Source organism: Nicotiana sylvestris, chromosome 4 (assembly GCF_000393655.2).
Source record: "Nicotiana sylvestris chromosome 4, ASM39365v2, whole genome shotgun sequence".
In the NCBI taxonomy this organism is placed as follows: Eukaryota; Viridiplantae; Streptophyta; class Magnoliopsida; order Solanales; family Solanaceae; genus Nicotiana; species Nicotiana sylvestris.
In genome coordinates this window covers 35,080,275-35,152,363 of record NC_091060.1, presented here as the reverse complement: position 1 = coordinate 35,152,363, position 72,089 = coordinate 35,080,275, and the positions used below count along the sequence as shown (strand labels likewise).

Here is a 72,089-nt window from a genome sequence, read left to right as displayed (position 1 = left end):
CCCGCACCTGCGGTCCCAAATCTACAGGTGTGAAAATACCAGAAACAGCAATTCAGCAGCTGCAACAACAATCCAAACTTCCTGTTAACCATCCGAAATCACCCCGAGACCCCCAGGACCTCAACCAAAAGCGCAAACATATCCTAATACCTTATTCAAACTTGTTTCAATCATCAAATCACCTCAAACAACATCAAATCACCCAAAACACATCAGATTCAAGCCAAACTTTCTAAAATCTTCCTAATACCGCTTTTGATCAAAAACCCAACCCAACCCAACCACGTCCGAATGACCTGAAAATTTGCACACACATCCAAAATGACCCAACTAAACTTCTGCAACTCTCGGAATTCCATTCTGACCCCTATATCAAAATCTAGCCTACCAACCGGAAATCGCCAAAATATCAACTTCGCCAATTCAAGCCTAAATCTACTCCAAACCTCCAAAACTCATTCCGATCGCACTCCTAAGTCACAAATCACCTCCCGAAGCTAACCGAACCATCAGAACTCACATCCGAGCCCTCTAACACATAAGTCAACATCCGATTGACTTTTCCAACTTAAGCTTCCTTAAAAGAGACTAAGTGTCTCAAATCTTACCAAATTCATTTCGGATTCGATCCGACCAACCCGATATCACATAACACGGATAAACAAGGCATAAAGAAACAGAAATGGGGAAAATAGAGTGGTAACTCATGAGATGACTGGCTGGGTCGTCACACTAAACGAGGCTATATACAAAATTTGAGCAAGATTAGCAAAAACTTAGAGAGAAAAATATATTTTAACTTTATTTTCTTCTCTTTTCATTTTTTTGGTTGGATTGAATGAGTGTGTGTAATTGAAATTTGTTGAAAATACCTAAACGAGGCTATACACAAAATTTGGGCAAGATTAGAAGTGATTTAGACTGGTTTCAGGTAAAAAAATCAGACCTAAAAATTCAACTACGACATGTGTATATCACGTTGTATATCGTGTACATCAGTGTATATCACACACAAGTTTTTAAGGACGTCTATGTATATCACTTTGTATATCGTGTATACAACACAATTTATTTATGGACGCCCGTGTATATCACATTGTATATCGCATATATAACATAAATTTTCATGGATATAAACAAATACATATAATATATATATGAGATATCACTGATGTACATAGAGATATACACGGGTTACAATAGGGGATACACATGTGAAGTCGTCTTGAACTTGAGTTTTCAATCTAAAATGTGTTATACAAAGAAGGAAAATAAAATTTTAATAATTTTTTTGATATACACATTATTATTATGTTATACACTGTGATATACAAATAATATAATTATTAATTATTGATCAAAAAAGGAAAATAAATTTTTGATATAGCATGTTTAAGCAAGTTCTAAAATATAAAAACAATAAATATAATTGTGAGAGTAAATAATATTTTGATATACAAAGAAAATTAATTTTTGGTATACACAAAGAAGAAAAATAAACTTATGATATCTATTTTGGTTTACACATGTCCGATATGCTATATACACTGTGATATACAAATAATACAATATTTTTATTGTGATATACATTAATATAAGAGAGGAAATAACTAAATATATAATTTTATATTATTGATATACAAAGAATAATATTATTTTTATACAACGAATGAAAATAAAATTTTAATATACATGTTGATATAGACAAAGAAAAAAAAGGTTGTGATATACATATTATTATTGTAATATATATATTTATTGGCTATTTGATGCCAATATCTATAACTAGGACTATTTTCTACCAATTATATGGGTATGTTATTATACCATGCCAAAACCCTGAAATTAAATCTCTTTCCATTGAACAAAGTGGGCGTTAGGCCCTTTATTAAGCATTGCCATCATATCCATGAGGCTGCTCTTGATATAGTGATGGTTCTCTTAAAGCCCAACATACTAAGACCATATATCATAATTTTAGAGCTACTTTCATTAATAGCATACTATTAAAAATATAATACAAAAGATTAACATTAATTAATGATTAACAAATATAGCAATATTTATACATATAGCATATTTAATTCAATTCAAATCAGCAAGAATCAAGCTATTTAAAAAGGCAGTCCTAGTATTTAATATATTTCCCTATTTTTTCTCTCCATTCTATACCATGTTTTATATTTTTTTTAGAAACCAATTCATTCCATAACAGATTTTTCTTTTCCATACATGGACCTTTTTATATAATGTAATATAGCAAATTATACATCTTTATATTCTAACAAAATAAAATACATATATTTACGAAAAAATTATAATGTATGTTTGTGGTGTATATACATTATAAATCATATATTTTTTTAGGAAAATTCATATATATATATATATATATATATGCATATGTTGTTTATATATGTCTTTATATTTAATTATATATCATCGATCCATTCCATAGTAACTTTTTTCCTTTTTACACATGGACCTTTTTATTCAACTTAATCCTAGCAAAATTATATATTTGTATATTCCAATGGAATAAAATACATATATTTTGTGAAAAAAATATAATGTATGTTTATGGTATATTATAAATCATGTGTTTTTTTAGGAAAAATTATGTATATATGCATATGTTATTTATACATTTATTTATATTTACAAAGATATTATAAATATGCCATTTATATTTTGTACTAATATAACATACATATTTGTACAAATTATCCGTATATAAATAGTATATGTGACATATTTTTTTTCTTCTATATACATATTAGTGGCATAATAATATTTTAGATTAAATTTTATGTAAGGTATAAGCTAGCAATATACTTTGAATAATATCAATATAATAATGTAGTATGATGTGTGTGTACATATATATATATGTAGTATGATATATATATATAAGTTATATATGTGGTATATATATATATGACATATTGATGGAATATTTACATTATAAATTATCACAATATAATATACTTGAAATATATTAAATGTATATTTTTAGTTAAAATAAAATTGTACAGAAAAAAGTTTAAAATAAAATTGTACAGAAAAAGTTTAAAACTCAAAAAAGAAAGAAATACTAAAATTCTCATTGTGTAAAGAGAATTATTTTTGAGATATTCTTCTTTCCAAATTTTTGATATATTTGGGTAAGTGTTATTTATGAAAGAGAAAAAAGAAGTTATAGAAGAGTGAGAGAAAATGAAATGTAGTAAAAAGTGTATTAATGTAGAGGGATCCCTTAGTTAATGGAATTATCAAAATGAAAGTGCTAAAAAAGTTTTAAAAAAAAAGTGTTGTTTTTGGAATAAACAAAGTCTACTATCATTTATGATAATAATTTTAAAAAAGGACCAAGCATGTAAAAATCTCATAATTTTACTTGACCATAAATCTAAGTAAAACATTGTTGACCAAAGGCGGATCTAGATTGGAGTATGTGGTTTAAGCTGATGCACTGTTTTCAATTCGAATTATATATACAAATGCCAAAAAAAATCTACATATAATAGCATGATATTTCTAAACTTACCGGATATATATTTTGGATTCACTCTGCTATATCCAATATCATCTTTAATTGTAATATGTATGATAAACCACACACAACATGTTCCTAAAATTGAACGGATGATAAAGTTATGATTCTAAAAAAATAGACCTAGTTTGTATTACAGAACAATTCATTATCCTAAATGCTATAGCGTAACACTAATTTTGTGGACTATGTCTGATAAAAATATACTTAATTTCTCTAATCCCCTCCCCCAGGGGCGAAAGCACATGGTAAGAAGCGGTGTCGGATGTTCCGCAAAAAGTAAATCAATTAATGATGCTTCTTGGTACATTGGTCAAGCTTATGTTTTAGCTTGTAAAGGTCATAGGGTTCGAGGTTGGACTTGGACTTTCTATTTTTCGAACATCTTTGAGTGAGCATTTTTGATAAAAATTAAGGTAAAGGAGAATTGAACCTACATTTCTCTTTGTAATAATATTCAACTAAACCACTGAGCACACACATATAAAGGAAACTCCACTAGACACAGCTTCATAGACTCCCTAGGACTCTTGAACTTAGGGCTCTGATACCAAGCTTTGACACGCCCCGAACCTGAGCCTAGATGTAACATAGCACTTGGTGCCTGACTACATGTGACCGAGCGAACCAACTGGCTGGTTGAATTAACATATGATATCATAACATACTAAATGCGGAAGATAAACTAATACATGCTGATATACTGAAAGTCTAAATGATAAAAATCAAAGTGTGGAAACACTAATACAAGTCTGAAACATGTCTGTAGCCAACATTGCTTAACATGAAAAGCTTGTGACTCTGTCTAACTATTACTCTAGCCTATGAAACCTCTAATGAAGTATTGAAAATGCTGACTGTCTGAAAATACTGAAGACTATAAGGTAATCATAATGCATCAAAAGAACTAGGGATCACCAAATAGCTGGTACGAGAATCCTAGCGCTCTGGATCGTCAAAATCATTACCTGCATCGTAAGATGCAGACCCCAGATAAAAGGGATGTCAGTACATTTGAATTGCACTAGTATGTAAAGCAAATGAAAGAAAGAATTATAAATGTTGAAACTGAACTAAGCTGATAACTGAGAATATTTGATAATTGATAACTGAAATGATAACTATTGAAACTGAAACTGAAATGGTAACCGATAACTGATAACTGATAATTGAACTGAATAAAGGAAGTAATGATATGAATACTCCTTTTTCTAAATGATGAACAACCTATTTATCTATATATTAAACTGTGGCCTCATGCCCAATATATTTGTGCACAAATTGCGGCCTCGGGCCCAAGTATACATATACATAACTGCGGCCACATGCCCAAAAATGCATAAAGCATAAACTACGGCCTTAGGCCAAATATAGGTGTTTAATATTTAGAAATTTAAAATCAAGAACTGAGAATCATACTGCTATACATGATACTGAAGTACTAAATCACATTGAGTTACATAATACTGGAATACTAAATATGACTAGATTGAGACATGAATTCTTGAACTGATTATGAACACTAAAACTTCGATTGTTTATGACATACTAAGTAATCAATACTGAGACTCGGGGCATCAAACCAAGTCTATATTAAATACGCACTAAGCTCATAATGTTCAGAATGAAAGTCATGAACGAGTTATGAAGCTAGAGAATAGAAGTTTTGCAACAATTCATGGAACTAAGACATAATTACTTTATGAGGGAACTTGTAACAGCCATAATGGATGGGACGTAGGGAGAATCATAAACATTCCCATACGTAAAGAGGGTTAGCCTCACATACCTCAATTTCGCCCCTTAGTGATACTACAATAATCTACAACACTAAGAACCTTCAATCTTTTTGGAAGAAATCTTGCAAAACCCTTCTTTGAGTTCTTGAAGAAATATCTTGAAGATTGGAAGAGTTGGAGGTCTTGAAAGAGTGGAGGAAAACCCTAAAATTCGTCCAAAAGAAAATAAGGGAAGTGAACCCCCGAATTTGCTTTAAAAGGCCTTAGCTGGGGGGCGCCCGGTCTGGCGAAGAGAGTCTCGCTTCGCTGTCCGCCAAAATAACTAAGTGGTCTAATTTTGGTAATTTGATCATAATTTTGAATAGGAATGTCCAAATGACGAACTGCTTGATGCGTTAGAAACTAGACTCCAAGATCTTTCATTTTATAGGTTGTGCATAAAATAACATCTTATATAAATGTAGATATGCTCGTACAAAGTTTGGTCTTGTGCGTACTCATTTGGAATTTTGTCTATCATGTAATTTTCCAACTTGGCTTAGACTTAGGTCTCTCCTTGGACCCCAAATCAATTATGATATGCCTCGTACACTTATTATCATATTCAATTGATAACCATCACATTAATACTCATTTAATGCATCCACAACTGATTTAAATTTACGGGGTATTACACAAACACTCGAAAGTATAAAATTAATAGTGTATGCAATCACCTTCATGTATCTTATATATCTGGCATGACTTGAAAACTTGATGTAAATCTAAAGTCTATTTATATGGCTTATTTGACTATACTTATATGATAATCCATGAACGATTTAAAATGCTGATAGCATATACAATTCTTGGAGAATTATTTGGTCCTGAATTACCACATCACAAGTAAAATTTGTGCACATATGTACTTGTTATAACTATAGGCATGATAATGTGAGAGCGAGAATATCTCTATGGAGATATTGAAAAGGCCATTCCACGACATTATATGAAGACATTACAACATATCTATCAAGAATGATGATTTCAAGGTGCAATATATTCATTAAAGTTAATAGAATTGTATTTAAGGTGAATGTCTATATTTTAGAGAGATTTTTGGGTTTGTTACTTGGTAGCTAAGTCACTTTTCCTCTATAAATAGAGGGTTCAATTCCTTTGTAATTCATCCCAATTTAATAAGAATTCTCTCTCTTCATTTTTTTCTGCAATACTCTTCTTCTTCTTTATTGTGTTATAACAGAATTGTAGTTTTATACTTTTATTCCAATGATTTAATCATAATTCATAAGCATCAAATTTCATCACTCCAAAGTAAACTGTAATGAACAATGGAAGTGATAGCCTGGGCCACACCCAGTCATTTAAGACTTAAACAAAATCTCTTTGGGCATTTGTATCTATACCCGTTTTTTGGGTCACGTTTTAACTTGTGCCCGCTTTGCAAAAAAAATTGTAAGTGTACCCACTTTTTCACGTAACTTCAGCATACGGGGCTGAAATAGCAAAGACAATCACGCAAAACTTCAATATTTAGTAGAGGGGACTGAAGTAGCAAGTGTGCTGAACCAAGTGTGCTGAAGTTTTTGTTTTGTAACCGGCGAACTTCAGCTCTAGAGCTGAAATTTTTGTTTGTAACTGGCGAACTTCAGCCTTCTTCGAGTTGAAGTTTTTGTTTGTAACTGGCGAACTTCAGCCTTCTTAGAGTTGAAGTTTTAACTGATTTTCCGATAAGCTCTGATTATAGGTTGTTTCAGTCTCATAGCTTCACAAAGTACGTTCCACGAATACTTCATCTTCTGTATATCATCCCAGTTCAAAGACTCCCCTTCTTTTTTCGCTGAAGCTATCTTAATATGCTCTGCTTGTTAGAATCCCAAAAACCCCAAAGATCAGCAAATAAATTACTTAATAAATAAATAGATAAAACGGTTAAAAATATTCGTCCACTATAGGAATAATGAAATGTCTTAACCGTGTGCACAATAGACTAGTAAAAAAACCAAACCGATGAAATACATGATAAATCGAGCCATTATATTGTTACATCAATGTTAAGTTCCGGAGAAATATGGAGATCACTGGAAGAAGGAGGAAGAGAAACGGGGCGGAAGTTGTTTAAAAAGTAGGTACAAGTTAAAACTTTTAAAAAAAATAGGTATAAGTTAAATGGGGGCGCCCTATCAAAGTGGGCTTTTAGTCCATTTATTAAGCAGTGTCATCATATCCATGAGGCAGCTCTTGATATAGTGATGGTTCTCTTAAAGCCCAACATACTAAGACCATATATCATAATTTTACTTGGACCATAAATATAAGTAAAACATTATTGATCAAAGCCGGATATTGGATTATTTGTTTTAAGCCGATGCACTATTTTCAATTCGAATTATATATACAAATGCCCAAAAAAAAAATAATGCATATAATAGCATCATATTCATTTTTAACTTGCCAGATATAGATTTTTGATTCACTCTGCTATCTCCAATATAGCAGAGTGTGTTTCTCCTAGGACATAGAATTAGGAATATTTTTGTAATTTCCTATTTACGGTTCTTTATTACGCATGTTACGGTATTCACACTCGTTACTATGTTACATGATTGCTAATACACTTTGCTACTTGGTGCTTTATTTTTATTGTTTAATTGTTTCTTGAGCCGAGAGTATATCGAAAATAACCTCTCTATCTCTATGAGATAAAGGTAAAATCTGTGTACACACCATCCTCCCCTGGCTCCATTTATGGGATCAAACTGGGTTTTTTGTTGTTATTGTCTGCTATATTCAATATCATCTTTAATTGTAATATGATGATACACCACACACAACATGTTCCTAAAATTGGACGGCATGATATAGTTATGCTTTTCAAAAAATAGGCCTAGTTTGTATTACAGAACAATTCATTATCCTAAATGCTACAGCTTAACACTAATTTTGTGCAGTATGTCTGATAAAAATATACTTACTTTCTCTAATCCCCTCCCCCAGGGACGGAAGCACATGGTAAGAAGCGGTGTCGAATGTTCCGCAAAAAATAAATCAATATATAATTAATGATGCTTCTTGGTCCATTGGTCAAGCTTATGTTTTAGCTTGTAAAGGTCATAGGGTTCGAGGTTGGACTTGTACGTTCTATTTTTCGAACATCTTTGAGCGAGTATTTTTGTTAAGAATTAAGGTAAAGGAGAATTGAACCTACATTTCTCTTTGTAATAATATTCAACTAAATCACCTGGCCAAGACTCTTCAACTTGTGGAAAAATAATATTAAATATTACTTTTATTTATTATATAAATACGACACCGCTTACAAAAAGTTCTGCGTAGTCCCTTCCCGCCTCTCCTCCAACTTCTCTTTCTTTTTTGGGTGTAAATGTGCAAACATGTTAAAGGAATTACTTGTTAAAGAAACATGTTTAGACATTACCAGCATTGTAATAAATATTGAGTACAGTGAGTCATACAGAGATCAGAAAAATGAATTAATTAAATTTTTTTTTTTTAAAAAAAAAGCAGATGACAACATTTGACTGCATTGAATTATCAACGCGTGTTTAGCTGTCATTCTAATTTAAGTCTACCTTGTTTCCTGCTTTTTCATTTAGTGCTTTTGCAGTTACTTGTATGTCGTTTATGCAGCTATGGCATAAAATGCATTAATCTATCTATAATTAAAAGTAGAAGATAAAAGCACCTCATGAAACCAAATGACATAACAATAGAATGACACATGTCATAATTAGTTATTAAATTAGTTATTGATTATTCTTTTTAATTTAAATATATCTAAAAAATAAAAATAATTAAAAAAACTACTATATATATGTATATATTAAAAAAACTACCATATATATATATAATTGGTTATATATATATATTAATTGGTTACTTTAATTTAATTAATAAATATAGATTTCTTATCTATATCTATATTAATAATTAACTATAATAAAAAAAAATAAAAAACAAATATATAAAAAATAACTACCCATTCAAATTGGGTGAGAGTAGTTTCAAGTTGGAATTTTTAAATTATATTAAAATCAAAAAGCAAAAAAAAAAAATTAAAACTATAAAAAACGGAAAAAAAACAGAAGAAAAACTACCTATTCAAATCGGGGAATAGTTTCAAGTTGGAGTTAAATAATTAAAATAAAAAAAAATATCTTATAATTAACTATAATAAAAAAACGAAAATATAAATATATAAGAAAATAACTACCCATTAAAATTGGTAGTTATTTTTAATTAATAATTAGTTATTGGTTATTATTTTTGAATTTAAATATATATAAAAACGAAAATTAAAAAATACAAAACTACCATATATATATATATATATATATATATATATATATATATATATATATATATATATATATATATATTGGTTACTTTAATTGAATTAATAAATATAGATATCTTATAATTAACTATAATAAAAAAATCAAAATATAAATATATGTAAAAATAACTACTCATTCAAATTGGGTGGGATTAGTTTAAAGTTGGAGTTTTTAAATTATTTTAAAATAAAAAAACAAAAAATATATAAGAAAAACAACTCATTCAAATCATGGAGTAGTTTCAAGTTGGTGTTTTAAAATAATTTTAAAATAAAAAAAGATATCTTATAATTAACTATAATAAAAAAAATGAAAATATAAATATATAAGAAAGTAACTACCCATTCAAATTGGTAGTTATTTTTAATTAATAATTAGTTATTGGTTACTTTATTTAAATTAATAAATATAGATATCTTATAATTAACTATAATATAAAAACGAAAATATAAATATAAAAAAAAATAACTACCCATTCAAATTGGGTGGGAGTATTTTCAAGTTGGAGCTTTTAATTTTTTTTTTTAAAAAGCAAAAAAAAAGCTATAAAAAACGAAAAAAGAGAAGAAAAACTACCTATCCAAATCGGGAGTAGTTTCAAATGTGAGATTTAAAATAAAAAATGAAATTAAAAAATAATAAATTATCAATTCAAATTGGGGAGTAGTTTTAAGTTGGAGTTTTAAAATTATTTGAAAATAAAAAAACAAAAATAAAGAAATAAAAAAAACTTCAGAGAAAAATATTAAATAACGTAATATGCTAATGAAACTTTCTATTAACAATGTAGTAGCATTAAATATTTGAAAATATAATAAAGAAAAATACATAACAAAAAAGTTATTCGATGCGCTGCCTGTATAAGTCCCGTTAGTTTAACAAAGATTTTATTCACTAAAATTTAGATAATATTATTAAGAACAACAGAATCTATATATTACTAAAAGGAGATGAAAAAACTCTTTCGTTAATCCAAGTGGCAGCTTAAAAAAAAGCCACATGACATAATTAGTTACTAAATTTATTATTTAGTTAATAATTAATTATTGATTATTCTTTTTGAATTTAAATATATATAAAAACGAAAATAATAAAAAAATATAAAACTACCATATATATGAATATATATATATATATATATATATATATATATATATATATATATATATATATATATATATATATATATATATATTAATTGATTACTTTATTTGAATTAATAAATATAGATATCTTATAATTAACTATATAAAAAACGAAAATATAAATATAAAAAAAAACTACCCATTCAAATTGGGTGGGAGTAGTTTTAAGTTGGAGTTTTTAAATTATTTTAAAATAAAAAAGCAAAAAAAAATCTATAAAAAAACAAAAAAAAAAGAGAAGAAAAACTACCCATTCAAATCGGGGAGTAGTTTCAAGTTGGAGTTTTAAAATAATTTTAAAATAAAAATAGATATCTTATAATTAACTATAATATAAAAACGAAAATATAAATATATAAAAAAATAACTACCCATTCAAATTGGGTGGGAGTATTTTCAAGTTGGAGCTTTTAAATTATTTTTTTTTAAAAAGCAAAAAAAAAAAAAAGCTATAAAAAACGAAAAAAGAGAAGAAAAACTACTCATCCAAATCGGGAGTAGTTTCAAATGTGAGATTTAAAATAAAAAACGAAATTAAAAAATAATAAATTATCAATTCAAATTGGGGAGTAATTTTAAGTTGGAGTTTTAAAATTATTTGAAAATAAAAAAACAAAAATAAAGAAATAAAAAAACTTCAGAGAAAAATATTAAATAACGTAATATGCTAATGAAACTTTCTATTAACAATGTAGTAGCATTAAATATTTGAAAATAAGTGTCCATTTATATTATTAATGTAGTAGCATTAACAACGTAATTTGAGGTGAGCATATACTTTAATTATTTCTTCTGGTCCACAATAAGTGACCAATTTACTTTTTTATTTTGGTCCAAAATAAGTGTCCATTTATATTATTAAGAAAAAATTCAATTTGTTTTTACAAAATTACCCTTATGTACATATCACTAAAAAGTTTTCTTACTCCTTACATTAAATATTTAATTAAGGGTAATTTAGTCATACTAGGTATTTTTATATAAAATTTAATATTTTCTTAATGGGCGTGCCAAAAGTAAATTGATCACTTAATTGGTCACTGACAACTTAAATGTACGTCATGCATTTTAATGAAAACATCGGACGCACATAAATTTTTATTTGTGTTTGAATGGCGATGATCAACCTACCTTGGAATAGTTGAAAAGATTGTCTATGATACACCATTAGTGTAAAAAGTATTTACACTATCATGTCATTCAAAGTATTTATAGGTAAACTTTATTAAAATGTGAGATATGTAATCTTAAGAAAAATTACCTATAGGTAAAAGCAAATTGATGGTGTAAAAATTCCTTATATGCACAAAACGTAACCTCTAAAAGGTACTCCCTCCTGAGGTAGTTTAGAAGACTTTTGAAACTTGTGGTCTTAAAAGTTTAAGGGATAAAAAGTTTGTGGGGCCATGACATTTGTGTGACTATAAAAGCTTCTCATTAAGGGTAAATGGGTAAAATGAAAGAGTTTAAAGTTGAATTATTTCTAAATTTAGAAATGTGTCATTTGTTTTGGAACAGACTAAAAAGGAAAGTACATCATTTAATATGAAACGGATCGAGTATATAACTTGAAAGAATGCGGAAAATACAACTCTGAATCTGAAATGTCCAAAGCATCCTCCCAAACAATCCTTACCCCTCCCCATCCAAAGCCCTCCAAATTTTACCATTTCAAAAAATTGAAAAATATCCCGAAGACATCGGCTATTAATACTGGACAGTCCCCACTCCCTCCACCCTACTTCAATGCGCTATATTTTTATAAATTGTAATATTATATTAGTAAAAGAATCCACCTACTCAGATATGCATAAACTATAGTCTATATATAAAGCAGAAGCCAAATGCCAACATGCAAATCTTAAGCATAGATGTTTGTTTAGTTAGAAGCGAAAAGGTTCAGAGTTCGAAGTTAGAGAAATCAGAAAAATAAGAAGGTTCCCTGGATTCAAGGGTCAAGATATCCATGTGACTTAGACCATAAGATAAGGATCAAGAATGATACTCCACTCTCTCTCTCTCTCTCTCTCAGAATATTTCAAGTCTATTCTTTGGCAGAAGATAAAACAAAGCTAAGTCTAAGTCCAAGAATAAGAGATCTTATAGTCAAGCTTCTTTTCAGATGGTCAACTTCTCTGAATTCTACTCAACGCATTTCTATTTCTAGCTATACCATTTTTGTAATAGTAGTCCAAATGACGGTTCCAATTCAAGAAGAAAGTACAACAAGGAGCCATATAAGAAGCATAAACAGAGGACAGAGGATCGCAAATTTCTGGTTTCTCTTGATATTTTCCCTGTTGTGTATATCATCAACTGGGCATCCTACTAAAGCAATACCAAGAAAAGTTACAGCTTCTCATGCAGCAACAGCAGCAGCAAGTATAAGTAATTTGAATCAAAGTTCAAGTTCAGCTCATGATTATGTTGAAAGAGAGCGTAAACGGAATAATCAGACGAATGGTGCAAACAAATTGTACGAAGAAGACAAGAGACTAGTTCATACAGGTCCAAATCCTCTCCACAACTAATTCATGAACAACAAAGTAACCATCTATGTTGCTCGGACTCTTCAAATATATTGCTGCATACGTGTCAATTCCTCCAAAACTAGTACATGTTTAAAAAATCCGACATGAGTGCGATTGCATTCAGCTTGGAGAGTACGAACAACATAGCATAATACTAGTTTTGCTACTGGTATTGACTATTCTAAATGGTAATTAGTTTATGAATTGGAAGTGAAAAAGACTTTGCAACTTGTCAAGTTCTTTCTGTTATCAACTTTTTTCTATTTCTTTCCTCTTTTTTTTTTTTTTTTTGGAACTTTTTTCTGTATTAGAATTACTAGTTTTTATTAGAATTTTCAGTCATTGTTTAATGAGAGGTAATGGAGCATAGGGCAGGGAGCTAGGACCAGTAAAGTCAAGAGAAAAAAACAGAAATATTGAATAAGGGGTATTCTGCTTGGTGGTTTTAATGCTCTGCTTTTGCTCTTATTATTATTGCGTAAATTATTATTTTTTTTTTTTTCAGACTCTTGTTTCTTCTTCTCTGTACCTTCTGATAAAAGTCACTGTTGTTTGTATTAAATGTAGTAGTTACTAATACTGATCTTTTACTGCCAACTTTTTGATTCTTTTCTTTGGCCAGCCATTTGGTCACACCACTATACAGTAAATACAATTCGCTTTTCAGTGTTTAAGCACTGCCATCTTTTTGATAATAGAAGTAATACGTCTGATGTAACATGGAGTTGAACAAATTCCCTCATTCTCCTCCTTCTATTTGCTTCTTTGTTTTGTTTTATATCTTTTTGCTTTTTTTGGTTCTTTCTATCAGTGGCTAAGTAAGAATTTTATTAAGGAAATTTTAAAAATAAAAAAATAAACATACCGAAAAGTTAAAGGAATTCAATATCTAATATATATATATATATACATAAAAGAAATTGACCTATATATTTGATTAAACACCTTTCGCCCACCTAGTTCCGCCCCTGCTTTTTATATGTGAAGGATGAGCTTAATCAATGAGATAAGTGAAAAATCATAAATTACCGGGATTTCAATCTATAGAAAAAATTTACATATTATTTTTTGTCTTTCATTTGAAATGGAGAAGAAAGACAAAAAATATTATGTAAATTTTGTCTATCCGGCTAAACTTTGGTGGAATAGGGTTTTATATATTGATCATGTGTGGAACGTAACATGTACCTAAGCCGAGCTGTGCCAAATTGGCTTGAGCACCATAGTTAACAATATATTTTGGTTTCACACAAAGTTGACTTAATTAACTTTGATATGAAAATTACATGCTAGTAATTAAAACAGTCTTAATAGGAAACTTTATTGGAATTTTTTTAATAAAATAATCGTAAGATTGAGTGAAGAAACAAACGACGACTATCTTCAATATCTACGTTTCTTTTCAAGTGATTGGACTTCTATAAGTTTCAGAATAGAAGGTTGCCTTGGTTTCTTGTATGTAATAATTAATTTCCAAGATTTTGAGTTAGGTTTAACACCCAAAAAAGGCAAACAAAAGTATGGTAAGATATGGAAAACCTAAAAAGGCACTGATTTCATGGAGGCTAGGGTTTCTCCTCTCAATTTTTTTTTTCTGTTCTGGTGTGAACCATGTTATTATCTCTGATCCGAAATATTAATTAATCATTTTAGCAATTGAATTTATTTTTAAAATATTTGATAAATCAAAAAGTAAAGTTATTTATCCTTTTTTTTTCCAATTTTTTCCTTACGGTTTTAACTAGTGGAATGTTTATTAAGTGGGATGTTTAATTAATGAGAGATAAATTGTTGTGTAGACAAACACTCTTATGTCCAAAGCTATTAAGTGCTCCCTTCCATTTGTTACTCCATTGTTTATGTGACATTATTTGTTTATTAGTCTATTATAAAGAAGGACTCATATACTCCCTCCGATCCATTTTAATTGTCCATTTAGCTTTCCAAATTTAATCCAAAATAAGTGTCATATTAACAAACCGAGAAGACAATAATTGTTTTTTCCAAATTTGTTTACACTTGCTCTAGTAAATGATCATGAAATTTTCTAAAAAACAAAAATCATGTTTAACGAGAGATGAAGGATATATAGTCAAATGATTTATATGGTTAATGTAATTAACCAAATTTCTTTATGGGTGTGTCGTCACACCCGAGAAAGTCATATAAAAAGGACCAGAAGGAATATTTGGAAACATCTAATGGTAAGCTTCCTATTTTACTTTTAATGAGAATATTTTATTATCCATAAATATTAAGATCATAAATTTCAAGATTAAAGTCTTATATTTATATAAATATTATCATCACGCGTTTTAAAAGTTTCTATTTTTTATTTAAATTTCGTGCATGGTCAAACTATATCATATATGCAAAAACACCGACAGATAATACAGACCATTCAAAAATTAATCAAGCAATAGAAAATAATTTCTCTTTACTTCTATAAGAAAAGAAAATGTTTTTTTAAAAAAATAAATGAAAGTGGGGGTTGTTAGTAAGAATTGTGGAAACTTTAATTATTGCATGGGGAAATGAATACTTGATTGACTATTCCTAGAAGTAGCCATGTGTTGTTCGTAATTTGTAACTCAAATGTCTCCTCCATTTTTCTCCATTGAAGTATGCATGTCTAGCTAGGCCAACACGCATTGCCAAGGCTTAGGACACTGCAACTCCAACACCTATTAATTACTCAATTACTATTATATGTTCTACTAGTACTATTCCGATTGACAAGTCATTTGCTCCATAAGATTCCTTTCAACTGAATATTTTTTATGTAACAACCTCTATTAATTATATATTTCAATATAGATTTAATCAGCAGATTAGATGCGAGTTTATTTGAACCCATATTTTTTAGCCTAAATCCGAGTTTATTAGTGTAAAAGCTACTGAAATTGTTGAAAATATTAAACTCTGAACCTATAACTCAAAACAATATGGTGGGTTTAATAATCGAACTCAATCCTGAACCCATAGAATTAATATACTGGATCCGCCTCTGGTCGACTCAGTAGTGTTAAGAGCTCCATATTCTCGTAGAATTATGGCTCAGTTAAGGGTTAAAAGATAGTATATTTTATTATGGATTCAACTTTGATAACATGACGTAAAGTTTTTTTTATTTTATTTTTTAGAATAGTATCGGGAATTTATATTCTCGATTTTGTACCTTTTTCTAGGACTTGTTATATATAAACTACGCTTGATTAATCATAAAATACCAATTTAATTACAAATCTATTAACGTTAAGACTCTAGAATAAGAATTAACAGCAATGAGGCTAAATAGTAACTAATCCCTCGATACACAATAAGTGACCAATTTGCTTTGGGCACACCTATTAAAGAAATACTAAATTCTAGACTAAAATAGTTAGTGTGACTAAACTACCCTTAATTAAATGTTGCACCAAAGTTATAGTAGCACTTACTTCTCTTCTCAAATGTGAGTAGTAAATGACTTTTTAGGGATACGTACATAAGGGTATTTTTGGAAAACAAATTGATTTTTTTCTTGATTATATAACTGGACACTTAGTTTGGACCAAAATAAAAAAATAAATTGGTCACTTATTGTGGATCGGAGGGAGTAGTTATCTGACGTGAAACTGGAGTATAATCGGATTAATAGATCTGAAATACAACAACAACAACCCCTACTCCGAAGGCATAAGGAGGTTGTTTCCGAGAGACCCTCGGCTCAGAGACAAAAAATTTGTAACAATAACAGAAACCAGAAAAATAGTATCAGCATCCCCAAAGACAACAAATAAATGAAAAGGCTAAAAAAAACAATAAAAATTGTTAGCAGTCCTAGACAAAACACTATCAGACCTCAAATACAGCATAACTGAAAAAAAAAATAAAAAAAATACATGACCTTAGTAGAGAGTGTAGACATCAAATGAAAAAGAGACACACACAAATAATCAAATCAAAGAGGAGTGGAAGAGGAAACAAATGGTAATTTTTGAGTTTATATGTAACCAAGAAAAGCTATCCCAGGTAAAGTTACTCTTTAGTAAAAAATCAATCGGACAAGACTGGAAAGGTAAATAGGGGACCTAGTTTGGCTAGGAAATAGGAAGATCCAATTCTTGTTCTAATTTAATATACTATGCAACTTTTACAAGTTGTCCCAAGAAAGTGAAGCATATTTTTCAAATTAAACTTTTGTTGTTTCAATGTATGTTACCTTTCCGTTGGACAATGTCCATGTTCTCAAGGTGAGATCTAAAAAGAAGATACAGAAACTTCTTTGAATAATGAGTTTCAACAAAACCCCATATAATATTCCCAAAAATTAGTTGGAGAAAATCAAAGCCTCATTTCTCAAAAAACAAAAAACTTTTGCATAGTCCAAAAGGCTCTCGAATAAAGAGAGGAGAGAAATTAAAAGGCCAATCTCTTTTCTTGTAAAGGTATATTGTCCCTATGAAATGAATGTTTGCCTCAAGATATTAGTTAGCAACTATAAATGTGACTTCAAGACTCAAGATTGGGGGATTTAATTCCACTCTAATTACTACCTTCTCTCTCCCTCTGCCGAATTACCTGGAACTAATATCTCTTGCCTCAACTACCTAACGAAGTCTTGCCTGAATTTCTTTTCTTTTATTATTTTTCTATTAAATAGAATATTGGGGAAGGTAAAATGTAATTAACCTCAATTGATAAAATCACTTTTGAATCTCAAACCTTTTATTAATGATAAGTATAAAATTAAAAAATAATAATTAATCTCTTGATTTGCTAGAGTGAGACAAGATATGGAAAATATTATATTTAAAATACCGAACAAGTAAAAAGAAATAAAAAGAGTATCAAATATAATGAGACGGGTAGGGACATGGATGCTATATGTAGCGTGCAACAGTAGAGAATTGGCCTTCGCTAGCAGGTGAAAATCATAAGAGATGAAGGTTCAATTCTTAATAGAAACAAAGAAAATGCTAGATGATTCTTTTCATATACCTAAATAGTGGTAAACAGTTATAAGATACTTATGCTAGCAAGAATAGCAAATACCTGGTAGCTAGAACATTTGAGGTATATGTTAACTGGTCGAATATGATTTTTATGCATCACCTCTGTTTAGGTTCCGGCGCCGGTGGGTATTCCGGCGCAATGACGGACCCAGGATTTTTATCAAGCGGGTTCAAAAAACAAAAATAGAGGTCATATGTGACTAGCTGGTTTCGAAATCAGGACCATATGGAAAACTTGAACCCTCTTTATCAACAGGCTAAGCAACTTACTTGTTTGAAGTGAGTTCAAAATTATATTTATACCTTTACTTATTTGAAGACTGAAAAAATATACCTATATATACAGTGCTATTTTTCGATGAAGCGGATTCATATGAACCCTCTTGACGCCATGTGGGTCCGCCCCTGTTCCGGCGTCCGTGCTTTCTCTCATTTTCTCTCTTCTTCTTCTTCTTCCACCCCTCGATTTCTCTTCCCCCCATTCTTTCTCTCCTTTTTCCCCTTCTTCTGGTCGGATTCCTGCGAGGCTGCTTGCCTCTGTCACCGACACATCCACTCCTACTTTTCCCTCTTCTTTATGTGCTGCAATGAGGGTGTTTTCGGCAGTCGTGCCGACGTGGGTTTTGACGTACTTACCGGCAATCTCTCCGACATTTGTTCGACAAGACATTCATCATTCCAACCATTGTTCCAGTACCGGGCGTCCCTCTCACAGGTTCTCAATATATAGGGGCAGCACCTCGATATCTCCGGCGTGGTCTAGGTTCCACCTTTCCTGTCTTTGGTATTTGATACATTTAGTATTTGCCTGCCGTCCTTTAATTTTTAGTTTTTTAGTTCGATTTGCCTCTCCTTGTGTTATGTTTTTATTTATCACATTCACTTGCATCACTTAATTACTTCCGTGTATTTGTATTCAATTAGTGTGTTGAACTGTAGACTACTTGCTATTCCTATTGTATCTAGCTGCGCTTTGTAGTGGTACTAGCATAGTATTTCCTCAGTTTAGAGTGGCTGGTGTGAGTGATGATGGAGTGAGGTCATTAGCTCGGGCAGGGTCTAGGGTGGGGAGGGGGGCAAGGGGAGTAAGGTTTCCTCTAGGCTAAGAGTAGGGTCCTAGAATATAGGGACATTGACGGGAAAGTCTATAGAGCTAGGGAAGATTCTCCAAAAGAGGAAGATCAATATCGCGTGTGTCCAGGAGATTAAGTGGGTGGGTAATAATGCACGTGATGTTAACCGGTATAAGCTATGGTATTCGGGAAGGGCTAGGGGCAAGAGCGGGGTATGAACTTTAGTAGATAAGGATCTTAGGGAGCTCATGGTAAATATTAAGAGGGTGAACGATAGGTTGATATATATTAAGCCAGTGGTTGGTGGACACACTTTAAGTATGATTAGCTCTTACGCTCTGCAAGCAAGCTTGGACAAGGAGGTTAAAAATCACTTTTGGGAAGATTTGGATGAGGTGGTGAGAGGTATTTCGCACACTGGGAAGCTATTCATAGGAGGTGATTTTAATTGCTACATTGGAGAGTCAGCTGAGGGATATGGAAATGTGCACGACGGGTTCAATTTTGGAGTTAGGAACGAGGGTGGTCCCTCTTGTGTCTCAGATTGATTGCCTTCTTTGCAGGAAGAGTGATAGAGGCTTATGCATTGACTGCAAGATTATACTGAGTGAGTGGATTTTGACCCAGCATAGGCTTTTGGTACTGGAGTTGGAGATTATGAGAGAAAGGAAGAGGAGTGCAGTGTACTGGAAACCTAAGATCAAGTGTGGAACCTTGACTAAGGACAAAGCTCAGTATCAGGGGAGAAGTTGTTGGCTATGAGGGCTTGGAGTAGTAGTAGGGATGCCAGTTGTATGTGGACCACGACTGCGGGCTGCATTAGGAAAGCTGCTAGAGAGGTGCTAGGGGCCACGAAGAGCTACCCGGGGGGTCGCAAAGGGGACTGGTGATGAAATGGAGAGGTGCAAGAAAAAGTACAAGCCAAGAAAGCAGCATATGTGAAACTAATGGAGAGCGCCGATGAGGAGGAGATGATGACGAATATGGAGTTTTATAAAAAGTCTAATAAAGAGGCAAAGTTAGCTGTCACGACTGCCAAAAATACAACATTTAAACACTTGTATGAGGAGCTAGGAGGTGGAGGCGGTGACAAGAAACTGTTCCGATTAGCCAAGGCTAGAGAGAGAAAGGCACTTGCCTTGGACCAAGAGAGGTGCATTAAAAACGAAGAAGGTAAGGTCTTGGTAGAGGAGGTATGTATTAGGAGAAAATGGCAAATGTACTTCCATAGACTCTTGAACGAAGATGAGGATATGACCATTGAGCTTGGGAAGTTGGAAGACTCGGAAAGCTAGTGTGATTTCGGATTTTGTAGACGTATTAATGTTAGGGGTTGCGGAGGTTATGCGAAAGATGAGGAAGGGTAGGGCGACCGGACCAGGCGAGATTCCGGTTGAATTTTGACAAAATGTAAGCCGGGCAGGCTTGAAGTGGCTTACTATTTTTTTAATGTTATTTTTAGGACGAAGAGGATGCCCGAAGAGTGGAGGCGGAGTTTGATAGTCCCGTTGTACAAGAAGAAGGGACATATCCAGAATTGTAATAGCTATAGAGGTATCAAGTTGCTGAGTCATACCATGAAAGTTTGAGAGAGGATGGTAGAGAGGAGGGTGGGAAGGAGTGTATTTATTTTGGAGAACCAGTTTGGTTTCATGCCAGGGCAGTCGGCTACAGAAGCCATTCATCTAGCAAGGAGGTTGATGGAACAGTATATGTAGGGAAGAATGACTTGCATATGGTGTTTATTGACTTAGAAAAAGCCACGATAAAGTCCTTAGGGAGGTTTTATGGAGATGTTTGGAGATTAGCGGTATCCCGGTAGAGTATATTAGGGGTGATTAAGGACATGTATGATGGAGCTAAGACTCGGGTGAGGGCTGTGGGAGATGACTCGGACTATTTCCTAGTAGAGATAGGGTTGCATCAAGGATCAGCTCTTAGACCATTTTTATTTGTCCTGGCGATGGATGTGTTGACGCAACACATTCAAGGAGAGGTGCCATAGTGTATGTTATTTGCAGATGACATAGTGTTGATTGATGAGACACGTTATGGGGTTAATGCTAGGCTAGAGGTGTGGAAATAAACCCTGAGTCTAAAGGTTTCAAGTTGAGCAGGACAAAGACAGAGTACTTGGAGTGTAAGTTTAGTATTGGGGCTCATGAAGTAGAAGTGGACGTGAAGCTGGATGCACATGTCATCCCCAGGAGAGATAGTTTCAAATATCTTGGGTCTGTGATACAGGGTAACGGAAAAATCGATGAGGATGTTGCAACCGTATTGGAGCGGGATTGATGAAATGAAGGCTCACTTCTGGTGTGTTTTATGTGACAAGAATGTGCCACCTAGACTTAAGGGCAAGTTCTTTAAAGCGGTAGTTAGACCGATCATGTTGCATAGAGCCGAGTGTTGGTCAGTCAAGAAATCACATGTTCAACAATTGAAAACAGCTGAAATAAGGATGTTGAGATGGATGTGTGGGCATACCAGGAGATATAGATTATGTATGAGTATATCAGGGACAAGGTGGGCGTGACTCTTTTAGAAGATAAGTTGTGGGAATCTAGGCTGAGATGGTTCGGGCATGTGAAGAGGAGAATGCCTCGGTTAGAAGGTGTGGGAGGTTGACCATGGTGGGTCAGAGGAGGGGTAGAGGGATACCTTAGAAGTACTAGGTGAGGTGATTAGGCAGGACATGATGCTACTTCAGCTTACCAAGGACATGGCCCTCGATAGGAGGGTGTGGAGGTCGAAGATTAGGATTGCGGGTTGACATGCAGTCTAGAGTTTCATCTAGGCATCCCAGTAGTATTAATCCTAGTCTTGTATTTTTCTATGCCTAGCCCCTTGCTATTTTATATTATGTCATTATTTCCATCAAAACTGAATTTATTTTTATAGATCATATTCTTAGATATTTGTTGTTGCACGTATCTTCATTTGTTCCCATGTCTACTTACCTGGTTGTTGCTACTGTCTATTTATTGCTTCATTTTCACTTCTTTTGAGTTGAGGGTCTTTCGGAAACAACCTATCTACCTTCATTAGGTAGGGGTAAGGTCTGCGTACACTTCACTCTCCCCAAATCCCATTTGTGAGATTTCGCTGGGCTTGTTGTTGTTGGTGTTAACTGGTCGAATATATACCATTGTTATTGAGGAAAAAAAATGCACTTTGTGATTATGTAATTGCACCTTTGAATCGGTAGGATTGGCTTTGGCAAATAGATCTACGTACCAGGCAGGTCATTTGCTTTCTGGGGAATATTCAAAGTTGTCATAACATAGGTTTTAGGCTTTTACTTGCAGATGTTAACTAGACTGTATTACTCAAGAGGTAAACCAGATTATGATCGAAAACAAATTATTATACCATTATCCCTCCCATAGTTCCATTCCAGGCATATATGAGCACTTTGATGGGAAACTCATCACATGGCAACCTCATGCATCTTTGTACCACAACGTTAAATTAGGAGGCTGGAAAATAAAGGGGCCAAAATTCATCTCAATATCAGCCACCCAAATGAAGAAGCATTCCATTAATGTTGATAAAATGGAGATTCCATTCTGTAAAATTGGTTGTTTGTTTCTACTATACTTGATATTAAAAATCAGTATGCTTTATGTTTGGGTATATAAACAGATTTGGATAGAGAATGTCCTGTTCTCGCAGTGAATTGTTAGTAGGGAATGTCTTGGTTCTATGTATGAAATATGAATGAATCTTTCATTTTTTTGGGACCTCAGATTTTGAATTCTATAAGTGGAACATCAGCTTAATGCAAGGACCACATATCCAGATAGCATAAGCTCAGCATACACAACAATATAATCAAATGTTGCCAAGAATATTGTGGAAGAAAACACCCAAATTCAGGACTGATGTGACTCGTGTAATCATCCAATAGTGCAGCTGTTTTATAATGATTACATCGAATATCCTTCCATGCAGCTGTGTACCTAGTTAATTATGTTAAATTATCACACAGCCCAAATTATAAAAAATATATATATTGTCTGCGATGGTCCAAAAGATCTCACACATTAATTTCTTGGACAATGCCATATCGTTTAAAAGTGCTTGTACTATGTGGAATTATATTTTATTTTATATAACGTAACGCTTTATTATTCCCACCCTTTCTAACGTGGAATTTACCTAAGATGTTATACGTGCCCATTTTTCTAAAACTTGCTAGCTCATAAGCATGTCAGTTTTTTTTTTTTAACCTGCAGTCATCAGCACACCTTCCATCATGAGCGAGTCACATGATGTTTGGGTGAACTCTTCAACTATCTAAAAATTCTGGCTAGGATAGGTATCAATTGTTACACGCTGCATGAAGCAATATTGTTTTTCATGTGAGCACAAGTGCATAATTTTGTCCCTGATATTATATACCATGCTTTCTCTAGCATCCTGCTCGGTCGAAAAATTGTAATACTATTTACCAAGTATATACTTTATACAAAAAATATACATCGGCTATTATTTTTGAAGCGGCTATACTGTGTAGTTTTTCCTACTATTATTTTTAGAAGAATAACCCAAATAGCCGCCCACCTAAACTATTAAACTAAAAATGACCGAGGATGTAATATATATATATATATATATATATATATATATATATATATATATAAATTATGTATAATTTACATATACCGGCTAGAAAAATTAAACAATAAATCTCATCGGCTATTTGTATAACCCTTCTTTTTTAGTCTCCAAGACTAAAAAGCCCATCATGGGGAATTGGGCCCAACACTGAGTTTAGAGCGTTCAAATTCTTCAACAAATTTGGGGATATGTATTTCGTTTTACCTTGTATCTGTTATAAATATATATTATATTATGGATATTCATTTAGTACTCCATTGTAAATAAGTTTCCTGATGAAACTAATCCATATGAGACTTCGCCGTAAATATGTTTATCTATTTAGTACTCTATTGGAAATAAGCCTCCTGAAGAAGCTTATCATTTCGATACTCCGTTATGAATAAATATTATCCTCGGTAGAAGATTATCTATATCTAGTACAGTAGCAACTTACAGGCAGCTTACACAGCAGCTTGCGGTAGCAACTTAGACAGCAGCTTGCAGTAGCAGCTTACACGCAACTTACAAGCAGCTTACACAGCAGCTTGCAGTAGCACTTACACAACAACTTTCTTTCTTCTATAAATAGAGGAGATTTCAATTCATTATGTATATCAGTTTGAAAGTTGAATAATATATCAGTTTCTCCCTATACTTGTCTTTTGTTTATTTACACTACAGTCGTTATTTTATATCACGTTATCAGCACGAGAATCTGCCATCACGAGCAAATACTTAGAAAGTATAAGAGGTACGAACTTTTTTTTTCTAAATAATGTCAAATCTTTCTAAACTTGAATTTGTAGCCTTGGATATATCGGGCAAAAGCTACATATCTTGGGTGCTTGATGCTGAAATTCATCATGATGCGATGGTTTGACAAACACTATCAAGGACAAAAATCAAGCATCAAACCAAGACCGTGCCAAAGCAATGATATTCCTACGTCATCACTTTGATGAGGGCCTGAAAATGGAATATCTTACTGTTAAAGATCCAGTCATATTGTGGAATAATTTAAAAGATAGATATGACCACCTGAAGATGGTCATTCTTCCACATGCACGTTATGACTGGACTCATTTAAGGCTACAAGATTTTAAATCTATCTGTGAGTATAATTCTGCTATGATCAGAATTATTTCCCAATTAAAATTATGTGGTGATAATATTACTAATCATGATATGTTGGAGAAAACTTTCACCACTTTTCATGCCTCGAATATTCTCCTGCAACAGCAATATCGAGAGATGAGATTCAAAAAGTATTCTGAACTTATCTCACATCTTCCTGTAGCGGAGCAACATAATGGGCTATTAATAAAAAATCATGAAAGTCGACCAACTGGTTCTTGTCCATTCCCTGAAGTGAATGAGACAAACTTCTACCAAACTAAGCGTGGAAAAGGTTGTGGCCCTAGTCGTGGTCATGGCCATGGCTGGGGAAGAAAATCTAATCATGGTAATAATAATTCACCAAAGAACCCTCCTAACCACCAACAGTGGAAAAGGAAGGAATAAAAGCATGAAGCGGTGCAAGCAAAAAATGCAGAAAATGCATGCTATAGATATGAAAGAAAAGAGCACTGGTCACGTACCTATCGTATGCCAAAGCACCTGCTTGAGCTTTATCAAGCCTCCCTAAAGATGACAGAGAAAAATGCTAGAGCAAATTTTATTTCTGAAGAAAATGTTGACTTCATGTATTTGGATGTAGTTGATTACTTTGTACTCCCAGAAGGAGAAACAAGTCATGTGATCGCGGATGCATCTGTAGAAATTTAAATTTATGTTATTTGTATTAGTTAGTATGGTTATGTAAAAGTTATGCTTTGATAATGATATTTACTATAATATTTATTTTTATGCCATTTTGAAGAATATGGATAATCTTCAAATTATGTTTGGATCAATGACCAATTATGAAGATATTTGTGTAATTGATAGTGGAACAACTCATGCCATATTCAAGAATCAGAAATACTCTTCTTAGTTTCATAAGGAAAAAGTAAATGTTTAATAATTTCTGGTAATATAAGTTTGATTGAACGCTCCGGAAGAGCCATTATATTTCTCTATAAGGGAACAAAACTTATTATAGATAGTGCATTGTTCTCCTCCAAGTCCCGAAGAAATTTGTTGAGTTTTATAGATATCCGCCGAAATGGGTATCATGTTGAGCCAATAGATGAAATGAACGTGGAATATTTTTGGCTAGAAATGCATTGTAAAAAAGTTACCAACTTTATCTTCTGGCTTATACTATTCAAAGATCAGTACAGTTGAAGCATACTCTATCGTAAAGCAGAAGTTTACTGATTTAAATACTTTTGTACTTTGGCATGACCGTTTGGGTCATCCTGGATCAATAATGATGAGACGAATTATTGAAAATTCGAGTGGGCATCCACTAAAGAACCTGGAAATTCTTACAAATGATGAATTTTCTTGTGATGATTATTATCAAGGAAAAATGATCATTAGACCATTACCAATGAAGGTTGGCATGAAATTCCTTGCCTTTTTAGAGCGTATACATAAGGATTTATGTGGATCTATTCATCCACCAAGTGGATTGTTTAGATATTTTATGATCCTAATAGATGCATCTTCAAGATGGTCTCATGTGTGCCTACTATCATCTCGCAACCTGACGTTTGCAAAGCTATTAACCCAAATAATTCGATTAAGGACACAATTTCAAGATTATCCTATAAAGGCAATTCGCCTTGATAATGCTAGAGAATTCTCATCTCAAGCTTTTGATGATTATTGTCTATCATTTGGAATAAAAGTTGAACATCCTGTAGCTTATGTTCATACTCAAAATGGCCTTGTAGAGTCATTTATTAAACGCCTGCAATTGATAGCAAGACCACTACTTATGAAAATAATATTGCCATTACTGTTTGGGGCCATGATATCTTGCATGTAGCATCACTTATTCGTCTCAGACCAACACATTATAATAAATATTCTCCGTCACAATTAGTCTTTGGTCATGAACGATGGGAGATTTATTTACTGCTCGATTTGCAGATTGTCGATTTGAAGAAACAAAATTCCCACAATTAGGGGTGATAAAAAGGAAATAAAAAAAATTGTGTGGAAAGTTTTATCATTATCTCATTTTGATCCACGTACCTCTATATGTAATCAGGAGGTCCAGAAGATCACCCATTTAGAGAATATAACAAATCAAATGTCAGACGTATTTACTGATTTGAAAAGGATAACTAAATCACATATCCCTGCTATAACGACCCGGCCGGTCGTTTTGAGAGTTTATGCCCCGATCCCCTATTTTTTTTTGGCAATCCGCTAGGCAAGCGCCCAGGGCTAGTTTTTATTTATAACAAAAAGATAATACAACAATTAGGAAAAGTAAAATAAGGGGGACAATAGCACCGGTCTTGTTACCCATATAGCACAAACCGGGCTAACCTTACCTTACTATTGCCCCGATCCCCTATTAACTACTTCCCCCGTGTCTTTTTCTGCTATTGTGATTTGCGGGAGGGTTCATTTTGAGTTTCGGAGTGTTTTGGGATACTTAGTCCCTAAATGAGAGTTTAAGTCTTAGAATTTGGACCGTAGTTGGAGCAGTGTGAAGACGACTCCAGAATGGAATTCGTCAACTTTGCTAGGTCCGTTGGGTGATTTCGGTCTTAGGGGCATGTCCAGATTGTGTTTTGAAGGTCCGTAGCTTGTTTAGGCTTGAAATGACAAAAGTTAAATTTTTGGAGTTTTAGGCTGATAGTGGATTTTTTGATATCGGGGTTGAAATAATATTCCGGAAGTTGGACTAGGCCCGTAGTAGTGAATATGACTTGTGTGCAAAATATGGGGTCAATCGGACATGGTTTGGTTGGTTTCGGCAGCGGTTATAGAATTTTTGAATTTCAACTTTATTAAGTTTGAATTGGAGGGTGATTCGTAGTTTTAGCGTTGCTTGATGTGATTTAAGAGCTCGACTAAGTTTGTATGATGTTTTATGATTGGTTGGTATGTTTGGTTGAGGTCCTGGAGGCCTCGGGTGAGTTTCAGATGCTTAACAAATTTGAGTTGGACTTAGGCATTTTCTGAAGTTTGCTGAACCTGATATAATCGCACCTGCGGATGTGGGACTGCAGGTGTGGAGCCGCAGAAATGGCAAGGAAGCTGCAGATACGGAATTGGTCTTGGGCATCAGGAACCATAGGTGCGGTTGGGGGATTGCAGATGTGGCCCAGTGACCGCAGATGCAGCCCCGACCTAAATAAGTGACTTCCGCACCTGCGATGCTTTTTCTGCAGGTGCGGGACCGTAGATGTGGCCCCATAGGCGCAGATGCAGTAATCGCTGGGCAGAAAAGATGATTTTGAGCGTTTGAAATTTCATAACACCAAATTCGATTTTAGCTCGGGAGAAGGTGATTTTGTGACGATTTTGAAGAGGAAGTTAGTGGGTAACAATTCCTAACCCTATTTCGTTTATATTTCATCAATATATAGTAATTTCCTCCATCTAATCAAGGAAATTGAGTGGAAAAATGGGAATTTGGGGGAAAAGTTCCCCAATTGAATTTTTGGGGTTTGATCGGGTTTTAGGCGTCAGAATTGAATAATTTTTGGACGAGTGATATCGTGAGTGAATGAGTGTTCTAATTGGTAACTTTTACCCTATTCCGAGACATAGGCCCGGGGAGGAGTTTTGGGCGTTATTCTATTTTCTTGTCGTAGCTTCGATTTCATTAGTTAAATTTGTTGTTTGTAGTTATATTTACGTTATGTAATTGATTTGATTAGATTTGGGCCACTCAGAGTTGGATACTCGTGGCAAGAGTGTGATTTCAGATTGATTTGAGCTTGGTTCGAGGTAAGTGGCCTGCCTAACCTTGTGTGGGGGAACTCCCCTTAGGATTTTGGTATTGTTTGATATATGACGGCTGTGTACGTGAGGTGAAGAGTGCGTACACGAGCTATTTATTGTAAAACTCCGTGTTTCACTAAGTCTTAACTTGTCTTTCTTTATTGAACTACATTAGCATATGATATTACCTTAATTAGGATAGAAAAGCATGTTTACGTGTTAAATTGCCTAATTCAACTCTGTGCAGCATGTTTTAATGAAATGTTACTATTTTTCTTAAACGCAAACTTAGTTTAAACTGCAAATTCCTTGATATAACTGTTGTTTGTATTGACTATGCTGCATATTTATTTTGGGACTACAAAACGGTATTTCGGGAGATCCCCCTATACTGCATATTTACTTTGGAACTACGGATCAGTATTCCAGGAGATCCCCCAACACTGTATATTTACCTTGGGACTACGGAACGGTATTCCGGGAGATCCCCCCTGCATATTTATGTTTGGGACTACGGGACGGTATCCCGGGAGATCCCCTATTGCTATTGCTGTGTTTTGAGTTGTTGTTCTTCTGTGCTTATTTCCTGGTTAAAACTTCAGTATTTATTTCTTACTGCAATATTTCTTCTATTAAATTTTATCATAATAAAACCAGTAGGGCCTGACCTGATCTCGTCACTACTAGACCAAGGTTAGGCTTGGCACTTACTGGGTACCGCTGTGGTGTACTCATGCCCTTTCCTGCACATATTCTTCGTGTGCAGATCCAGGTACCTCTTCTCAGCCATACTTCCAATGAGGCGAGGCGATCTCAGAGACTTCGAGGTATATCTTCCGTGTTTGCAGACCTAGAAGTTCCTCTCTATTCCTCCTTCAGTTATAGACTTCCTGTATTTTCTTTGTTGATAGATTTCTTAAGTTAGAAACACTATGTACTTTTGTAGCTTGTGATTCATGAGATTCCGGGTCTTGAGAGTGCTTATGTTTAGTTCGTGTGTGTTTTATTGTATATGCCGAGCGGCATTTTTAAACTTCTTTATTATATTTACCTGTTAAATTGTTAGTTTTCGTATTTTTGTTTCATTTCCACAAATTGTTAGGCTTACCTAGTCGTAAAGAATAGGTGCCATCACAACCGTTCACGGAGTGAGAACTTGGGTCGTGACAAGTTGGTATTAGAGCTCTAGGTTCATAGGAGTCATGAGTCACAAGTCGATTTATTAGAGTCTCGTAGATCGGTATGGAGACGTCTATACTTATCTTCGAGAGGCTATGAAGCTGTTAGAAAAATTCCAATTCATTTGATTCCTTAACGTGCGAGATTATTGACTTCGAGGTTCTAAACTTTTGTCTTCTATTCTCTCACAGATGGTGAGGACAAGTGCTACCAGATGTAAGCACGTGATTTTTGCCCTATGAAAGAATTACTCCCCCAAAAAAATTCAAAATAAAACGATTTTCCTTTGTGTGCAATTTTGATAATTTTTGTGACATTTTGGATAATTATTTGTATTTGTCTGTGCATGTTTATTTGTTAAATTAATAAAAAATACAAAAATATATCGCATTTGCATTTAGGATTTAATTCTACAATTAGGAATAATTAAGTTTGTTTTACAAGAATGAAAATTATAAAAAATATGCATCGTTTGCATTTTTAACATTTAATGTCCAATTGTACAATTTTATGCTTAATTATTACTTAATTATGTGTTAGTTGTTATTGGGAGTTAATTTGCGCTTTTATAATTTAATTTAGTTCTATTTGATAATTTAAGGATTTTAGAATTTAGTTTCAGTTTAAGGAAAATAAAAGAAGAAAAGAGAGCAAAAATATAAAGAAAATCGGAATTGGGCTTTTCTTCAAATTCAAACCACGGGCCCAAAAAATACCCAACCTTCCCCATGACCCGGTCCATCTCAACACGGGTCGATCCGGTCCGCCCCATAAACCCAAATGACCTAACCCCTCTTTATTTTTGATTTTTTCCCAAAAAAAATAAATAAAACAAAACAAAAAAAACCCAAACCCTAAAACTAAACTATCCTCCCCCCAACCTTTCTTCTTCTTCTCCAAGACAACACCCCAAAACCCCAAGCAGCCATGGCTGCTGCCCTTTCCCCCTCACGCCTCACCCTCAACACACACACACACACGTCGTTATTCATCGCCTCACGACCCCAGCTCGAACAAATAACCGACACCATCTCCATCGTCGTCCTCAAGATATGAACGACCAAACGACCACCTTTGAGTTCCGTCTCGACATCCATGGCAGATATGAACCAGCTACTGCTTCACCACTGTTGCTTCAGCTTCGTCTTCTTCGTTGTCGAGCTTGAGCTCGACACCCATGGGTGCTGTTGCGTCTTCTTCTCCACCGCCATTTTTCTCCTCCATTGAGCTCGTTTCTGTTGCTGCTGCTGCGTCTTCATCGTCGTCCGCTGCTTCATCTTCTTCAGTCGGCCACCAGCGTCCATCGTCAAACGACCACCCTTAGCTGTTGTCTCGTCGTTCGACAGCAGCAACCATCGACCCCAGCAAACGCAACTGCTGTCTCGCCGTTCTTCAGCTCACCCAGTCGCCACCCTCACGTCCAAACGACCGCCTGCAACGTCCAGCCATGAACGACCCTCCCTCATCACCATAACTGACCAGAAAACACACACAAACACACACGCTGAAGCCCAACTGAAAACGTTCAAAAATCGCCCAGAAGTTCTGTCCGGGGTGAGGTTCGTTCAAGTTCATCGTCGTTCCGATCCGATCAGTTGGTTTAACTAATTCGTGTTTATCGTTCTTCTTATTTTTCTTCAGTTTGTTTCATTTTTCTTGTTTATTTTTAGGTAGAAATTGTTAGTAATTTCAATGTTTTTAGATTTAAGGTGAAGTTCAATTAATTATGTCTTTAGTTTGTTTTATTAATTTTAAAAGGATTTAGTATAGAAGAATGTTAGTTTAAATCATTTGAATCCGTCATGTTTGTTGTTTAATATAGATTAATTCATGTTCATTTTTGTTTGAAATTCATTTTCAATCCAGTGATTTAATGTGAGTTTATGTTTTGGTTTTTAATTTTTTGATTTAGTTTGAATCATGTGTCTTTGTTGTTAATATTGTTGTCTCCTTGCTCATTTATTTTTGTATAAATTAACCAGGATTGGTTCCCAATATGGTTAACTTATTCCCATTAATTTGATGTTGTTCAATCTGTGTTCATGTGATTTGTTGTTTGAATTTGTTTAGAAATTGGTTATATTTGCTATATTTTGGTTGGAATTGATTAGGTGAATTGGTTATAGCTGATGGGGGTAGATTGGTAAATTGTAGTACGTTCAGGGGTAAAATGGTAATCAGTAAGGTCGGAGGGGTATTTTTGGAATTGAACATTTGAACAATTATTTAATCTGAGTGCTCTGTCCACTAGGCATTAACAATATTAAAATAATACATTGTGGGGGACAAGACATAAATTAGTGGGGAGATGATATAATTGTTTAATATAGTGGGGGGCAAGACATAATGTGGTGGGGGGAATAATGTAATTATATAAGTTAAGCATGAGGGATAAAATATAATGGGGTGGGGTTGATATATTTATTTAATGTAGTGGGGGACAAAACATGTAGGCATGGGGGACAACGAGTTTAAAATAAAGAAGACATAGGGTAATGGGGAACAAAGCATGCAATTAGGGGAATATTTCGGGGAGTGGTTCAAGACAAGAGTCTTGCTATAAATAAGAGTCATTTGACACATTTTAAAAAAAGAGGATTTGGAGAACATTTTGGAGAAGATTATTAGGAGGATTGGGAGAGAACATTTTTAGGAGGACTGGAAGGACTTGGACTTAGAAATAAAGGGAGAGACAAGGAAGAGGAAAAGAAAGTTGAGAGAGTTGACTGAATTTTGAGAAATTATAATTTGAGAGCAAAAGACAAAAACAAGTTGAACTTTTACTTGAATAAATTCCGTTTGTCTTTCCTTGAGTGTTATTCAAATCAGTAAACTACTGCATCTTGTATTCGTCTCTCTTCTGCTTTGACTGCGATTGTATTTTGGTATTGCTGATTTTTCAATATGTTACTGGGTTATTCTACTGGTCGCTACTGGTTTTGCTGTGTTGCTGAACCTGCTGTTGCTGCGTATTTACACTACTGCTGCTTCTACTGATCTTTATCTTCTTTCCTTGCTTTCCAAATACCAGGTACACAAACTGATACACTGGTTCATCTTGTAAGCTACTCGAAACATGAATGCAAAGAATGAAAAAGATTTGAAGTTGTAGTTTAATGTAGTCTTTTCTTTCTTTTACTGTCTGTATGTAGAACATTCTATGCGCTGCCCATGTAAACTCTTTAAACGACTCACTTTCGAAACTTAACTAATAACTCGAAAGTATGTAAATAAAGTAGGACCTTTTCTTCATTTATTTTAGAGAAAACGAAAAATAAAAAATGTAGTCATACTAAGATTATCTTTTTTTTAAAAAAAATAATGAGACGAGCCTCGCCAAATAAGAATGCAAATTGCGGGGCCCTCAATAATTGGTCATAATAAATACTTAGAATTTGGGATAGACTGTTTAGTGAATTTCACTGCCTTCCCCAAAGATAATAACGCGTTAGACTCTTTAGGCACGATTTAATTAATCTTACCTTCTTAAAACTCGGGTGCACATTTATGTAACCCAAATCCAAATCTCAACGGAGTCGAAATGTGTCTCTAATCATGGGTACATTGATTGTGACGTGGTCCGAGATGCATGTCCATGACGTTGCAAATTCCTTTAAAAAATAAGACTGAGAAGAGCCTCGCCGAATAAAAATACAAAATTGCGGGGCCCTCGGTAAATATTTGCTTTAAAATTGCTTAGACTTCGGGATGGACCGTTTAGTAAAATTCTACGGCCTTACCCATAAATAATAATACGCTAATCGCTTTAGGAACGCATTTTAATAATCTTACCTTCTTAAACTCGGGTGTGCATTTCATGCGACCCAAATCCAAATCCCAAAACATTGAATAAAAAATATGTTCCGGATTGCGGGTGCATTTCATGTGACGTAATCCAAAGACATGTTTTTTAAACGATGTTCACATTTCTTTAAAAATATAATAAAAGCGGTAAAGAGTTAAAATTTGCACATGAGTTCATAATTATATAAAATCAGATAAACAAGCCGAGTATGACAGTTGAGCGACCGTGCTAGAACCACGGAACTCGGGAATGCCTAACACCTTCTCCCGGGTTAACAGAATTCCTTATCCGGATTTCTGGTTCGCGGAATGTAATACAGAGTCATTCTTTTCCTCGATTCGGGATTAAATTGGTGACTTGGGACACCCTAAATCTCCCAAGTGGCGACTATGAAATAAACAAACATATCCCGTTTCGATTTTCCTTTAATTGGAAAAAACTCCTTCACCCCTCGCGGGGGCGGAAAAAGGAGGTGTGACAGCTCTGGCGACTCTGCTGGGGAATTAACCCAGAACCACTGGTTCAGGGTTAGAAATTCGAGCTTAGATAAATTGTTATATTTGGTTTTATCTGATTTTGTTACATGTTTGGGCTCAATGTGCTAAATGATGATTTTACCGCTTTTATATTATGTGAACTGTATATAAACTGTGCCGAAACCCTTCTCTTCTTACCTCCGGGGAGAAGCTCGCTGGCCGAGACTCCCTATTCTGTTAGTGTCAATACCTGAAATAAGAAAGAGGCCGGATAAGTTACAAAGCCGGACGACCCCGCGGGTCCCCGGTATGTAGCCCCCTCCTCGACTCGAGTTGTCCGCTCGGATACACAGTCTAGAACAAATGCCCAGGTTATGAACTTAGAATAACTCAGCTTCATGCTGGATCCCTAGTAGGAACGTTTGTTTGCATCACGTGCATCTGACTTTGGAGGCTCAACACAGGGGTTGGGTCTGTCTAGGACAGGTGCACAAAAAATGAAAATGACTATCCTGATGCATCTTACTTGCTGCTACTTGCGCATTTATTTAATTCGGACTTGTGTGTTGACCGACTTTTGAATATCAGGAATATTGTGAAATTGAGGAAAAAGAAGAAGAAGAAATAGCGGTTAGGGAGTTAATTGTTTATTTTTGAAAAAAAACAATGCCCAAATACTATCGAAATTCTGCCGAAAATCTTGAAAGAATGAAGAAAAGAAAAATGTTTTATTTTATTTCACTCAAAAAATAATAAATAAAAAAAAAGAGTCTTTTATTTTAAGTTTGGAAGAATAGGTCGGTCATTTTGGTGAAACGAAAAAGAAAAAAAATAGTTTGTCTTGCCATGAAAAATGAAAATGAAAAAGAGTCTTGTTTTTAAAATGGTTTTTTATTATTTATTTATTTGTTTATGAAAATGTCAAAAAAGAAAATAAAAAGAGTCGTGCGTTAAACGTGTTTTTATTATTTGTTGCAATATATATATAAATCCAAAAATTATTTTTCTTTATTTCCTTTCTAGAAAAGTTTTTTTTACCCCCAATTTTCAAAAAACAAAATCCAAAATATTTTCCATTATTTATTTCTTTAGAAAGTCTTTTTAATGATTTTTTTTAAGAAAAAAAAAATAAAAATAAAAATAAAAATAAAAATATTTTCTTTTAATTTCTTCCAAAAAAATCCGAAAATATTTTCATTCTTCTTTCAAAATTGAAAAGAGAATTCAAAATTCAAAAATATTTTTTAGAAGCGTTTCTTTCATTGGAAGTAAAATTCGAAAAATATTTTCTTTCTTCTTTAGAAGTTTTTCTTTCAAAATTCAAAAAAAAAATTTAAAATCTTTTTTCTTTAGAAATATTTCTTTGCAAAAATGCTCCTTTTCTTCTTTATAAGTCTTTCCTTCAAAAAATAAAAAAAAATAAAAAAAAGTTAGTTTATTTACTTTATTCATGATCTCCCGAACTACGCGGGTTTGATTCTCACCGGATATGAGATACGTAGGCAACCCTCATCGGGTCCAACCTCCCCTTTTGCTAAAATAACCAAAAACAAACAAATAAACAAAAAATATGTCAAAATTTTAATTTTGTCATAAATAAGTCGGGTGATATCCAACCTCCCCTTTTGCAAAAAAATAGCAAAAATATATATATATATATATATATATATATATATATATATATATATATATATATATGTCAAATTTTAATTTCATCATAAAGAAGTTGTGTGATATATATGTCAAATTTTAATCCCGAAAGGGACGCCGGAGGGCTGACTTTGTATAAACAGCCACCTTGGGTCATTTTTTTAGGATGTTGGTCCAGTTGACCCACACAGCCTTAAGAATCTTCGTCTCCGAGGCGCTGAGGGGCCGTGTTTGCAACACCAGGGTTTTATTGTAATTTGAAAAAAAAAACAAAGAGTCAGCGGTCAGGTGAATACCGTTTGGATTTTTAGTAAAAAATAAGCCGAGCCAGCTTCGGCCGCTTCTTAAACCATTCTTGCCGAAATAGCCTTAGAGTATCTTTCAGTTGTCGAAAGGCTATTTTCGTAAAAGAACGGACAAGTTTGTAAAGTATCATAAAATAATCCTCTCTGGCCTCAAAATTCATGTGAAATTTGGAAGGGGCAACATTTGAAAAATAACTGTTTGGTTGCATTTGTCAAACGGAGAAAGGGAGCTAGCCTTTTGTTTTTGAGTTTGTAAATCTTTTGATTAGAATATGTGGGTTGTTTGATTTTCGAGTTTGTAGGTCATCTTTAAACCTTTGAAACCCAGTTTGTTTTATTAGGAAAATTGATAATTCCAAAAAAATGTTTCATTGTTGTTACCAGTCTATTTGTCCGAACTACGCAAGGTCTGATTCATGCGGGTTCATGATACGTAGGCAATTTCCATAAGATTCGACCACAAAAAAAAAAGAAAAAAATGGAAAAAAATCGAAAAAAAAGAAAAATGAAAAAAATGAAAAAAGGGAAAAAAATGTTGTTAATAATAAGGACCGACTGAGTCCATTCTAACCTGTTTTGTTTTGAATCACAAAGAAAGTTAAGGTGATTGGTTTGTGGTAAGCCGGAAATACAAGATCCAGAAACACACTTTGCGGGGATCAGGCCTGATGACAGAAGCACTCGAGTCTTATTGGGAACTTGTTGACTAAGGTTGATGATATTGAAGTTGGCAATGGTCTTGGCAATACTGATGCGAGGCTCAGTGGCTAAGATGCCAGTTTTGATAAAGTGGGAGGACGCTCCATTCCTTGGTTAGCAAGAGAGAAGCTTTTGGTGGCTTATTTTGTTGTCATTTCTGTTGTCCGGATTATTCTTAGGGTTGTAATACGGATGTTGTCTTGTGTCAGACTTTCTTATCTTTCCATTTTGTCATAGTAAAGTTTTGTCCAGATTGTTTTAGGATTTTATTCTGGTTTGTTTTTGTTTGTTTTGTTATTCAAACCATTTCGCCGGTAGTCTAATGCAAAATCTGGTCTTTTATTATTTCCAGTCATCTTTTTGTTTAGTCCTTTTATCATTTTTGTTCAGCGCCGATTCTAGTGACATGACATGCGCACACAGTTTGGGCCTAATCTTAAAAGTTAAATCATAAAACCCCGGAAAGGTGATCAGAACATTTAAAGGAAATAAGGACGGTTTGAGATTATTCGGAGCTCGAGTCATGTGGAACTAGGGCAAGTAAAACACAAAGAAAACCGTTAAAAGCAAGATTCGCCAAATTGGCATGAGGGTCGTTCATGATAATGAGAGTGAGAGTGTCGCCCAACGGTGCTTTAGAAACGACAAATGAAAAAGCAAATGTGCGAATATAATTGTCAAGTCCAGCACCATCAGAAGAGACTACAAATCTTTGTTTAATTGTGTTGTTTGCACTTGGCATGTTTTGAAGACTGGAATGACGAAGACATTTTGTTCTGCTACCTAAACACTTTATCCTTCGTTACCCCTTTTGAGCCTCATTTATTTTTCTTTCATACCCCTCGTTCGGAATCAGTAGCAACGACTAGAAAACACAAGCATGGCAGGTAAAGAAAAAAAAGAGAGAAAGAAAAGAAAACAACAAAACGACAAAAAAAAAAGAGAAAAGAAAAAAAAAAGAGAAAAGAAAAGAAAAATGATAACAAAAAAAAAACAAAAAAAAAAGTCAGAAGAAAACGGAGGAATTGGGAACTACGTTTGACCTGATTCCTCAAAGAGGATACGTAGGCGCCTCACGGCTCTGTCATAGGGTGCATAATGTGCATAGTGTGCATAGTATGCATAATGTGCGTAATGTGCATAGTGTACATAGTGTAAAATAATATAACAAAAATAAAAATCCCCAAGCTAGAAACTGGGGCAAGAGTTGCGCTTGTTGTAAGCAAATATGGTTCCGAAGGTTGTAATTGTGAACCCCCAAATTTATTTTGTTTTGGAGCCTTTAATACCCTTTCTTTCTAGCCCTATCCAAACCCCACATTACGGTCCAAAGAAAGACCTTTTGACCAGTCTTCGAAAGATGCCAAGTCATACAAATGGAAGTCGGGGATAGCACCCCGATTCCCAACAGAGAAAATGATCATGGATTAGACATGAATTGATAGCCGAAAAGAATCTCCAGCAGAAAGAGTCATATCGACTACACTCCAAATCCCCAGCTGGAAAGTGATACAAATGAGAGAGTCTTATCGGTGAAAATCTTTACGGACACCATAAGACGATGAAAGCTGAGAGAAAACCAAAATGAGAGAGGCTTGATAGTGAAAACCCTTTGGGCACTACAAGTCGAATAAGATTAAGAATTAGATGGGGAATCGCCAAGGGAAGATCTTGAAAGACGATTGACGGCAGAGGATAGGCCACACGTGCATGTCATGATTATTAGAGTCGGTATCTGTGTTTGATAGGCTTTTATTTATAGTTTCTCTTGTTAAAGAGTCATCTTTTTTCTTTGTCTTTTATTCGGTTCCCTTTTTGTTTATCTTTCTCCTTCCGTAGAAAAACTCCCCAGTAGAGTCTGTTTGGTCAGAACAAGTGAGAAATGACTCCAAAATCTGCCATCAGCTTTCCAATTATGCAAGACCAGATCCGATTAGAACATCCAAATGGTCTAAATCAAGAAAGATCAACGCAGAGAGAAATGTGCATGATTTGGGAAATTCATAAGAGACTAACAGGTCGGGGGAAATGCCAAGTTTCACTTGCTATGCCGTAAAAAAAGAGGGATATCCCCAACAGAAAAAGGTTGCTTTCAGTGACACGAATAAACAGAGATTTGGAGTGTTATCCCCAGTAGATCATCTCAATGAACATGCACGATCTTCAAGTTACATTAGCTGTCATGAAAATACGTGAGGTCAGATAAAGAGACTGGGGAAATGGTCAAGAGGTTTGGGGAATAACGAATCGTCAAGAAGGGCGGAAGGTATCAGCCCAAGCTTTGAGATGGACAGACAATGCATAGATGGAGAATGGTTGATGGCATCCCCAACAGGAGTATCGCAACCAACCACCACGTTTCAAACTGACCAGATTTTCTTTGATTTGAAGCAGGGACAGGGAATGCTACCGATGACAGAAAGATGCGCCGCAAGAAAGATTGTCAAACTGGGGCAGAAAATTTTCGTTCATTTTGAAAATTATCGAGAAGTCTAACATAATCTTGGTGAAAAATCGGTATCCTCAGCATTTTTTCGGGGAAAGGCAAAACGAGTTTTAAGCGAGGTAGTCTTCGAAGGAAGAAGCTAGCAAAACAAAGATAAAAAACAAAAAACCAGTTTTGCAAAAGGAAACAGTTTGCAGAGGAATGAAAACATCCTACTTAAAAGGAAGTAGTTTTGGAAGGAGTAAGATAACATATTTTACTTTGCAGAGTTATCCTTAGCAGTGTTATCCCCAGCAGATCATCGAGATGTAGAAGCATCCTCGATAGATTTTCGACCAAGTTTCAAGAGGGTCGGATAACCCAGAGTGGGGAAGGAAGAAAAGGAAAATTCATCCCCAACAAAATAATCCCCAGCAAGTTTTGAGGTAAGACATTGTCAAGTTTTGAGGATATGTTGGGTTCATCCGCCCTCAAATAGGATATGTTGGGTTCATCCGCCCTCAAATAGGATATGTTGGGTTCATCTGCCCTCAAATAGGATATGTTGGGTTCATCCGCCCTTAAATAGGATATGTTGGGTTCATCCGCCCTCAAATAGGATATTTTGGGTTCATCCGCCCTCAAATAGGATATGTTGGGTTCATCCGCCCTCAAATAGGATATGTTGGGTTCATCCGCCCTCAAATAGGATATGTTGGGTTCATCCGCCCTCAAATAGGATATGTTGGGTTCATCCGCCCTCAAATAGGATATGTTAGGTTCATCCGCCCTCAAATAGTATATGTTGGGTTCATCCGCTCTCAAATAGGATATGTTGGGTTCATCCGCCCTCAAATAGGATTTTATTTTCAAAGTTGTTGTTGAAATCAGGAGCCCGCCCTTTAGAGAGGAAAGGCATTTTTATTTTTAAAGTTATTTAAATCTCGCTAACCTAAAGAAAGGAATGACATTTTATTTTCAAAGTTGTTGTTGAAGTCAGGAGCCCGCCTGAAGAGAGGAAAGGCGTTTTATTTTTAAAAGTTGTTTAAATCTCGCCAACCTAAAGAAAGGAATGACATTTTATTTTTCAAAGTTGTTGTTGAGGTCAGGAGCCCGCCTGAAGAGAGGAAAGGCGTTTTATTTTTAAAAGTTGTTGTTGAGGTCAGGAGCCCGCCTGAAGAGAGGAAAGGCGTTTTATTTTTAAAGTTGTTTAAATCTCGCCAAACTAAAGAAAGGAATGACATTTTATTTTCAAAGTTATTATTGAAGTTAGGAGCCCACCTGAATAGAGGAAAGGTGGTTTATTTTTCAAAGTTGTTGTTGAGGTTAGGAGCCCGCTTGTAGAGAGGAAAGACGTTTTATTTTTAAAAGTTGTTGAAATCTCGCCAGCCTAAAGAAAGGAATGACATTTTATTTTCATAGTTATTGTTGAAGTCAGGAGCCCGCCTGAAGAGAGGAAAGGCGTCTTTACATTTCATGTCCTAGGTCGCCCACCAGTATAATGAGGGAATACATTTCTGTTTTTCATTTCCTGTCCTAGGTCGCCCATCAGTATAATGAGGGAATACATTTATGTTTTTTCATTTCATGTCCTAGGTTGCCCACCAGTATAATGCGGACATACATTTCTGTTTTCATTTCATGTCCTAGGCGCCCACCAGTATAATGCGGGAATACATTTCTGTTTTTTCATTTCATGTCCTAGGTCGCCCACCAGTATAATGCGGGAATACATTTCTGTTTTTCATTTCATGTCCTAGGTCGCCCACCAGTATAATGAGGGCATACACTTCTGTTTTTCATTTCATGTCCTAGGCGCCCACCAGTATAATGCGAGAATACATTTCTGTTTTTCATTTCATGTCCTAGGTCGCCCGCCAGTATAATGAGGGCATACATTTCTGTTTTTCATTTCATGTCCTAGGTCGCCCACCAGTATAATGAGGGAATACATTTCTGTTTTTCATTTTCATATCCTAGGCGCTCACCAGTATAACGAGGGAATACATTTATGTTTTTCATTTCATGTCCTAGGTCGCCCACCAGTATAATGAGGGAATACATCTCTGTTTTTCATTTTCATGTCCTAGGCGCCCACCAGTATAATGCGGGAATACATTTCTGTTTTTTCATTTCATGTCCTAGGTCACCCACCAATATAATGCGGGCATACATTTCTGTTTTCATTTCATGTCCTAGGCGCCCACCAGTATAATGAGGGAATACATTTCTGTCTTTACATTTCATGTCCTAGGCGCCCACCAGTATAACGAGGGAATACATTTATGTTTTTTCATTTCATGTCCTAGGCGCCCACCAGTATAACGAGGGAACACATTTCTGTCTTTACATTTCATGTCCTAGGCGCCTACCAGTATAACGAGGGAATACATTTCTGTCTTTACATTTCATGTCCTAGGCGCCCACCAGTATAACGAGGGAATACATTTCTGTTTTTTTTTCATTTCATGTCCTAGGCGCCCACCAGTATAACGAGGGAATACATTTCATATTTTTTGCTTTCAGGCACCCACCTGTATAACGAGAGGAATACTTTTCAGTCTTATACTTCAGGTCTTGATCAGTAACCCACCGGAAGGCAGAAGGTTACAACAAAAAATCCCCGGCATAACAAATTTTGATGAAGAAAGCCGTATCCCCAGTGGAATCACCAAAAGTTTGATGAAGGAAGCCATATCCCCAGCGGACCGAACAAAATGACGAAAACTGTCATTCAAAAAAGCAAAAGACCAGTGTCATCCCCAAGTTCTCGGAAGAAAAGCACCGGAAGAAACACAAGCCGACAAGAAAGCAAGGCAACAAGAACAAGTTGAAGATAGATGAGATCTTATGATCCGTAGTCTAGCCTAGCTTCTTGTTTTCTTTTTAGCACGGTGTAATAAAGAGATCGGTAAAGCAGTGGTAATAGCGTACAGCAGCAGTAACAACAAAATCACAGTCCCATGGTAGTCCCAGCTACCAAAACTTCCCGAACTACATTAACCTGATTCCCTTCTAGCCGGGGATATGTAGGAAACCTTTGAAGCGAAAATTCGGTTAAATCTTTTTCAAAAAAAAAATGCTTCACACGGAGTACTCGGATGGACAAACATCGCTCACTTTTTCTTTGTACGAAAACTCTTCGTGTCTTCGGGCAAAGAGGGGCAGCTGTAAGCACGTGATTTTTGCCCTATGAAATAATTACTCCCAAAAAAATATTCAAAATAAAACGATTTTCCTTTGTGTGCAATTTTGATAATTTTTGTGACATTTTGGATAATTATTTGTATTTGTCTGTGCATGTTTATTTGTTAAATTAATAAAAAATACAAAAATATGTTGCATTTGCATTTAGGATTTAATTCTACAATTAAGAATAATTAAGTTTGTTTTACAAGAATGAAAATTACAAAAAATATGCATCGTTTGCATTTTTAGCATTTAATATCCAATTGTACAATTTTATGCTTAATTTTTACTTAATTATGTGTTAGTTGTTATTGGGAGTTAATTTGCGCTTTTATAATTTAATTTAGTTCTATTTGATAATTTAAGGATTTTAGAATTTAGTTTCAGTTTAAGGAAAATAAAAGAAGGAAAGAGAGCAAAAATATAAAGAAAATCGAAATTGGGCTCTTCTTCAAATTCAAACCATGGGCCCAAAAAATACCCAACCTTCCCCATGACCCGGTCCATATCAACACGGGTCGACCCGGTCCGCCCCAGAACCCCAAATGACCTAACCCCTCTTCATTTTTGATTTTTTCCCAAAAAAAAAAAAAACCAAAACCCTAAAACTAAACTATCCGCCCCCACCCTTTCTTCTTCTTCTCCAAGACAATACCCCAAAACCCCAAGCAGCCATGGCTGCTGCCCTTTCCCCCTCATGCCTCACCCTCAACACACACACACACACACACACACACACGTCGTTCTTCATCGCCTCACGACCCCAGCTCGAACAAACAACCAACACCATCTCCATCGTCGTCCTCAAGATATGAACGACCAAACGACCACCTTCGAGTTCTGTCTCGACATCCATGGCAGATATGAACCAGCTACTGCTTCACCACTGTTGCTTCCGCTTCGTCTTCTTCGTTGTCGAGCTTTAGCTCGACACCCATGGCTGCTGCTGCGTCTTCTTCTCCACCGCCATTTTTCTCCTCCATTGAGCTCGTTTCTGTTGCTGCTGCTGCGTCTTCATCGTCGTCCGCTGCTTCATCTTCTTCAGTCGATCACCAGCGTCCATCGTCAAACGACCACCCTCGGCTGTTGTCTCATCGTTCGACAGCAGCAACCAGCGACCCCAGCAAACGCAACTGCTGTCTCGCCAATCTTCAGCTTACCCAGTTGCCACCCTCACGTCCAAACGACCGCCTGCAACGTCCAACCATGAACGACCCTCCCTCATCACCATAACTGACCAGAAAACACACACAAACACACACGCTGAAGCCCAACTGAAAACGTTCAAAAATTGCCCAGAAGTTCTGTCCGGGGTGAGGTTCGTTCAAGTTCATCGTCGTTCCGATCCGGTCAGTTGGTTTAACCAATTCGTGTTTATCGTTCTTCTTATTTGTCTTCAGTTTGTTTCATTTTTCTTGTTTATTTTTAGGTAGAAATTGTTGGTAAATTCAGTGTTTTTAGATTTAAGGTGAAGTTCAATTAATTATGTCTTTAGTTTGTTTTATTAATTTTAAAAGGATTTAGTATAGAAGAATGTTAGTTTAAATCATTTGAATCCGTCATGTTTGTTTTTTAATATGGATTTAATTCATGTTCATTTTTGTTTGAAGTTCGTTTTTAATCCAGTGATTTAATGTGAGTTTATGTTTTGGTTTTTAATTTTTTGATTTAGTTTGAATCATGCGTCTTTGTTGTTAATATTGTTATCTCCTTGCTCATTCATTTTTGTATAAATTAACCAGGATTGGTTCCCAATATGGTTAACTTATTCCCATTAATTTGATTTTGTTCAATCTGTGTTCATGTGATTTGTTGTTTGAATTTGTTCAGAAATTGGTTATATTTGCTATATTTTGGTTGGAATTGATTAAGTGAATTGGTTATAGCTGATGGAGGTAGATTGGTAAATTGCAGTACGTTCAGGGGTAAAATGGTAATTTCAGTAAGGTCGGAGGGGTATTTTTGGAATTGAACATTTGAACAATTATTTAATTTGAGTGCTCTGTCCACTAGGCATTAACAATATTAAAATAATACATTGTGGGGGACAAGACATAAATTAGTGGGGAGATGATATAATTGTTTAATATAGTGGGGGACAAGACATAATGTGGTGGGGGAATAATGTAATTATTTAAGTTAAGCATGGGGGACAAGATATAATGGGGTGGTTTGATATATTTATTTAATGTAGTGGGGGACAAAACATGTAGGCATGAGGGACAAAGGTTTAAAATAAAGAAGACATAGGATAATGGGGAACAAAGCATGCAATTAGGGGAATATTTCGGGGGAGTGGTTCAAGACAAGAGTCTTGCTATAAATAAGAGTCATTTGGCACATTTTAAAAAGAGAGGATTTGGAGAACATTTTGGAGAAGATTATTAGGAGGATTGGGAGAGAACATTTTTGGGAGGACTGGAAGGACTTGGACTTAGAAAAAAAGGGAGAGACTTGGAAGAGGAAAAGAAAGTTGAGAGAGTTGACTGAATTTTGAGAAATCATAATTTGAGAGCAAAAGAGAAAAACAAGTTGAACTTTTACTTGAATAATTTCCGTTTGCCTTTCCTTGAGTGTTATTCAAATCAGTAAACTACTGCATCTTGTTTCCGTCTCTCTTCTGCTTTGACTGCGATTGCATTTTGGTATTGCTGATTTTTCAATCTGTTACTGGGTTATTCTACTGGTCGCTACTGGTTTTGCTGTGTTGCTGAACCTGCTGTTGCTGCGTATTTATACTACTGCTGCTTCTACTGATCTTTATCTTCTTTCCTTGCTTTCCAAATACCAGGTACACAAACTGATACACTGGTTCATCTTGTAAGCTACTCGAAACATGAATGCAAAGAATGAAAAAGATTTGAAGTTGTAGTTTAATGTAGTCTTTTCTTTCTTTTACTGTCTGTATGTAGAACATTCTATGCGCTGCCCATATAAACTCTTTAAACGACTCACTTTCGAAAGTTAACTTATAACTCGAAAGTACGTAAATAAAGTAGGACCTTTTCTTCATTTATTTTAGAGAAAACGAAAATAAAAAATGTAGTCATTCTAAGATTATCTTTTTTTTTAAAAAAAAATAATGAGACGAGCCTCGCCAAATAAGAATGCAAATTGCGGGGCCCTCAATAATTGGTCATAATAAATACTTAGAATTTGGGATGGACTGTTTAGTGATTTCACTGCCTTCCCCAAAGATAATAACGCGTTAGACTCTTTAGGCGCGATTTAATTAATCTTACATTCTTAAAACTCGGGTGCACATTTATGTGACCCAAATCCAAATCTCAACAGAGTCGAAATGTGTCTCTAATCACGGGTACATTGATTGTGACGTGGTCCGAGATGCATGTCCATGACGTTGCAAATTCCTTTAAAAAATAAGACTGAGATGAGCCTCGCCGAATAAAAATACAAAATTGTGGGGCCCTCGGTAAATATTTGCTTTAAAATTGCTTAGACTTCGGGATGGACCGTTTAGTAAAATTCCACGGCCTTACCCAGAAATAATAATACGCTAATCGCTTTAGGCACGCATTTTAATAATCTTACCTTCTTAAAATCGGGTGTGCATTTCATGCGACCCAAATCCAAATCCCAAAACACTGAATAAAAAATATGTTCCAGATTGTGGGTGCATTTCATGTGACGTAATCCAAAGACATGTTTTTAAACAATGTTCACATTCCTTTAAAAATATAATAAAAGCGGTAAAGAGTTAAAATTTGCACATGAGCTCATAATTGAATAAAATCAGATAAACAAGCCGAGTATGACAGTTGAGCGACTGTGCTAGAACCACGGAACTCGGGAATGCCTAACACCTTCTCCCGGGTTAACAAAATTCCTTATCCGGATTTCTTATTCGCGGACTGTAATACAGAGTCATTCTTTTCCTCGATTCGGGATTAAATTGGTGATTTGGGACACCCTAAATCTCCCAAGTGGCGACTATGAAATAAACAAACAAATCCCATTTCGATTGTCCTTTAATTGGAAAAAACTCCTTCACCCCTCGCGGGGGCGGAAAAAGGAGGTGTGACACCAGAGATGACCAAGCACCCACGCCCCCTGCTAGAGCCGCCAGAGGCCGGGGCAGTAGAGGCTGAGGATGTGAACGTGGTTCAGCTAGAGCACCCGCATGAGCTGCTGCAGAGGAGCCACCGACAGTTCCAATCAGAGCACATGCACCTGATATGCCTACTTCTACTACTCCAGCTCTCCAGGATACTCTTGCACGATTCATGAGCATGTACAAAACCTTAGCTTAGGTAGGGTTGATTCCTCTTGCTGCATCAATATCTCAAGCCGGGGGAGGAGCACAAACTCCGGTTGCCCGCAATCTAGAGCAGCGGGTTCAGGTTGATTAGATCCCAGAGGTTATACCAGTATCGCCTGTAGCCCCAGTTCAGCCTGAGGGTAGGGTGGCAGCTTTAGAGGAGGAGTAGTGAACGCTTGAGAGGTACAAGAAGTACAAGCCTCCTACATTCAGTGGTCTAGCCTCAGAGGATGCTTAGGGATTTGTGGAGGAGTGCCACCGTATTCTTCGCACTATGGGCATAGCAGAGTCGAGTGGCGTCCCTTTCACTGCCTTTCAGCTTTAAGGGGCAGCCTATAATTAGTGGCGGACTTATGAGTTGGACAGTCCAGCTGAGGCAGCTTCCCTTTCATGGACTCAATTCTCTGATATATTTTTGAGAGAGTATGTCCCTTAGAGCCTTAGGGATGCCTGAAATGTGAAGTTTGAGCAGTTGTGCCAGGGTACTATGATATTCTCGGAGTATGCTGTCCATTTCAGTGACTTGGCTAGACATGCACCAGCCTTGGTTTCTACAGCATGAGAGAGAGTTTGCTAGTTTATTGAGGGACTCATTCCCAGCATTAGGACTAGTATGGCCCGTGATCTTGAGATGGACATCTTGTATCACCTTGTGGTAAGTATTTCTAGGAAAGTAGAGGGCATGCTTGCTAGGGATAGAGAGGAGAGAGAGAGAGGCCAAGAGTTCTCGAGAGTCGGGCCATTATTCTGGTGCCATGCCACAGCTATAGTTTGTCATGGTAGGGGTTATGAAAGTCGCCCAGTTCATTTAGCTCTTCCAGCAGCCAGTGGTATTCCAGCTCTGCCTAGACCTTAGGAGCCTTATTATTCACCTCCAGTATCTAGTATGCCTCCTGCAAAAGGTGCCATCAATGGTCAGTTCAACAGACCTGGCCCGAGTCAGTCAGAACGACATCCTCCCAGAGCTTATTTTGAGTGTGGCGACACTCGTTATATGGTGAGGTATTGTCCTAAATTTAGCAGGGTTACACCTCCATAGACTTCTCAGCCACAGCGTGCTCCGCCAGGTCCTCAGGCTATGATTACAGCACCAGCTACCGCCCCACCTGCTCAGCTAGCCTGAGGTGGAGGTCGGGGTGGTAGAGGTCGCCATAGAGGGGGAGGTCAGGCAAGATACTATGCCCTTCCTGCTCGTACCAAGGCTGTTACTTCAGATTCTGTCATTATAAGCATTGTTCTAGTCTGTCATAGTATGCTTTGGTTCTATTCAATCCAGGCTCCACTTATTCTTATGTATCTTCTTATTATGCCCCGTATTTGGGAATATCTCGGGATTGTTTAGTTCCCCTACTTATATTTCTACTCCTATGGGAGATTTTCTTGTTGTGGACCGCGTTTATCAGTCGTGTTTGATGGATCTTAGTGGTTTTAAGACCAGAGCCGATTTATTATTGCTCAGCATGGTAGGTTTTGATGTGATCTTGGGCATGTATTGGTAGTTGCCCCATTATGCTATTCTTTATTGTCACGCTAAGACCATGATGCTGGCTATGCCAGGTATACCGCAAGTAGAGTAGAAGGGTACTTTAGATTACACTCCCGGCAGGGTTATTTCATTTCTTAAGGCTCAACGAATGGTTGAGAAGGGGTGTGACGCGTATCTAGCCTATGTGAGAGATGTCAGTATTGATATGCCTACAATTGATTCAGTCCCAGTAGTGAGGGATTTTCCTAATATGTTTCTAGCTAATCTTCCGGGTATGCCACCCGACAGAAATATTGCTTTTGGCATTGATCTATTGCCGGGCACTCAGCCCATCTCTATTCCTCCTTATCGTATGGCTCCTCCTGAGTTGAACGAGTTGAAGGAACAATTGCAGGAATTCCTTGATAATGGCTTTATTCAGCCTAGTGTGTCACATTGGGGTGCTACTGTCTTGTTTGTTAAGAAAAAAGATGGTTCTATGCATATGTGCATTGATTATCGCCAGTTGAACAAAGTTACAGTGAAGAACTAGTATCCTTTGCCTCATATTGATGACCTGTTTGATTAGTTACAAGGTGTTTCAGTGTTTTCTAAGATTGACTTGTGTTCAGGTTATCATCAGTTGAAGATTCGGGAGCTGGATATCCCGAAGACTGCTTTCATGACTCAGTATGGTCATTACGATTTCTTTGTTATGTCATTTGGGCTGACCAATGCCTCAACAACGTTTATGCATTTGATGCACAGTGTATTCCAGCCATATCTTGACTCGTTCATCATTGTCTTTACTGATGACATCTTGGTGTACTCCCGGAGATAGGAAGATCATGAGCAGCACCTGAGGACGGTGCTTTAAATCTTGAGAGAAAAGAAATTATATGCAAAGTTCTCAAAATGTGAGTCCTGGTTGGATTCCGTGGCATTCTTGGGTCATATAGTATCGAGTGAAGGGATCAAGGTGGATCCGAAGAAAGTGGAGGCAGTGTAGAGTTGGCCCAGACCATCCTTAGCCATAGAGATCCATAATTTTCTTGGTTTGGTGGGTTATTACCATCCATTTGTTGAGGGGTTCTCATTTATTACAGCACCTATGACTAGACTGACCCAAAAGGGTGCTCCATTCAGGTGGACGCAAGAGTGTAAGGAGAACTTTTAGAAGCTCAAGACAACTTTGACTACAACCTCAGTATTGGTATTGCCTTCAGGCTCGGGGTCTTATACAGTCTATTGTGATGCGTCGCGAGTTGGACTCGGCACGGTGTTGATGTAGGACCGTAGGATAATTGTCTACACGTCCAGACAGTTGAAGGTGCATGGAAAGAACTACCCTATCCATGATCTTGAGTTAGCTGCTATTGTTCATGCCTTGAAGATTTGGAGGCAATATTTGTACTGTGTCCCTTGTGAGATCTACACTGATCACCAGAGTTTGCAGCATCTGTTCAAGTCGAATGACCTTAATTTGCTTTAGAGGAGGTGGTTAGAGCTGCTTAAGGATTATGACATCACTATATTATACCACCCGAGGAAGGCCAATGTGGTAGCCGATGCTTTGAGTCGCCGGGCAGAAAGTTTGCGGAGTTTGGCTTATCTACTAGTAGCAAAGAGGCCTATGGCGATGGATGTTCAGGCCTTAGCTAACCAGTTTGTGAGGTTGGATATTTCGGATCCCAGTCGGGTCCTAGCTTGTGTGGTTTCTCGGTCTTCCTTGTTTGATTGTATCAGGGAACGTCAATATGATGACCCCCATTTGCTCGTCTTTAAGGACAAGGTTCTGCATAGTGACGCCAGAGATGTGGCCATTGGTGATGACATGGTATTGAGGATGCATGGTCGGATATGTGTGCCTAACGTTGATGGGCTTCAGGAGTTGATTCTAGAGGAGGCCCAAAGTTCACTGTATTCTATCCATCCGGGTGCCACAGAGATGTACTAGGATTTGAGGCAGCATTATTGGTGGAGGCGGATGAAGAAAGATATAGTTGGGTTTGTAGGTCGGTGCCTCAATTGTTAGTAGGTGAAGTATGAGCATCAGAGACCGGGTGCCTTGCTTATGCAGATAGAGATTCCAGAGTGGAAGTGGGAGCGGATCACCATGGATTTCGTAGTTGGACTCTCACGGACTTTGAGGAAGTTCGATGCTATTTGGGTGATTATAGATCGGCTGACCAAGTTCATGCACTTCATTACTGTGTGTACTACCTATTATTCAGAGCGGTTGGCTAAGATTTATATCCGAGAGATTGTTCGCCTGTATGGTATTCCAGTTTCCATCATTTTTGATAGAGGTACTTAGTTTACATCACAGTTCTGGGGAGCCGTACAGCATGAGTTGGGTACTCGGGTGGAACTGAGCACAACATTCCATCCTCAGACGGACGGACAGTCCGAGCGCACTCTTCAGATTCTTGAGAATATGCTCCGTGCATGTGTGGTGGAGTTTTGAGGTTCTTGGGATCAGTTCTTGCCACTTGCAGAGTTTGCCTACAACAACAGTTATCAGTCCAACATTCAAATGGCGCCGTATGAGGCTCTATATGGTAGGCGGTGTCAGTCCCCAGTAGGTTAGTTCGAGCCGGGCGAGGTTAGATTATTGGGCACAGACTTGGTTCAGGACGCTTTGGAGAAAGTTAAGGTGATTAAGGATAGACTTCGCTCCGCCTAGTCCAGATAGAAGAGTTATACGGACCGAAAGGTTCGCGATGTTTCATTTATGGTTGGAGAGCAGGTTTTGCTTCGGGTTTCGCCTATGAAGGGTGTTATGAGATTCGGAAAGAGGGGCAAGTTGAGCGTGTTGGGGAGTTTACTTATGAGCTTGCCTTACCTCCCAACTTAGTAGGAGTTCATCCAGTATTTCATGTTTCGATGCTCCGGAGGTATCACAGTGATTCGTTGCATGTGTTGGATTTCAGTTTAGGCCAGTTGGACAAGGATCTATCTTATGTTGAGGAGCTAGTGGCTATATTGGACAGGTAGGTTGGAAACCTGAGGTCAAAGAACATTGCATCAGTACAGGTTCAGTGGCGGGGTCAACGGGTCGAGGAGGTGACTTGGAAGACCGAGCAGGATATGTGCAGCCGTTATTCTCATCTTTTAACCACTTTAGGTATGTCTTTATGCTCGTTTGAGGATGAACGAATGCTTTAAGAGGGGCATGATGTAATGACCCGGCCGGTCATTTTGAGAGTTTACGCCCCGATCCCCTATTAACTGATTCCCCCGTGTCTTTTTCTGCTATTGTGATTTGCTGGGAGGGTTCATTTTGAGTTTCGGAGTGTTTTGGGACACTTAGTCCCTAAATGAGAGTTTAAGTCTTAGAATTTGGACCGTAGTCATAACACTATGAAGACGACTCAGGAATAGAATTCCTTCGATTTCGTTAGCTCTGTCTGGTGATTTCGGGCTTAGGGGCGTGTTTTAATTGTGTTTTGGAGGTCCGTAGCTTATTTAGGCTTGAAATGGTGAAAGTTGAATTCTTGGATTTTTGGGCCGATAGTGGTTTTTTTGATATCGGGGTTGAAATCTAATTTCGTAAGTCGAAATAGGCCCGTAGTGATGAATATGACTTGTGTGCAAAATTTGAGGTCAATTGGATATGGTTTGGTTGGTTTCGGCAGCGGTTGTAGAATTTTGGAATTTCATGTTTATTAGGTTGGATTGGAGGGTGATTTGAAGTTTTTGCGATGTTTGATGTGATTTGAGGGCTCAACTAAGTTCGTATGATATTTTAAGATTAGTTGGTATGTTTGGTTGAGTTCCCAGGGGCCTCGGGTGAGTTTCGGATGCTTAACGGATTTGAGTTGGACTTAGGCATTTTCTGAAGTTTGCTAAAACTAATATAATTGCACCTGCGGATGTGGGACTGTAGGTGCGGAGCCGTAGAAGCGACAAGGAAGCTGTAGATGCGGAATTGGTCTTGTGCATCAGGAACCGCAGGTGCGGCTGGGGGATCGCAGATGCGGAACCGCAGATGTGGCCTAGTGACCGCAGAAGGGGCCCTAGCCCGGATAAGTGACTTATGCACATGTGATGCTTTTTCCACAGGTGTGGGACCGTAAGTGCGGCCCTATGGGGGTAGATGCAAAAATCGCTAGTGTGATGACCCGACCGGTCGTCTTAAGAATTAACGCCCCGATCCCCTATTAACTGCTTTCCCCGAGTTTATTTCTGCTATTTTGATTTGCCGGAATATTCGGTTTTGAATTTCAGAGAGTTTTGGGACACTTAGTCCCTAAATGAGAGCTTAAATGTTGGAAAGTTGACCCTAGTTGGAACAGTGTGAAGACGACCTCGAAATGGAAATCCGATGGTCCGTTAGCTCCGTTAGGTGATTTTGGGCTTAGGGGCATGTTCGGATGGTATTTTGGAAGTCCGTAGCTAATTTAGGCTTGAAATGCCGAAAAGTTGAATTTTAAAGTTTCCAATTCGATAGTGAGATTTTGATCTGAGGGTCGGAATGGAATTCTGAAAGTTGGAGTAGCTCCGTGGTGTTGAATGTGACGTGTGTGCAAAAGTTCAGGTCATTCGGACGAAGTTTGATAGACTTTTTGATCGAAAGCATATTTTGAGAATTTTGGAGTTCTTAGGCTTAAATCCATGGTTAATTCGAGGTTTCGATATTGTTTTAGGTGTTTTGAGGATTGGTACAAGTTTGGATAGTGGTTTGTGACTTGTTGGTGCCTTTGGTTGAGGTCCCAGAGGCCTCGGGATGAATTCAGATAGTTGACAGAAGGATTTGGAGTTTGATGTTTGCGCATCAGTTGGTTTACTGTCATAACCACACCTGCGGTTTGGGTCCCGCAGTTGCGGAGCCGCAGAAGCGGCTGAGCAAGCGTAGATGCAGATTTGGCGAAGATCAACAGGTTCTGCATATACATGTAATTCACCGCAGAAGCGGTACCGCACCTGCTGCAGTGTAATTGCAGAAGTGGAAATTGGCCCTTTAATGAAAAGTCGCAGATGCGACCTTGGCTCCGCAGAAGCGGGACCGCAGATGCTGTCCCAGGGTCGCAAATGCGAAAATCGCTGGGCAGAACATATAAATTCTTGCCTTCATGAAATTTAGCCATTTTTCATCTTTTTCAAAACGGGAAGAAGCTTTGGGGCACTTTTCAAGAGGGATTTTTAGAGGAGTTCATTGGGGTAAGGTCTTTGGTCCCTAAAATTGTTATTGGAATGATTTTTATTAATTTAAGCATGAAAAATTAAGGAAAATCAATGGTAATTGTGGGTTAGGGCTTGACTAATTGGAGGCCTTTGAGTGATGATTTGAGGGATCATTTGAGGTCCGATTTTGATGCTTTTAGTATGACTGAACTCGTGAGAGTGTGAGGATTCTGGAAATATAAATTTTACCCGATTCTGAGATGTTGGCCCGAGGGGCGTTTTGGTTATTTTACTTAATTTTGCATTTTAGCTTAGAATTTAATTGTAGAATCAGTTCCTTGAAGTGTTATTTACATTATGCAATTGAATTGAATAGATTTGGGCCATTTGGAGTCGAGTACTCGTGGAAAGAGCGTAGTTTCGGGTTGATTTGAACTGGTTCAAGGTAACTGGCTTGTCAAACCTTGTGTTGGGGGACTTTCCCCTTATGATTGGTATTGTGATAGTTGAAATGCCTTGTACGTGAGATGACAAGTGAGTACTTGTGCTAATTGTTGAAAATCCGGTTTTCATTAAGTAACTTTAATTGTGCTTTCCCTCTCTATTTATTCTACTTGCACTTTTAAACCTGTTGTTAGTTAGAGAAGTATGTCTAATTGACTTAATTGCTTTATTTGCTTTAACTGCCTTATTTGTATTATGTGAAGCATGCTAGGTTAGAATTGTCTGTGTTACCTTGTTATGGAGTTGAGTTTATTTGAGTATTCCTTCTGCCATTGTTGTGTGTTTTACTTTGGGACTACGGGACAACATCCCGGGAGATCCCCTGTACGCATTTATGATTTGAGCTAAAGTGCGGGATACCGAGAGATCCCCAGCACGTATATTGAGGATACCAAGAGATCCCTATCATACATTGAGGATACCATGAGATCTTCGGGATGCAAAGAGATCCCTATCATACATTGAGGATACCGAGAGATCCTCGGGGTACTAGCATATATTGAGGATACCGAGAGATCCTCGGGGTACTAGCATATATTGAGGATACCGAGAGATCCTTGGGATACCAAGAGATCCCTAGCATATATTGAGGATACCAAGAGATCCCTATCATACATTGAGGATACCGAGAGATCCTCGGGGTACCAAGAGGTCCCTAGCTTATATTAAGGATACCGAGAGATCATCGGGATACCAAGAGATCCCTAGCATACATTGAGGATACCATGAGATCCTCGGGATACCAAGAGATCCCTAACATACATTGAGGATATCGAGAGATCCTCGGGATACTGAGAGATCCTCGGTTATTTTCCTGTAATTGTTTTGCCACTGTTTCAGTTATTAAATTCCTTGTTTTCCTGTATTAATTTTGTATTGTTAGCTTTCAACTGTACTGCTTATCTTATATTGTCATACCTTATATTTTTATTTTATTTCAGTAGGGCCCTGACCTTCCTCGTTACTACCTGAACGAGGTTAGGCTTGGCACTTACTGAATACCGCTGTGGTGTACTCATGCCTCTTCTACGTATATTCTTCATGTGCAGATCCAGGTACCGCTACTCAGGCCTACCATCCTTGAGGGAGGCGACTGTTTTAGAGACTTCGAGGTACATCTACCTCGTCCGCAGACCAAGGAGTCCCTTTCTATTCCTACTTTTAGTATTTAGCCCTATGTATTTTTCTGTTCTTATTAGACATTCCGAAGTTAGCGCTATGTAGTATTTTTCTTAGCTTGTGATTCGTGTGTTTTTGGGTCTTGGATATACGTATTGGTATTGAGAGTTAAACATGGTGTATGCCGAGCGGCACATTTAAACACTATTATTACTTTATTCCTGTTTTAAATTCTTTTACTTTCGCAAATTTTGGTTTTTCTTCCTCAATTTTAGCTTACCTACTCGTAGAGACTAGGTGCCGTCACGATGGTTCACGGAGGGCGAACCGGGGTTGTGACAAGTTGGTATCAGAGCTCTAGGTTCATATGAGTCATGGATCACAAGCCGGTTTATTAGAGTCTCGCTGATCGGTACAAATATGTCTGTACTTATCTACGAGAGGCTATATAACCGTTAGGAAAACTCCACTTCATTTGATTTCCCTATCGTGCAAGATTTTTTACATCACGAATCCTAAACCTCTATTTTCCATTCTCTCACAGATGGTGAGGACATGTGCTACCAGAGATGATCAGACACCCACGCCCCCTGCGAGAGCTATCAAAGTTTGGGGCTGGGGTAGAGGCCAAGGACGTGCATGCGGTACAGCTAGAGCACCGGCGTGGGATGCCACCGAGAAGCCACCAATAGTTCCAGCCAGAGCCCAAGCACCGGATGCGCTTACTGCTACTACTGCTCCAGCACTTTAGGAGACATTAGCATAGTTCCTGAGCATGTTTGGTACGTTAGTTCAGGTAGGGTTGAGTCAAGTTGTACCAACTACTTCACAAATCAGGGAATGGACCCAAACTTCCGCCACCCCCACTCTAGAGCAGCGAGTTCTCATTGGTCGGGTTCCAGGTGTCATAGCGACACAGCTTGTGGTCCCAGTTCAATAGGTGGTGAGGACCTCTCATTGAGTAGAGGACAGATGGGTGCAGGATAGAGAGGACAAACGAGGTTAGGAGAGAGAGTATAGGGAAGTGAGGAGACCTTGTAGACCGGAGAGACCCACTGGTCCTTATTTTGGAGGAAGAGTACAACATGGTAGAGGTTTTGTGGGTCAGCCAACTCAGTTTGCATCTCAGATTTCACATAGTGTTTCAGGGGTCTTGGAATACCCGTACTGCACAGTTCCCACTGCCACATCCTCCCAGAGCTTATTTTGAGTGTGGTGACACATGCCATATGGTGAGGGATTGCCCTAGACTTGGGAGGAGTGCGCCTCCACAGACTTCTCAGCCATAGCGCCCCCCGCAGAGTTCTTAGGCTATGGTTACAACTCCAGTGGCTACCCCACCTACTCAACCAGCCAGAGGTGGAGGTAGGGAGGTAGAGGTCGCCCTAGAGGGGGAGGCCAGTCCCGATACTATGCCCTTCCTGCCCGTATCGAAGCTGTCGCCTTCGATTCTATCATCACAGGTATTGTCCTGGTTTGTTATGGAGATGCATCGGTTTTATTCGATCTAGGCTCCGCCTATACTTATGTGTGTTCTTATTTTGCTCTACATTTGGGTATACCTGGGATTTTTTTTGAGTTCCCCTGTTTATGTTTCTACTCCTGTGGGAGATTCTCTTGTTGTGGACCGTATTTATCGGTTATGTTAGGTTGCTCTTAGTGGTTTTGAGACCAGAGCCAATTTATTATTGCTCAGCATGGTAGATTTTGATATTATCTTGGGCATAGACTGGTTTTCATCCCATTATGCTATTCTTGATTGTCACGCCAAAACCATGACGCTGACTATGCCAGGTGTACCGCGTGTTGAGTGGAGGGGTACTTTAGATCACACTCCTAGTAGAGTTATTTCTTTTCTTAAATCTCAGCGTATGGTTGAGAAGGGGTGTCATGCGTATTTAGCATATGTGAGAGATGTTAGTATTGATACCCCTTCGGTTGATTCAGTTCTAGTAGTACGGGATTTTCTTGATGTGTTTATAGCTGATCTTCCAAGCATATCGCTTGATAGAGATATTGATTTTGACATTGATCTGTTGCCGGGCACTCAACCCATATCTATTCCTCCATATCGTATGGCTCCTCCTGAGTTGAAGGAGTTGAAGGATCAATTATACGAATTGCTTGATAAGGGTTTATTCGGCCCATTGTATCACCTTGGGGTGCTCCTATCTTGTTTGTGAAGATAAAGGATGGTTCTATGCGTATGTGTATTGATTATCACCAATTAAACAAGGTTACAATGAAGAACCGTTATCCTTTGCCTCGTATTGATGATCTGTTTGACCAGTTTCAGGGCGCACAAGTGTTTTCTAAGAATGATTTGCGCTCAGGTTACCATCAGTTGAAGATTCGAGAGCTAGATATCCCAAAGACTGCTTTTAGTACTTGGTATGGTCATTACGAGTTCCTTGTCATGTTATTTGGGCTGACTAATGCCCTAGTAGCTTTTATGCACTTGATGCACAGTGTGTTCCGACCGTATCTTGAATCGTTCGTCATTGTCTTTATTGATGATATTATGGTGTATTCCCGGAGTCGAGACGATCATGAGCAACACCTGAGGACTGTGCTTCAGACTCTGAGAGAGAAGAAGTTATATGCTAAGTTCTCGAAATGTGAGTTTTGGTTGGATTCAGTGGCATTCTTAGGCCACGTGGTATTGAGTTAGGGTATTCAGGTGGATCCGAAAAAGATAGATGCCTTGAAAAGTTGGCCTAGACCATCCTTAGCTACAGAGATCCGTAGTTTCCTTGGATTGGCGGGTTACTACTGTCATTTTGTTGAGGGGTTTTCATCGATTGCAGGCCCTATGACCAGACTGGCCCAGAAGGGTGCTCCGTTCCAGTGGACGAAGGAGTGTGAGGCGAGCTTTCAGAAGCTCAAGATAGCTTTGACTACATCCCCAATTTTGATATTGGCTACAGGGTCGGGGTCTTATACGGCCTATTGTGATGCCTCGAGGATTGTCCTCAGAGCGGTGTTGATACAGGATGGTAGGGTGATTGCCTACGTGTCCAGATAATTGAAGATACATGAGAAGAATTACCCTGTTCATGACCCTGAGTTAGCTGCCAATGTTCACGCCCTAAAGATCTGGTTCCATTATTTATACGGTGTGCCTTGTGAGATTTATACTAACCATCAGATCTTGTAGCACCTGTTCAAGTAAAAGGATCTAAATTTGCGCCAGAGGAGGTGGTTAGAGTTGCTGAAAGACTATGATATCACTATTTTGTATCACCCGGGCAAGGCCAATATGGTGGCCGATGCTTTGAGTCGTTGGGCAGAAAGTTTGAAGAGTTTGGCTTATTTACCAGCATCGGAGAGGCCTATGGCGATAGATTTTCAGGCCTTAGCCAGCCAGTTTGTGAGATTGGATCTTTCGGAGCCCAGTCGGATTCTAGCTTGCGTGGTTTTTCGCTCTTACTTATTTGATCGTATCAAAGAGTGGCAGTATGATGACCCTCATTTGCTTGTCCTCAAGGATAAGGTTCAGCACGGTGATGCCAAAGATGTGACTATTGGTGATGATGGGGTATTGAGGATGCAAGGTCGGATTTGTGTACCTAATATTGATGAACTTCGAGAATTAATTCTAGAGGAGGCCCATAGCTCGCGGTATTCCATTCATTCGGGTGCCACAAAGATGTATCAGGATTTGAGGCAACACTACTGGTGGAAATGGATGAAGAATGATATAGTTGGATTTGTAGCTCGGTGCCTCAAATGTCAGCAGGTGAAGTATGAGCATCAGAGACAGCGGTTGCTTCAGCAGATAGAGATTCCAGAGTGGAAGTGGGAGTAGATCACCATGGACTTTGTAGTTGGGCTCCCATGGACCTTGAGAAAGTTCAATTCTCTTTGGGTGATTGTGGATCGGCTGACCAAGTCCGCTCACTTTATTCTTGTGTGTACTACTTATTCCTCGAAGCGGTTGGCGGAGATCTATATCCGGGAGATTATTCGTCGACATGGTATTCCAATTTCCATCATTTTAGATAGAGGTACTCAGTTCACATCACGATTCTAGAGATCCGTTCAGCATGAGTTGGGTACTCGAGTGGAGTTGAGTACAACATTTCACCCTTAGACGGATGGACAGTCCGAGCGCACTATTCAGATTCTTGAGGATATGCTCCGTGCGCGTGTGATCGAGTTTGGAGGGTCTTGGGATCAGTTCTTGCCATTGGCAGAGTTTGCTTACCACAACAACTATCTGTCCAACATTTAGATGGTACCGTATGAGGCTTTATATGGTAGACGGTATAGATCCTCATTGGGTTGGTTTGAGCCAGTGAGGCCAGATTATTGGGCACTGACTTAGTTTAGGATGCTTTAGAGAAGGTTAAGGTCATTTAGGATAGACTCCGTACAGCCTAGTCCAGACAGAATAGTTACGCAAATCGGAAGGTTCGTGATGTTTCCTATATGGTTGGAGAGTGGGTTCTGCTTTGGGTTTCGCCTATGAAGGGCATTATGAGATTCGGGAAGAAAGGAAAGTTAAGTCCGAGATTTATTGGCCTATTTGAGATATTGAGGCGTGATGGGGAGGTTGCTTATGAACTTGCCTGTTACACCCCAAGTTTTCATACGTAAGAGTACGTCGTAAGTCATTGATGTAAGCTCGGAAATTAGATTTTATTTGGAATCAAATAAAGTAAGTTAATCATGTTACCTTGGAGGTTACAAATATTTAAGATCATGAATAACGACTACCAAGAGGGTTGGAAATCTTAGAAGCTAAACCAATTGAAGAAAATAAGTTTCGTCGAAAGTCGACAAGTTTCGAATGTTATAACATGTACTTTGGGGTGAGACTAGGGTTATTAACATGATAAGGAGGTTATTATATGAGTTATTTTAGTCGTATGATATTCATTTTCTACATTTTGAAGGCAAGCAAGTTGTGGAACAAGAGTTGGCAAAGGTCATCACAAGTTACATTCATAAATTTGCTGAAATTTAGGTCAAATGTATCTGAGAATTTCTCCAAATATACTTGGAATCATGGGGTGTTCTACCTACCAAATTGAATATCTACGAGTCTAGTTTCTAACTCATTAAACCGTTCATCAATACAAAATCGGAGTAGAGAGATATTCGCGTTTTCGCGAGACCGCGCAAGCAGCTCCCAATGGGACCCACTTAGGCGGTGGTTGACCTACTTCAATTTATAAACGATTTGGACGCCTATTTTTGCTCATTTTTCAACTAAAATTTGTCTCCAAACTTCTCCTAACCCTCCTAAACATATACCACAAGGGTTTGAAGTGATTCCAAAGTGATTACACCATATTTCAACATCAAAACTTAGTTCTAGTGAAGAACAACACCTCTTTGAGGTTGTGTTGTCATTGAGGATTGTTGTGGGCTGTATTTGGATGAAATTCCAAGTTGTTGCTGCTGTCTAAGGTGAGTATAACAGCCTACATAGTTTCTTGGAAGGGATTAAGGACTCAACGGGTTTAAGGTATGTTAAGGCACTTTCTTCTTTCTTTTGGCATGATCTAAAATGAAATGAACATAAACGATACGCTATTTCATAATGACTCTACTCCTAGCAACTAAGGTTGTCCATGTTGTTCTTTCCTTATAAAATTATTCTAAACAAGTGTGTATGATCCTTAAATCCTACTAAGGTTCATATTGATGGTAGGGATGTCCATAATGTTCTTAAGTCACTCCAAAAGGTTTAGAAGATGATTCCATGAGTCTAGCATGCATTATATATAGTATCTATTTTACTCTACCGAGCCGCGCTATAGTCGGCCGGGTACGGCACCTATTGTGCAACCACTGATCAGTTGGGTTTACCGAGCTCCACGTGGCCGGGTACGATTCTACCGAACCTTATGATGGTCGGGTACGCTTTTACCGAGTCCTCTTTGAGGCCGGGTACGATATGATATCAGTAGCCCCCAGAGGCACTCAAATGTTACAGGTTGTATCTCCTCTATCTCTCTTTTTACATTATTGTTCTTATGTATGCTTTCCTGCCTAACATACTCGGTACTTTATTCATACTGATGTCCCTTTTGCCTGGGGACGCTGCATTTCATGCCCGCAGGTCCCGATTGATAGGTTGACAGTCCTCCTAGTAGGGTATCAGCTCAGCGAAGGTGTTGGTGCACTCCACTTGCTCCGGAGTTGCCTATTTGGTCAGTATACTTTGGATATGTATTGATTGGTATGGCGGGACCCTGTCCCGACCTTTATGATTTGATGTACTCTTAGAGGCTTGTAGACAGATGTCAGGTGTATGGATAATTGTATGGCCTTGTCGGCCTATGTTTCGAGTTTACTAATGGTCATGTCGGCCTTATAGGCCCGTATGTCACATATATTAGTTTGTATATCATGTTGGGTCTTCATATGTTGAGTATTCCCTTATGTTTTATTCTTGTTATCTTATGACGGGTTTTCTGGCTCATTTACTCATGATAACATGATAAGAAATATATGTTACGTTGGTACTCGGTTGAGTAAGGCACTGGGTGCCCGTCGCGGCCCTTCGGTTTGGGTCGTGACATTGCCTTACCTCCCAGCTTGGCCGGAGTTCATCCGGTATTTCATGTTTCAATGCTCTAGAGGTATCATGGTGATTCATCGCACGTATTGGATATCAGTTCCAGTGGCAATAATGGATAGGTAGGTTAGAAAGTCGAGGTCAAATAACATTGCATCCGTAAAGGTTCAGTGGCGGGGCCAGCCGATCGAGGAGGCGACTTAGGAGATCGAGCAGGATATGTGCAGCAGTTACCCTCATCTTTTTAGTAATTCAAGTATATCTCTATGCTCGTTCGAGGATGAATGCATGTTTAAGTGTAGGAGGATGTGATGACCCGGCCGGTCGTCTTAAGAATTAATGCCCTGATCCCCTATTAACTGTTTTCCCCGAGTTTATTTCTGCTATTTTCATTTGCTAGGATGTTTGGTTTTGAATTTCGGAGAGTTTTGGGACACTTAGTCCCTAAATGAGAGAGTGTTGGAAAGTTGACCGTAGTTGGAACAGTGTGAAGACGGCCTCGAAATGGAAATCCGATGGTCCGTTAGCTCCGTTAGGTGATTTCGGGCTTAGGGGCGTGTTCGGATGGTGTTTTAGAAGTCCATAGCTAATTTAGGCTTGAAATACCGAAAAGTCAAATTTTGAAGTTTCCAATTCGATAGTGAGATTTTGGTCTGAGGGTCGGAATGGAATTCCGAAAGTTGGAGTAGCTCCGTGGTGTTGAATGTGACGTGTGTGCAAAAGTTCAGGTCATTCGGATTAGGTTTGATAGACTTTTTGATCGAAAGCGTATTTTGAGAATTTTGGAGTTCTTAGGCTTAAATCCATGGTTAATTCGAGGTTTCGATGTTGTTTTAGGTGTTTTAAGGATTGGTACAAGTTTGGATAGTGGTTTGTGACTTGTTGGTGCCTTTGGTTGAGGTCCCGGAGGACTCGGGATGAATTTGGATGATTGACAGACGGATTTGGAGTTTGAAGTTTGCTGCAACAACTGGTTTACTGTCATAACCGCACCTGCGGTTTGGGTCCCACAGGTGCGGTGGCACAGAAGTGGTGGAGCAAGTGCATATGCGGATTTGGGGAAGATCAGCAGGTTCCACAGATGCGGATAATTCACCGCAGAAGCAGTACCGCACCTGCGGTAGTGTAACTGCAGAAGCATAAATTGGCCCTTTAATGAAAAGTCACAGATGCGACCTTGGCTCCGCAGATGCGGGACCGCAGATGCGGTCCCAGGGCCGCAAATGCGTAAATCACTCGGCAGAACATATAAATTCTTGCCTTCGCGAAATTTATCCATTTTTCATCTTTTTCAAAACGGGAAGAAGCTTGGGGAGCACTTTTCAAGAGGGATTTTCAGAGGAGTTCATTGGGGTAAGGTCTTTGGTCCCTAAACTCGTTGTTGGAATGATTTTTATCAATTTAAGCATGAAAAATTAAGGAAATCAGTGGTAATTGGGGGTTAGGGCTTGACTAATTGGAGGCATTTGAGTGATGATTTGAGGTCCGATTTTGATGCTTTTGGTATGACTGAACTCGTGAGAGTGTGAGGATTCTGGAAATATAAATTTTACCCGATTTTGAGACATGGGCTCGAGGGGTGTTTTGGTTATTTTACCTAATTTCGCGTATTATCTTAGAATATAATTGTAGAATCAATTACTTGAAGTGTTATTTACATTATGTAATTGAATTGAATAGATTTGGGGCATTTGGAGTCGAGTACTCGTGGCAAGAGCGTGGTTTCGGGTTGATTTGAGCTGATTTAAGGTAAGTGGCTTGTCTAACCTTGTGTGGGGGACTTTCTCCTTACGATTGGTATTGTGATAATTGAAATGCCTTGTACGTGAGGTGACGAGTGCGTACTTGTGCTAATTGTTGAAAATCCGGTTTTCATTAAGTAACTTTAATTGTGCTTTCCCTCTCTATTTATTCTACTTGCACTTTTAAACCTGCTATTAGTTAGAGAAGCATGTTTAATTGACTTAATTGCTTTATTTGCTTTAACTGCCTTATTTGTATTATGTGAAACATGCTAGGTTAGAATTGTATTTGTGTTACCTTGTTATGGACTTGAGTTTATTTGAGTATTCCTTGTGCCGTTGTTGTGTGTTTTACTTTGGGACTACGGGACGGCATCCCGGGAGATCCCCTGTACGCATTTACGATTTGAGCTGAAGTGCGGGATACCGAGAGATCCCCAGCACGTATATTGAGGATACCAAGAGATCCTTGGGATACAAGAGATCCCTATCATACATTGAGGATACCAAAAGATCCTCGGGATACCAGAGATCCCTAGCATATATTGAGGATACCGAGAGATCCTTGGGATACCAAGAGATCCCTATCATACATTGAGGATATCGAGATATCCTCGGGGTACCAAGAGATCCCTAGCATATATTGAGGATACCGTGAGATCCTCGGGATACCAAGAGATCCCTATTATACATTGAGGATACCAAGAGATCCTTGGGGTACCAAGAGGTCCCTAGCATACATTGAGGATACCCCCGAGAGATCCTCGGGATTCCAAGAGATCCCTAGCATACATTGAGGATATCTAGAGATACCCGGTTATTTCGTTGTGATTGTTTTGCCTCTGTTTCAGTTATTAAATTCCTTGTTTTCCTGTATTAATTTCGTATTGTTAGCTTTGAACTGTACTGCTTATCTTATACTGTCATACCTTATATTTTTATTTTATCTCAGTAGGGCCCTGATACTCCTTGTCACTACCCGACCAAGGTTAGGCTGGGCACTTACTGAGTACCTCTGTGGTGTACTCATGCCCCTTCTGCACATGTTCTTCATGAGCAGATCCAGGTACCGCTACTCAGGCCTACCATCCTTGAGGGAGGCAACTGTTTTAGAGACTTCGAGGTACATCTGCCGCGTCTACAGACCGAGAAGTCCCTTTCTATTCCTGCTTTTAGTATTTAGCCCTTATGTATTTTTCTATTCTTATTAGACATTCCGGAGTTAGAGCTATGTAGTATTTTTCTTAGCTTGTGATTCGTGGGTTTCCGGGTCTTGGATTTACGTATTGGTATTGAGAGTTAAACATGGTGTATGCCGAGCGGCACATTTAAACACTATTATTACTTTATTCCTGTTTTAAATTGTTTTACTTCCGCAAATTTTGGTTTTTCTTCCGCAATTTAGGCTTACCTAGTCGTAAAGACTAGTGCCATCATGATGGTTCATGGAGGGCGAATCGGGGTCGTGATAGCTAGGCAGAAAAGATGATTTTGAGGGTTTGAAATTTCATAACACCAAATTCGATTTTTAGCTCGGGACAAAGGCGATTTTGTGAGGATTTTGAAGAGGAAGACAGTGGGTAAAGATTACTAACCCTATTTCATTTATATTTCATCAATCTATAGTAATTTCCCCCATCTAATCAAGGGACTTGAGTGGAAAAATGAGAATTTAGGTTTTGATCGGGTTTTAGGCGTCAAAATTGAATATTTTTTGGACGAGTGATCTCGTGAGTGAATGGGTGTTCTAAATTGGTAACTTTTACCAGATTCCGAGACGTGCCCCAAGGAAGATTTTTGGGCATTTTTTTATTTTCTTGCCTTAGCTTCGATTTCATTAGTTAAATTAGTTTTTTTGTAGTTATATTTACGTTATGTAATTTATTTGATTAGATTTGGGCCACTCAGAGTTGGATACTCGTGGCAGGAGCGTGATTTCAGATTGATTTGAGCTTGGTTCGAGGTAAGTGTCTTGCCTAACCTTGTGTGGGGGAGCTCCCCTTAGGATTTTGGTATTGTTTGATATATGAGTGCGGTGTACGTGAGGTGAAGATTGCGTACACAAGCTATTTCTTTGTAAAACTCCGTTTTTTCACTAAGTCTTAACTTTTCTTTCTTTATTGAACTACATTAGCATATGATATTACCTTGATTAGGATAGAAAAGCATGTTTACGTGTTAAATTGCCTAATTGAACTTTATACAACATGTTCTAATGAAATTTTCCTTTTTTCCTTAAATGCAAACTTAGTTTAAACTGCAAATTCCTTGATATAAGTGTTGTTTGTATTGATTGAGTTGCATATTTACTTTAGGTGTACGGAACGTATTTTGGGAGATCCTCATGTACTGCATATTTACTTTGGGACTACGAATCGGTATTCTGGGAGATTCCCCAACACTGCATATTTACTTCTGGACTACCGAACGGTATTCCGGGATATCTCCCCTGCATATTTACGTTTGAGACTACGGGACAGTATCCCGGGGGATCCCCTATTGCTATTGCTATGTTTTGAGTTGTAGTTCTTCTGTGCTTATTTCCTGTTTAAAACTTTAGTATTTGTTTTTTACTGCGACATTTATTTTGTTAAATTTTATCATATTACAACTAGTAGGGCCCTGAACTGATCTCGTTACTACTTGATCGAGGTTAGGCTTGACACTTACTAGGTACCATGTTATGTACTCATGCCCTTTCCTACACATGTTTTTCGTGTGCAGATCCAGGTACCTCTTCTCAGCCATACTTCTAGTGAGGCAAGGCGATCTCAAAGACTTCGAGGTATATTTACCGTGTCCGCAAACCTAGAAGTCCCTCCCTATTCCTCTTTCAGTTATAGACTTCCTGTATTTTCTTCGTTGATAGACTTCTGGAGTTAGAAACACTATGTACTTCTACAACTTGCGATTCATGAGATTTCGGGTCTTGGGAGTGCTTATGTTCAGTTCGAGAGTGTTTTATTGCATATGCCGAGCGGCATTTTAAAACTCCTTTATTATATTTACCTATTAAATTGTTAGATTTCATATTTTTGTTTCATTTCCGCAAATTGTTAGGCTTACCAAGTCGTATAGACTAGGTGCTGTCACGATAGTTCACGGAAGGAGAACTTGGGTAGTGACACCTGCAGAGAATGTGCCTATCCGAATTGATGCCCCGGCAGGACCATTTACTAGCATGAGAGCTAGTGAACCCAAAGCACGCTAGAAGCGTGGTAGGCCTTTGGGTTCTAAGGGTCAAAATCCTAGAAAAAGAAAATCGACAAATGATTAAAATAATAATATGAAGGGATCTCCTGAAGAGACCCAAGATCTGATTAGTTCTGAGACTCCTGAAGAAATCAATGAACCCGAGACTCAAGTGAGAGAGGAACTTTTAATAAGTTCTACTGGTGATAAGATTAATTTAAATAGATCTGAAATAGTGGTGGATAAAATTTTTGCATATAATATTGCACTAAACATTATGCAATATAGTGAGGATCTTGAACCTCGATCTGTCAAACAATTTCGACGAAGATCTGATTGGCCAAAATGGCAAGAGGAAATTTAATCGGAATTGAAGTCACTTGCTAAAAAAGAGGTGTTTGGACCAGTAGTCCAAACATCTGCTAGTATAAAGCCAGTTGGTCATAAATGGGTTTTTGTGCGAAAAAAGAATGATAAAAATGAAGTTGAAAGATACAAGGGTCGCCTTATCGCACAAGGATTCTCACAATGACCTGGAGTCGATTATAAAGAAACATATTCACACGTTATGGATTCCATAACATTTCGATATCTCATCAGTTTAGCCTTACGTGAAAGGCTTGAAATACATCTAATGGATGTGGTTATAGCTTATTTGTACGGGTCACTTGATAATAAAATTTACATGAAAATCCTTGAAGGACTTAAAATGCCTGAAGCATATTCAAAATCTCGAAAAATGTATTCAATCATATTACAAAGATTTTTGTACGGTTTAAAGCAATATGGGCGCATGTTGTATAATTGCCTCAGTGAATATTTGCTGAGAGAGGGTTACATAAATGAGTTATTTGTCCATGTATTTTTATAAAGAAAATGGCATCAGAATTTGTTATACTTGTTGTTTATGTTGATGACATAGATCTTGTTGGAACTCTAGTAGAGCTCCACATGGTAATTGAATATCTTAAGAAAGAATTTGAGATGAAAGTTCTTGGAAAGACAAAACTTTGTCTTGGTCTGCAAATTGAACATTTAGCATACGGGATCTTTATCCATCAATCTTCCTATATATAAAGGGTCTTAAAACGCTTTTACATGGACAAAGCACACCCATTGAGTACACCAATAATTATTCGATCACTTAAAGTGAATAAGGATTTGTTCTGACCTCCAGAAGAAGATGAGGAACTCCTTGGTCCCGAAGTACCCTATCTCAGTGCAATTTGTGCACTAATATATCTTGCTAATGCTACAAGACCTGACATAGCATTTTTTGTTAATTTACTAGCAAGATATAGTTCTTCTCCTACACGGAGACATTGGAATGTGATTAAGCATATTTTGCGATATTTAAAGGGAACTCTTGATATGGGTTTGTTTTATGCTAACAAAGATAGTGCAGATCTTGTTGGTTATGCTGGTACAGGTTATTTATCTGATCCCCATAAAGCTAGATCTCAAATCGGGTATGTGTTTACATGTGGAGGTACTGTCATATCATTTCCATCCACAAAGCAATCTATTGTTGCTACTTCTTCAAATCATGATGAGATAGTAGCTATTCATGAAGCAAGTGGGCAATGCATATGGTTGAGATCAATAAGTGATTTTATTCGAGAAAAATGTGGTTTGGAATGTGAGAAAAGACCCACAATTTTATACGAAGACAATGCTGCATGCATAGCCCAATTGAAGGGAGAATTTATAAAAGGAGATTAAACGAGCACATTTCACCAAAATTATTCTACACACACGATCTTCAGAAAAATGGTGACATTGATGTGCAACAAATCCGTTCAAGTGACAATCCGACAAATTTATTCACTAAATCTTTGCCAACTTCAACTTTTGAGAAGATGGTATACAATATTGGAATGCAGTGACTCAAATATTTGAAACAAAATTTTCATCAGGGGGAGTAAAATACGCGATGCACTTTTTTCCCACGTGGTTTTCCTTATAAGGTTTTTAATGAGGCACCTATCAATGCGTATTACTAAATATGTGTACTCTTTTTCCTTCACTAAGACTTTTTCCCATGGGATTTTTCCTAGTAAGATTTTAATGAGGCACATTATCTTTTAATGAACATCCAAGGGTAAGTGTTATAAATATATATTATATTATGGATGTCATTTAGTACTCCATTGTAAATAAGCTTCCTGAAGAAGTTTTTCCATATGGGACTCCGCTTTAAATATGTTTATCTATTTAGTACTCTATTGGAAATAAGCCTCCTTAAGAAGCTTATCATTTCGATACTCTGTTATGAATAAATATTATTCCCAGTAGAAGATTATCTATATCTGGTCTAGTAGGAGCTTACTTCGCGCACGAGATAGCAATAACATGAGATTGACCGGTCGGAGGAAGCAACTTACAATCAGCTTACACAGCAGCTTGCAGTAGCAGCTTACAAGAAACTTACAAGCAGCTTACACAGAAGCTTGCAGTAGCAACTTACAAGCAGCTTACACAATAACTTGCAGTAGTAGCTTACACATCAGCTTTCTTTCTTCTATAAATAGAGGAGATTTCAGTTCATTATGTAAATCAGTTTAAAAGTTGAATAATATATCAGTTTCTCCCTATTCCTGTCTTTGGTTTATTTACTTTACAATCGTTATTTTATAACAGTATCATACTAATCCTAGCATAAGAGATTAAAAAGGGTGCGCAAATTTTCAGAGGATGAGGAATATTTGACCGTGCAAATAAAGAGATTAAAAAAAGAATTTTTACCTTCCTATGCACTATTTAAAACTTTATTACCCTCCCTACTCAAGTTTTAATTAAATTACATAGGCATATACAATTTACCAATTATATACATTTTATGAATTAAATGAGTATCCCTTTATATTAGGAATTGAATAAGGAATCAATTATTTTCCACCTTATTCTCTCTCCCTCCTGCGCTCTATCTCTCTCTCTCAATCTCTGTTCTTTCCCCAATTTTTCTTCCTATGATGTTCTCTATTTTTTATCCTTTCTTATTGTATATATTTTTAATGGAATTCATCAATAGATTTCAATCGTTTTACTATAAAGTTTAAACTTAGTAATTTCCTTTCATGTTGCACAATTGATGTTCAAATTGAAATTGTCAATCAATAAATTTTGAAGGTGTTTGACTCTTCATCATTGACAACTATTAAAAAGCTTTGAAGCTTTGAATTCAAATTTGGATTTTCGAAAATCATTATTTGTTTGGATTGAGTGTCGTTGTAGACAATTAATATTATTTGGAGTTTATATCTCAATTTTGAGGGTGTTTGGTGAAGATTAGACATGATTTTGGCTGGATTTCAAATTGAAACTCGAAGAAGAAGAAGAAGAAGAAGAACACATGACATACAACATACTCACAAAATTGTAGTAAAGTTGTAGTATAATTGTATGTAAATTATAATATGTTGTAGTTATATATTTTTTTTATTGAATGTGGTATGAAAGTTGAAAACTAGTTGTATAATGTATGAATCGTTGCATAAAATTTGTACTTAAGTTATCAATATGTCACGACCCTAAAACCGACCCGGTTGTGATAGCGCTTATCATGAAACTAGGCTAGCTGACACAATTCCCAAATCAAGTATTATTCTATGACAGTCATTTTTAAGCCATTAATTAACAAGAAATCTCATAATATAAGTCTAAATAACCAGTGCGGAATAAATACATAACCCGACATCGGGGTGTCACAAGTCACGAGCAACTACAACTATGTCTCAATACAATAAAGTCTGGAAAAGTCTAGAAGACAATACTAAATAAAACTAGGGAAGATATGAGGGAGAAGAACAGGGCTGCGAACGCCATGCCTACCTTGTCGACTCCGAAATCCTACTAACTGGATAAATCAATGCTCACTATAGTGACCCACAACTCCTGGATCTGCACACAAGGTGCAAGGAGTAATGTGAGTATGCCAATTTAGTAAGTAATAAAAGTAAATAAAAATTGAGCAGTAAGAAAAACATAATTTCACGTCATAACATCGCAACAAACGCAGTACATTGCTCAAATAGTACAGAAACCATTTATCTCGTAAAACAACTCAGTTTCAGTAAAACCTTTCCTTTTAAAACATTTTCAATAATTTCAAACGAGTGATGAAAACAGTGAGAAAAAAGGTAGAAACGTAAATAGCCCCTTGGGAAAATATGTCAACAAAACCAGCCCTTTGGGCTACCTCATAATCACTCGTAATCAGCCCCTCAGGGAACATCATGAATCAACAACAACCCCTCAGGCTACATCACATCACTCACACTAGGTACCCATGCTCACTAGGGGTGTTCAGACTCCGGAGGGACTCCTACAGCCCAAGCGCTATCACAAGCCATCTCGTGGCATAACAAATTAGGCCCTCGGCCTCTCATATATAACAAATCAGTACAACATGCTGCGGCGCGTAGCCCGATCCCATAATATCCTTACAATATAGGCCCTCGGCCTCACTCAGTCAAAAACCACTCAAGCCATTCAGGCAACAGTAAAACATGATGCTCAGCTATAAATATTATTTAAAGTGTCAAAACAGAGTAAATACAACTGAATTATGAAATCAGTAATATACAACATGACTGAGTATAGATATTAAGTCAAAGCAGTGAGTAACAGTAGTAAAAATCCTCTAAGGGTCCAAACAGTTGGCATTCAGCTCAAAACAGAATAAAAATTTCCAAAACACAATAGTATCAAATAGTTTTCAATCAAATACGCGACTTAATAGTTGTACGGGACAGACAAAGTCATAATCCCGAATGGTGAACGACCCCACGCTCGTTATCTAGCATGTGCGTCACCTCAAAGTAGCACAACAATGTGAAATCCGGGGTTTCATACCCTCAGGACAACATTTACAATAATTACTTACCTCAAATCGGCCCAAACTCTAACCCGCGATGCCTTTGCCCATCTAATCAGCCTCCAAAGGCACTGAATCTAACCAAAATCAGTTTCACATCATTAATATACGCTAAAGGAACAAAGCCCAAGCGAAAATAATTGAATTAACTCAAAATCTCGAAATTGGCCAAACCCGACCCCCAGGCCCACGTCTCGAAATTCGATAAAAATCACATCACAAGAATTCTTATCTTCCCACGAGTCTATAAATACCAAGAACATCAAAATCAGACCTGAAATGGCCCCTCAAATCCCCAATCAAAGGTCTCCAATTACAAGCCCTAATTCTCCAATTTTTGGCTTTAAATCCCACTAATTTCATGTCTAATTAGTTAGAAATCACCATAGAATCGAGTATTTAGTTCAAAAACTTTACCTACAAGTGTTTCCCTTCAATTCCCTCTCAAAAAGCTTCAAAGTCGTTCAAAAATGGTGAGAAATGGGCTAAAAATCACGAAGATGGGTTTTTATACATTCTGCCGAGGTGCTCCCTTCATCGCGAACGCGACCGTCCTCTCGCGTTCGCTTAGGCCAAACTCAGACTACTTCTATGCTTAACCCTTCGCAAATGCAATGCTTAGCCAGCTCACTCCTTCATGATCACGGACCTCACCTCGCGAACGCGTAGACCAAAGACA

At 37.2% G+C, this 72,089-nt stretch overlaps 4 protein-coding genes across 4 annotated transcripts; all 4 read left to right on the top strand.

The window, feature by feature from the left end:
* Positions 1-19,641: 19,641 nt before the first annotated feature.
* Positions 19,642-20,155, top strand: LOC104230761 (uncharacterized). Its single transcript, XM_070172729.1, has 2 exons — positions 19,642-19,889; positions 19,957-20,155. Exons 1-2 carry the CDS (start codon positions 19,642-19,644, stop codon positions 20,153-20,155), a joined length of 447 nt encoding a protein of 148 aa, XP_070028830.1.
* A 185-nt stretch (positions 20,156-20,340) lies between these two features.
* Positions 20,341-21,688, top strand: LOC138889421 (uncharacterized). The gene is made up of 4 exons (XM_070172728.1): positions 20,341-20,586; positions 20,856-20,932; positions 21,053-21,203; positions 21,461-21,688. The coding sequence occupies exons 1-4, from the start codon at positions 20,341-20,343 to the stop codon at positions 21,686-21,688; spliced, it is 702 nt and encodes a 233-aa protein (XP_070028829.1).
* A 3,243-nt stretch (positions 21,689-24,931) lies between these two features.
* LOC138889420 (uncharacterized) lies at positions 24,932-25,519 on the top strand. Its single transcript, XM_070172727.1, has one exon. It carries the CDS (start codon positions 24,932-24,934, stop codon positions 25,517-25,519), a length of 588 nt encoding a protein of 195 aa, XP_070028828.1.
* Positions 25,520-58,330: 32,811 nt separating this feature from the next.
* Positions 58,331-66,898, top strand: LOC138889419 (uncharacterized). The gene is made up of 2 exons (XM_070172725.1): positions 58,331-58,810; positions 66,635-66,898. The coding sequence occupies exons 1-2, from the start codon at positions 58,331-58,333 to the stop codon at positions 66,896-66,898; spliced, it is 744 nt and encodes a 247-aa protein (XP_070028826.1).
* Positions 66,899-72,089: the final 5,191 nt, after the last annotated feature.

Bases quoted from the DNA above. Each gene is read 5' to 3' on its own strand.
- LOC104230761 (XM_070172729.1), top strand. From the start codon at position 19,642: ATGGTAAATATTAAGAGGGTGAACGATAGGTTGATATATATTAAGCCA. The intron at 19,890-19,956 runs GTTCAATTTTGG...CCTTCTTTGCAG, and splicing joins TATGGAAATGTGCACGACGG to GAAGAGTGATAGAGGCTTAT.
- LOC138889421 (XM_070172728.1), top strand. From the start codon at position 20,341: ATGGAGAGCGCCGATGAGGAGGAGATGATGACGAATATGGAGTTTTAT. The intron at 20,587-20,855 runs GTATGTATTAGG...TGTTATTTTTAG, and splicing joins GTAAGGTCTTGGTAGAGGAG to GACGAAGAGGATGCCCGAAG. The intron at 20,933-21,052 runs GTAATAGCTATA...GTTTCATGCCAG, and splicing joins GAAGGGACATATCCAGAATT to GGCAGTCGGCTACAGAAGCC.
- LOC138889420 (XM_070172727.1), top strand. From the start codon at position 24,932: ATGATATTCCTACGTCATCACTTTGATGAGGGCCTGAAAATGGAATAT.
- LOC138889419 (XM_070172725.1), top strand. From the start codon at position 58,331: ATGGTGGCCGATGCTTTGAGTCGTTGGGCAGAAAGTTTGAAGAGTTTG. The intron at 58,811-66,634 runs GTGAAGTATGAG...AATAATATGAAG, and splicing joins GGTGCCTCAAATGTCAGCAG to GGATCTCCTGAAGAGACCCA.